We start from the raw sequence: 57519 nt of genomic DNA, 5'->3' as shown, positions 1-57519 counted from the left end.
CTCCTAAAGACATTATTATTTTCCCGGAAATTTGTACCAAATGACACAACTGGTTTCCAAGAAAAGTCTTGGTAACTGTTAGGAAATAAATTAGAAAATTACAGCCATATAAATAAAGCTTTAGCAAACAAATTTTTGTGATCAAAACTATATTTTTTCCACATTTCTCTTTATGCGCAGTGTATGAATTCAATACTCAGAGGAGAAAGAAAATGAGAATAAGAGAATATGTGACTATCCAAGTGAATTCCTTGCATGTGAAATGCCACAAACGACTCCCAAGATTGCATGTGACTGGATCAAACTTCAGACTTTCACACACCCATGACATAAAGTCGAGCACAATGTGGGCCAAAGCAAGAGCCAATGAGTTTGTGGCGTTTTTAACATCGGGTCAGAGTTTGGTGTGTGGTTTTGGAAACTTGTACTGTACACTGTAGTTCTGGCTGCAGCTCAGAGCTCCTTCCCAGGCTCCTGCAGCCTTTAACATCAACATTATTGCCGCTCCACTGAGCTAGCAGAAGGCAAGTTTCTCCAGCAGCGACCATGCATTACATGTTCAAAGCACAGAGGATATATCAGGTGTCTAATATCAAAATCTAATCTTATTTCATCAGCTCATCCTTGGAGCCACATGAGGATATGTGCAAGTTATTAGTTCCCCTGCATCCTGACCCTCTACAGCTTTTCTCATGTGACTTTCTCCAAGTTTTTCAGATCAGTTTCCAAATCTCTTTGCGTGAGACTCAGGCAGGTTTCCCCCTTTTCCTTCTCACTATTAGCTTTTCATTAAAAAGGTTACACTGAAAATTGTGTTATGACTTTAAGCATACTGGAGATCGAATAATACTAAGAACAGAACTTTATTGCTTAATCACTTTCACACAATACTAACACTTGAGAAAGGGTAAACATGTGAGAGGCTGTTTTGTAATACTTAATCTTTGTCAGACATTGGGGTAAAGCACAGTCAGTAACCTTTGTGCTCAGTGCTTACAAAATTTATATTGCTCAGGGGGAGTTTTTTAAAAAAATATTTCTTCATTTCTTTTTTTTACCATCTGGTACCTTCACTTAAGTAGCTGATGTATAAAGCTTCCAAGTAAATGCATGCACATTTATACTGGATTCTTGGGCCAGGATGTACGAGGACATAGTTGTCCCAAACCTCTTCAATAGTTACTCTTCCTGAACAGATTTTTTGTTCTTCAAGAGCTACTGCAAGGCTCCGTTAGTCTGCGCTGATATTCGTCTGGCAGGTCCGTACGTCTCCTTTCACCACAGCTACTAGATGCTTAGCACTTCATTACCCATATTTAACAACTACGGCACCCTAAAAGCCTTTTATTTGACAACAGTGGTCTTTCTCAGCTGAGGCAGGTACCCGTGGTGAGAAAGGGGAAAAGGTCAAGAAGAAGAGAAAGGGAACAGAAAAGGAGACAATAGCGAGGGATCAGGTGAGGAGGTGGAGCTGCTGGAATAGTTACCCAGTAAACTGGCTCATACCGATGTCAGAGTAAGTTAGAAATCCTTTATGTAGCATTGTGCATTACTGCTCTATGAATATTTCAGAGATCACACAAACCCACTGCAGCTCAACAGTGCCCCCCAATGACAAAACAGACTTATGAACGTTAATGTGTTGCCAATAACTGCATGATCTGAGAACATGTTATCTATTATAACTCCAAAGAATCAACACTCTGTTTACCCGCCACTGAACAAGTTTTCTTTAATAATTTGTTTCTTTGTTAAATGCTTAATTTAAGCTGCAAAAGATACATTTGACGCAGATAAACATTGACCTGTTTATAACATTCATTAAGTAATGCTTCAGAAATTTTATCTGACCTTAGACAACATTGTATATGACACCAACAATCAAAACATTGTTTTGGTTTCCACCTCCTGTAGAACTGATTGTATTACAAAAAGCAAAAACTGATTTTTTTTAGTAAACACAAGAAAGATACAAAAAAGTGCAATATTAAGGAGACCCTTGGCAGGTGCTCTGGCAATAATCAGCAATCAATCCCTTTGGCATTTGTAAATCAGTATGTGTGAGAAATTAATTCTGGTGTTCCTTTGCAAACATTATGACTCATATTCATTTGTTCATGTCTTCCCCCTTCCCCCCTCATTTTGTTCCTTAACATATCTACATCAATTAATGCCCATCTAGTAGATGGTTTGCCATGGTTTTAAACAAAGAATGAGCAGCTGCCTCAAATAAATCTAAATGCTCATTGCCCACCATCATATTCCAGCCAGAGCCAATAATGCTAACCGTCAGTCTAAAATGTCTCAGCTCTGAGTAAACCACGCCAAATATTCTGCTGCTGGCTGCAAGGGTGAACAAAGACCCTGAAGATTTCTTGCTTTTTTGGTAAAAAGGTTTGTACATTAGCACGTTTGCTACCCTTTTTCTTCGTGTACTCATACAGCAAAGATTTCCAGTAAAGTGTTCTCATTACAATATTTCCCGGTTTCTGTTTTCAAACAAACATGAAATAATGACTCAAAGGCAGCCTGGTGTAATGCAAACCAGCTGCCACTCCAAAGCCTTTTTAACCTGCTGCCCAGATGTTAATACAGCTGTGACGTCACCTGAGAATCAAACCAGTTAGAAAGGTGACAGCGATGTATAAAATGCTCCTTTTAAACTTTTTTTTCTTTAGTTGCCTCCCTCATGCCAGCTGACCGGGCTTTTCAGGAGGGGAGAATTAAAGAGAAAAGCTCAGGAGTGTTTGAGAAAGCTCCTGCAATTTACACTTGAGGTGTATTGAAACATTAAACCATATAAAGCTATCCCAGTGGACCCCATAAGCTTGTGAAATGAGCATAATAACAACTGACATGACATGGTGAGTTGGTCCTTATCAATTGGTTGTGCTTTATGACAGATAATATTAAAATCTTGTTTCCTATGTATACTGGTCAAACGTATTCTCTAGATATCCAATAAAAGTCCCACCCATAAATAGTAATTTTTAAAATGAACAACACATTTTCCCTGAAACCATAAACTTATCTCACAGAAGAAATTAAATAAGTTACCACTTTGTAACATCGTAGGTGCTGATCTATGAAGGTTTCTGGACTCAACGGGACTGTCTGTAAAACCTCGAAGAAGCAAATTTATGATCAAGACAAAGGATCATCTTGACTTCAAGGGTTCAAATCACTGTTGGATTCTTCCATGTTTTTGTCTACTGGTGTGAAGCTGCAGGCTGCAGTGTCATCAAAAGACCCATAAGATTGCGGAGCTTGATCATCATTTTGTGGGATGCTGGCAGGTGATTTAGGGTTGAGTACTCTGGGAAGGTAAACCTGTTAACGTACAGCCAAGACAAAATGGATGAGCAGTGAAAACAAAAGAAAAGCGTGTTTCTCTATACTGATTTTTGTAAATTCTTAACTCTATGTGATGTGATTCATGCAATGCTGAAAGTGGTGGCCAAAGTATGACCTTGTGAAGACAGAAAGGAAAGATACAGCTTTGAAAAAACAAAACTGGAGTCAGCTTTGAACATAAGTGCAGAAACTACTAATAAGGCTCAAAGTTCACGACTTGAACAACCCTCGGGATCCACTGGGTAGACTTCCATTTTAGCTCTCTCGGGTCTATAATCCTCCAATTTTTTGTGTTATTTAAGTGCAGTTGCATTTTCTGTGGCAGCTGAAGCCAAAGTAATTCATCATTATGTTAGTCATTGCTTATTAATGACTAACAGGACAAATGACAAATAGGGCAAATGAATGGACATGCAGGTTGACGTAAGTTCAGGTCCCTCTTAAATATGCCTGAGCTTTAGTTATAATGTGGACATTTTAAAGAACAAATACAGTACCGAAGTGCTTTCGTCCACGCCCTCTCCTGGATCCTCGTCCTCGTCCTTGACCTGAGAGAGAACGCAAACACATTGAGCACTGATTGTGCAGGACGACATAGAAACAACAGAGTACTGATCACGCACAAGAAAATACTCACCACATAGTTGAGTGGACTGAGGTACTTGAAAAAGCCAAAGCAGGTATAGCTGAGGGAGATGATGATGGTGATACACAGGACCACCAAAGTAAACAGAGATGTGGGTGCCCAGAAACCTGAAACATTGCATGCACACACAAACACAATTTCTACGGAGCCCCTCTGATGACATGGTCCAAAAAATAAATAAATTGTGGCCACAAAATACTACTTCGTGGGCACGAAATGAGTATAATGTGCCCACGAAATACTTATTTGTGCCCACGAAATACTTATTTGTGCCCACGAAATACTTAATTGTGCCCACGAAATACTTAATTGTGCCCACGAAATACTATTTCGAGGGCACGAAATGCTAATTTGTGGGCACGAAACACTTGACCAATACCCATGATCCTTCCCAGGCCCTTACAGTTGGTTGACAATAAAATCTATCCCGGCGTCCAGGTCGTACTTATGTCTGTAAAGCAACTTGGCTCTCAATATCCTGTTTAAATGTCTTTCCGTAATAATGGTTCCTTGCATTGCAGGCTTTTCAAAATGCATTTGTAGCTCATTCCCAGCCTAAAATAAAACTCAATCATACTGTCTCTGTCCATGGTGTATAGGTGTAGCCTACTCTTATGCTTATGTCTCTACGCAGCTGTCCAGGAATTGTATCAATATGATGTTCGCATCTTATCTATTTCGTTGCCACAAATGTGTAATTCGTTGCCACGTTATACCCGATTCGTGCCCACAAATTAGCATTTCGTGGGCACGAAGTAGAATTTTGTGGCCACAATTTATTTATTTTTTGGACCATGTCATCAGAGGGGCTCTGTAGATTTCAGATACAGGTATGGAAAACTTTAATTCATAGCTGACAGGGGGGAGGGGGGTGCCTTTGGGTTGAAATAACCGTTCAATACTGAAGACGTGGACTCAAGTAAGCATTAAGTGTGAATGTATAATTTATCATTAAAAACAGATGAGGCAAATCAATTTGTGTAATTTTCATTTTATCTTCAAAATAAGCTTGTCCTGTATTTTTGGCTGCATTTGGCTTATCTTGAACTACAACTACGCAGAGCTAGTCTTCTGATGCTTGAAGTAGCAGTTTTTCCCCCAAAAATAACATTTTAAAAACTCAGTAGCAATGTCTCTCTGCAGAAATCATGACTCAGCTACTCAATAAAATATCCATAAACCTTTTTGTGAGCTCAAACTACTCAAAACAACTTAAAGAAGCGAACTAGCACCGTAGTGATAAAACTGTGACTCTCACAGCAAAACAATGTAGACAGGACATCAAAGGTCAGAGGAAAAGCGTGTACATTTGACTCTGAGATAAAATGTCCCTCAAGCATTATTGGCCATGTTTAGGGTTAAACACAATGGATAATTTGTGTTGCAGAATTTTAAAAGTGGCAGTCAGTGCCGCCTCACAGCAAGGAGGTTTTGAGTCATCTATGCCTGGCTAGCTAGCACGCCAGAGTCCAAAGACATGCACATCAGATAGCATGTTTATGAGGATTAAAAATTGGCAGTTTGTATGGATATGAATTAAAATGGTATGGTATTCTACTTCTCTGTATTCTATCATCTAGTGTCTGCTGGGACAGAGTCTGCCTCTCGTGACTCTTTGATAATTTGAGAAACCCTTATGAAAAAGGATGAAAAAGGATAGATTATTTCTCACCCATTCTGAGGGCAGAAAAGAAGTAAAGCCATATTAGGCAGATGATGGGTGCGCCCAGAGCTTGATTCACAGCCTCCAGGTGAACTTGGCGGTCTAGGCGAGCAGACAGGTAAACAAAGCACAGGTTGTATCTGTCCACCAGGTACTTCAGGACCATGTAGATGAGACCTGATACAGTCAGAAAAGAGGCGATTAAAAACTGAAAAGTCAACAGACTATTAGATAATAAAGAAAAAAACAACAACAACAAACATCTAGCGGAGCAACACTTGTGTAGTTACTCACCAAAAGGCACTATTACAGGACAAATGATGCTGTAAGCCAGGATAACCGTAAATAAACAAAGAATCCAGCCGTACATGGCTCCGTATTCAAACTCATATGCCTGATTCTGTAACACGATGTTGACAAGTTATTCACCTTCTAAATACGAAGGGGAGAATCAGAAAGATATTCACAAACAATATATTCTCTAACAGTTGTAGATTTATGACAGAATGAAATTAGAGCAAAGTATAACAGTTAAAGCCACTACAAACCTCTTTGACATATTTCCTTTCAGCAGCAGAGCGAGCAATCATCAAACGAATGACGTAAAGCAGTAACCCTGGCAACCGCAACAACTCCATCGCAGAGCCCACGAGGGCTGCTGCAATTACGTAGTTGACAAAAAATGCCCCTTGGTCAGGTAAAAACACACACCTGGTGTAATCAAACCAGAGACCACCAAAAGAGAAGAACAGGGCAAAACGTTAATTTCGGTAAATAAATAGTTTGTCCAGGATCATAAGAAGCTATATTTAAAAACATTTACCCATTTTGTATGATATTACACTATTACACTGTCTAAGCATGTCAGCTTCAATCAAACCATTATAATCTCAGAAAAGCATCTAGCTGTAAATAAAACAACCAACAATCATACTTTAAATGTAAAATTTATATTCTAAATCAATGTAAAGAACACAGTACAAAATAATCTTAAAAACAGGCAAGTTATTAATATGTTAGTAAAGCTTGTATTATATAATATCAAAGAAATGATGACTTAATCTCAACTCTATTAACTTTCAAGATAGCTCACTTACTCAAATCTCACTGTCCCATCGGAGAGAAATCTTTTGTCAAATAGCCATTGGAAGAACACAGCAAGACTAAACAAAAACACAGAAAGTTAGCCAAGCTTTCTTGGCTACATGTACCGACACCATTAAACATCTCTACACTTGGGGGAATTTTTATTTTACTGAGCAAACTACATATGAACATAAAAAGGATTTATTTCATGCAAAGCATTTACACTTGGCTGTGGCGACTGAGCTTGGATAGTTTTTGTCAGCGAGTCTTATGAAATGTAGGCCAACAGTGAGTTATGGCTTCTGATACATGGAAGTGTTTGAGTTCCTCCATTTCTTGCTGTATGCGACATACTGAGAAGTAGTTTCAGTGAATAGACAATAAACCTAGTTTTTTTGTAAACTGGTGCTTATTCAAACTGGCAGTAATAAAAATTACCTGGTGAGTCCTAGCGAGGGGAGGAGGAGTACCATGAAGAGCAGAAAAAAGTACAGCTTGCGCATCATGCTCAGCTGCTCGCTGGACCTGAGACACAGATGGCAGCGGAATAAAACTAATTACCTCTGAAACCAATCAGTACACTACTGCTCTGTGTGTGTGTGTGTGTTTGTTTGTGTCCTTTCTACCTGCTCCAGTGTGCCTCTCCTAGTGTAGAATAGTACACTATTGTAGGAAGCAGGGCAGAGAAGGCCCACAGCAGGAACGTGGGGAAGAACTGACTGATGATGGGGCTCTAGGGCAAAAAACAAACAAAACAACCTTTAGACTTGCTGCAAACCTGTGATGGTTAACTGTGTTTGCATGTGCAAGTCTCACATTAAGAGCGTTGATGGGCTTGGTCACGTTGAACTTATCCATGGTGTTGATAATGATAGTGGGGGTCGTGAATAAGGTCAGCAGGATGAAAAGGAATAAATTTAGCGCTACATAGCGCGCGTACCATGAAAAACCCTGCACTGAGAGATTTTCCCTATGGGTTAGGAAAAACGTGAAAAACAGAAATAACAGGAGAGTTACATACAAAGAGACACTGCAAAGAAAAGGCTGGTGTGCACCGTGAATACTTCCTCATAAATGTCTCCTGTTTCTGATGTGAACAGTATACATTAAGAATACAAATGTTGTGTGCTTGCTTTCTCAAAAAAGATTAAATTACTACGCCGATAAAATGTGACAGCAAACGCGCTCTAGTGTGAACCCTCAAAGCGGCCCACATGCGCAAAAGAAGACCATTCAAACAGCAGTCGCTTTCTAAAACATCAGATATGTATCGGATTCAGTACCACATACGAAAGTGACCCAGATCAGATTTGAAAATATCGCATTTGTGCTGTTCACACGGTCATACCATGATTGGATATGGGTCGCAAAGGGTCGAAAAAAGTCAGATTTGATGCGCTTTCGCCTGCAGTGTGAACGTAGCCTATGTGCAGAGTATAGGTTTTGATGTTAGTACAGGCAGAACTTAGATGCTCAAATTGTAAAATTCTGGGCTGACACAAATAAAGGTACTTTTGACTGCTCCCTTTTTTCTAAATGTTGCCACAGTTTGGAGTGAAAGATAATAAACCAGATAACTTTGCTACATTCCACAAATACTAATGCTTACTAACAATTTTGCCAGAGTCAATGTATTTTTTTGTATTATTATTTTGTTATTGTTGCCACTTAGTCCATCTACATAGATAAATTAGTTTATGAGTAAAATTCTATGGAGTGCATGGGGAGCATACAGTGTGAAAGGTTAGTGTTTCAGATCTTACCAGTAAACATTCCTTGTATATGGTGCAAACCCGACGCGCCACTTGTTCACTTTCAGACTTTGGCTTTTGGATGACGGCTGGCGCTGCGCTCCACAACAGCTGCTCATGGTACCACACTTGACTGCATTGAAGTCTTTCAGAATTCTGCAGCAGGTAAATGATAACTTTTAACGATTAACGTTTGCATTAGCTTTCAGAAAAATTGCCACGAGGCATTTTCCCATTAAACGTCAACAGAATAAGAAATCTGATGACAACGCAATTAAGAGATCATGGTCCTCATCAGGGAAGAGGATAAACCACACAGAATATTGCTGCTTACAGAAAAACACTGACACACTTGGCATGCCAATGTTGGTTACACTGTCAAAGCATGTTGCTCTTACAAAAATAAAAATAATGGAAACAGCAGTCAGTCACCAAATGAGTTACAATGCAGTTGGACCCATTACATACAAAAGTAGCACATACTGTACAGCAAGTAATGATAGTACAGATAGTAAGAACACTTAAGTCACCGTCAGTGACAACCCCAACTGTAACACTAACCCTAGGCTATTAAAATATGTATGTAATTATGCATTTTTTGTAAATTTGTTAATTTGGAAATAATCTGACACAGGGCAGAGTTAAGGTTAGGGTTACCACTTATGACTATTTGGACCTCAAAAGGTTACACTAATACTCACAATTTGGCCATGGCCTCAGTCTGTAAGGTGACAAAAGCAATCCCTAGGGGGTAGTGTGGTGCTATTTCTGCCTCTTGTCTCACCTCTTCCAGCAGTAACCTTTCTTTAGCATGGTAATGCTCTATGGCGTCAACCTGAGAAGACACAAACACAGAAAATATTATTTTAATAGACAGTACACGTTTTCTGAATCAGTTTCATTTTCAGATTTAGCACTCTGCAGTGTAGATCTTTAATTATATTTCGAAGATTAAGCTAAAAGCTCACCAACTACTTTAAATGCTTTATGGATCTTGTTCTGCATAGCATTGAAACTGAACATTTAAACATATTCCCTTAAAAAAAATCCTCTTTTGTCTTATCATTTTCTAATAACATTTAATTTTACGATACTGGAATACAAAGCAGCAGATAATACATTTCTGAAAGCGCTGTAACTAGATTTAAGCAAGTGTTTCCTCCATTATTTCTTCAATATTATGTGCAAACACAATGCAAACCATCTAAACTCTACTCCTACAAAGGTTGATTGTCTTGTTAATAGTGTTAAAGCCTCACTGCAAACGACCCTGGAAACTGTGGCTTAAAAAGGAAGGCAACAAATCAAGGATATTTAACTCCCTGGTATAACTCGCAAACAAGCACCATGAAGCAAATAACTCAAAAATTAGAGAGAATATTGAGTTGTACACACTTAAAACACAACAAAACAAACAAACAAACAAACACACACAAAACCCCAACAACATTCTATGAACAAGCACTTGATGACAGTGGGTCATCAAGTGCTCTGTTGCAACCAGACAGATGGCCAATGAGTGGTTAGAGCTCTGTTGAGCCAAACATTCCTTTAACCATTAGAACTTTAAAAAAATTCATCATTAAGGATAGCAACTCGAATAACTGCTGATATTTACTGTGACTTTCTCTCTCACTGATCTGAGTTAACTAATAAATGCTTCCTCTAAACCATTAAGGTCCCTTTTAGCCCACATTCTTACAAGACTGCTCAAAGTAGTTTCACCATTAATTAGTGATTCATTTTTAAATATGATTCATCTATCTTTATTAAGAGATTACATACCACAGGCTTTTAGGGTGGCAGTAATTAAATCTTTACTTAAAAAGTAGTCACTTGATCCAACTGTCCTAGCTGATTATAGATTTCTAATCTTCCTTTTATCTCAGGAATTCTTAAAAGAGCAGCTGTAAAACAGATAACTGATCACTTGCAAACAAATGTTTATTTGAACAGTTTCAGTCAGGACTGAGAACTCATAACAGTACAGAAAGTCTTAGTGAAGGTCTCACATGGTCTTCTTGCATCCACTGACTGTGTATTAATTTCTGTACAGTTCCAGCGAGACTTCAGTGAAGAGTTAAACACCGTTAACTATAATATTTTACTATAGAGATTAGAACCTGCCGGAGGTATTTAAGATACTATGCTGCAGTGATTTGAATCATATCTATGTGATAGCTAGTTAATCCAAGTTGTGCAGCTGTTTACATTAGTCAAAAGTCAAAGTCAACTTTATTGTCAATTCTGCCACATGTACAGGACATACAGAGAATAGAAACTTCGTTACTCTCAATCCCTAGATAAAATAGAAAATGAACATTTAAATATAAGAGTGATTAAAAATGCAAGTAAAATATTTTAAAGTAAAAAAAATTAAATAATATAATACAATTTTACATATAACAAGAAAGCTATACAATATACAATATAAGGGTAAATGACATTGAGTGCAAATTATATGTTTCCCTTGGGTAAATGATTAAAATATTATTTAAAAAATACTGCATACATTTTCAGTGCAATGCAGATGATACCCAGCTTTATTTCTTCATGATATAAATTAACTAGTTAAACTACTATGTCTTAAAGATATAAAGACCCAAATGTCCTCTAATTTCCTACTTTCGTACACAACTGTAATTGTGAGCTGGCGCTATATACATAATACTGAACTTAAAATGGTGCAGAACTCTGATCATCTGGCCTGGCTCACCTTCACACAGCTGACGCAGCAACATAAGTAGCCACACATACGGGGGGTGATGAACACACGTTCTCCTTTTTTCCGTAGGACATGCTCATAGTAGCACAGGTTTTTCCCAGCACGTATCCTGAGATGAAAAAAACCCACAACAACAAGAACAACAAAAAGACAAACTCAAAAACCAATAAAAAAACAAAAAAAAAAAAACCACACAGACTGATTGACACAGATTGACACTACTTGACAACTATGTGTACATAAAAAAACCCGGTCACACTTCCTAATGCTTGAATTTGCATAAAAGTCGCCAATGCTCTGCTGACTGACTGCTGCTCTGCCTACTTTCTGTGAAATTAACATCAGCACAAAATCTGTGCACCATGAGCTTCATGACCTGGGTTGCTATGGCTGAGCAGCTCTTGTAGCTGTAATGTGTAGGCGGTCTGCTACTTTTGTAAAAAGTTGAATATGCTCTACAAGATAGTGTTTGAAAACATTTTGAGGTTAGAAAAACAAATGTGAAACTGTCACACATTTGAACTTACTGATAAAGTATAAAATACACACATGATTTTCTTACCTTTCCTTATCAAGGTACATGAGCTTGGTCACATTATACGCCAAGGTGACAGCACACACTTGACAGGAAGGGTATGCCTCTCTTTAAACAAACACAGTTGGTTACAATTACTTGTCTCCATGCTCAAGACAAAATGTGAACAAAACCAGAATTTCATTATAATCTTTATTACCGGTATACAATTCTGTTTACTCACACGAAATGGGTCTTTACATCTTCTGCTGTTACTTCTTTGGGGAGGGAACACACAAACAAGGTGTTTCTGGCCTAGGAAAAGAAAATCAGAAGGGGAACTTAACATTTCTCACAGAAAAATGCAATCCAATGTAAAAGGATAGTGGGAAACTAACATCCCAGCCATGTATTATCATAAATTTACATCAAATAGCATCCAGTCTAGTCTGAGTACTCTAGTCTACTCCGGTGCTCTGACACTCACTATCTCTCTGCGCGTGCCCTTCATTTGTGACACGTGACGCTGCAGCAGCAGAGCCGTCAGGATCAGGTAGATAACTGCAAATACTGTGTGTAGCCATAACAGGTTGTTTCTACAAGAAAATACCAGAAGGACAGTTATTCAAAGTAGACAATAAAGACAAGAAAATACCATCCTACGGTATCAGGGTTTGTTCAAACGTCATAATTTATAAAGCAGTTACCCCTTTTTCAGATTTCCAATAGTTGTCTCTCCAAACGTCAATCTGTCAATATCTGAAAGAAATAAAACCTTTTTTTTTAAATTAGCAAAAATATGAATAGACACATATCACAGAACAATGAATTTAACCTTTAAAAAAATGGCTTAAAAACATGCTTAATGATCTGTGGGTACAAATCACTGATTATGAAGTGGACAGCTCAGCTCCTGAGTTCTTGTTGCTTGACTCACGCCTGACCTTTAATCAGTAAATTTTTTATCTTCAGCCGTTAAGCTGATTTTTTTCTTGAAACACAAGAGTGAAGGGTATACTTTGAAACTTACTCAAAAGGCCTCCAGTCATGTTGACAGGTAGTATGACACCGATGGACAAGACGGTGAGAATCACCAGCAGGTAAATCAAATGTCGCTCGTATGACAGGTAGTGAACAGCATCCATGCCACACTTGGCTTTTATCTTTTCATCACTGCGACATAAGCATACAAATACAAAATCACACCTCACATATTCTGCCTCATTGTTGAAAGGATGACAAAGTAGGTTTTTGGAGTGAAACAATGATTAAAACAGGAAAAAAAAAAAGAAAAACACTCACTCTATTGTGAATAAATACCACAGCCAAGAGCAGAATCCCTGAACAAAAAGAGAGATCTGTTATTGCTCTAAAATACCCAAAGAAGACCTGCGTAAAGCCCTTTGTCACCTTTCAAAAACACGCTGAGACTAAAACCAACTTCCTACAATTGCAAGTCATGGTCACGGAATCAAAAAGGGCATAAGTGTTAGCAAAGCACATTATATTGATATCTTTGAGCAACCAACATTCCAGTGGATTAAAACTGTCTGCCTGCAATGCTATTAGGTATATGCGGTCAAATGTATTAAGTGAAGCCTGTGAACCAGTTTAGGTGAGGAACTTGAGCTCACTTCATATCCCAAACACACATCCTAATTTGATGGTTTGTTTATGTTTTAGTGGTTTTCATGCATTTTCAAAAGAAGGTAGTGTTTAAAAAAAACCAAACAAAAAAAATCTGTTTTTTGATCATTACTACATCGAGTATTAACTGAAGTCAGTTTAACTTAACGATACCATTTATCTTTATCAGTACAACCACCGTTTTATGCTTTATTAATTCTCATTTTTAGTGGCATTCTTTTACATACCGTGTCATAATCTGGTTCCTCCATGTTGGACTCAGTGGATGACTTACGTCCATAGCGGCGGCGTGATGAGCCAGTGAACCTGATATACAAAGCGGCTGTGTCAAAGACTAATGCAGATTCAGTTTACAATTTCAAAATCTAGATTCTGGGTAGTATGTGCACCACATGTCCTTCTGCTTAGATTATGCTCAAACTTAACTGACCCGTCATCGTCTGCGACCAAAGCTAAACGTCCGTAGTCCCAGAACAGTTTCCTGATAATCGTGAAGATGATCAGCAGAATCTGTGGATAGCAATACAACTGACCATTTATCACTATTATGTCTTAAATTGCTCTATTGGAAGAATTTACTTTTGCTTTTAAAACATTAAAAGGAAAGAATGTATTCACAAGACAAAGAACTGAGTTTTAAAGTATTTGTAATTATGTCTCCTTTTATCAGAAGCAGATCAGAAAGGGGCAGAAACAAACCACAAAGACAACGAAGTTGATTAGCAGGACAGCTGGCACTCCTCCAAATTTGAGTCCTTTTAGGACGGTGCTCTGTGTGGAGTTGAAGCAGACAGTGCCATCGCTACGGTTTGCAGGCAGGTGGGACTCTTGCTCCCACCACAGTGATTTCATTACTGGAGTGGACCAGCTGTCTCTCTGTAGAGAATAAAAGCACTGCACGATTAAAATGAGATCTCTCATAGTCACAGAAGTGGAAGACGTATTAACTCAACTACTGATGACTTGTGGGAGTACCACCATTAAGGCTTTAAACTGTGTGATCACAAACAAATCTCAAACCAATGGTCCCTGAGTGCTGACTTTTGAACAATGATTTCCCCGATTAGCAAACCTTTGAATAAGGGATGCAACATTTTCTTTGAAATTGCAACAATCAACCACCAATTACTGCTATTATTGAGAAACATGTTACAATAAAATAAATAAATAGTCATAATGTAATTAATTATTTAATTAAATTGTATTTTAACTTAATAATTAATTAAATTAATTATTTCATTATTTTTAATGACTGTATTTACTTTTTAGTAGTGGACATCAGGTCTTTTTAGATCACAAAAAAAAATGTAATTAATGTAATTCTACCGTTTTCATTTTTGTGTGGATTTCTGGCCAAACTTGAATGGTTAAATGAAGGAAACATATCTGAACACTGAAACACCAATAACTTCTCAGAGTCTAACTTTAAAAAAAAACAATTAAAATCCATTCTACACACCTAATAGTCACACAAAGCTGGGTTGTTAAGTCTTGTCACTCATGGCACAAACAATGATCGTGGATGAAAGGACAGAGGGCTGAGTGAGGCAGACAGGATTTTACTCAGAACTGTCAAAGTGGAGTCATACTTAGTGCTGTCAGGAGAAGAGCTGGAGGAGGGCCAGACAGTACTGCTGTACATACCATCTTTTGAGGAGCATTGGCAAACTGACAACACCTGAAGTCTATTATTGAGTAATGTGTAAGCAATGGCTCTGAGGTTGTAGGATTTGGTTTATGAACTGCCAAACAGGACACTAGGGGTGGGCGGTATAAACGGTATATAGTAGAAACCATATGAACGGTACTGCGATAGCGCATGTTAATGGTGTCATCATGGTAAATGGTAAGTGGACAGATTCTTATATAGCGTTTTTCTACTCTCCCGGAGTGCTCAAAGCGGCAACATGCCTCATTCACCCATTAGCCACCCACACAAGCACTTCTAAACACAAGTGCAAACTAAACTACATTCACACTCCAAAGAATGCATCAGTTAGTATCTTGCCCAAGGATACTTGGCATGCAGACTGGAGGAGCCAGGGATCGAACCACCAACCTTCCGATCAGTAGCTGATCTGCTCTACCACCTGAGCAACAGCCACCCACCATCAAGCCGGTCAAAAGGATTATGGTATGGTCAAAAACATTGCAGCGGCTGCAAGCAATATCATCTGCAAATTATGCTGAGCGACAGTAGTAGGGAGAAGATGAAGCACGTTTTGGAATATTAGGAAAGCCAAAAACGGTGCTTCTTCCATTTCCCTACCATTTATTCATTAATATTTAATGATGACACAGTATATTAATGACTAACCTCAGTATTGTGGATGGATTATCTCAGTTGTTCTCCTGACTGAAGTTTGGTCCATTTACAGCATCCTGCCATGTGATTGCATTTGTCCCTAAACATCAGGAACACTCTGGTTAACTTTTATCAAATGGAAAAAGGTTAGCGTTCATCATCCAGCTTCACTGTGTTTATGTTATGCTAACATAAATGTGTCGCTAGTGATCACATAACACATCATTATATACCAGCTAGCCCAACTTAGTAACCCTAAAAAAGACACTGCTGTTTAGTTTTCTGTCTTCATTTACTTTGGAAGTGATAGCAGAGCTGTACGTTTGAATTCTTTCAGAAATATCTCAGTCAGAACATGGTATATCACTTTTAGGTGGAAACTAGTGAGCTAACTTCCAGCTAACTTCTAAATTTAATAAATTCTGTTTTCATGGATGCCTGGATGTTAAACTTAATTGTTACACTGAACATTTTATTATAGATGAAATAATTTAGACAGTTTTTAACTCTCAGTGATGCCGCAGTGTTCGTTTGACTTTGGAACCTGAAGCCAACAGAGTTTTAAACCCAGAATACTTCGCGAGCTCCTGAGTATGGTAACTGTAATGCTCCGACAATCCATCAAGCGGTGCAGCTTGTTAGCCTAACAAAGTCATTCTAAAACATTTTTTGACAGATTTTTGACACTGTCGATTTTTGAGAATATTAAAGGATTTTAAGTGCGCCTTATAGTGCGGGAAATACGGTATACAGAAGAAAAGAATATATCGCAACATATATTGTTACCGCACATGCTTCAAATTATACCATGGATTTCAGGCCATATCACCCAGCCCTACAGGACACGTATGGTTTCAGCTGATTGAGGAAGGCTTGTGGCATTCTGTTTAAGGAAGTATCCTCTTAAGAGGGACATCAAGATCATGGTTTATCCTGACGGACTTCCTAATTTTGAATCTGTCTCGACTTATTGAACTGGCTATAATTAGGACCCATTACATTCAGATACTAGGTTGCCTAAGTCAAGCTGTGAACAGAGATATGCTGAAGAATTTTTTCAATTTTAATTCTACCTTCAGAGAGGACTCTTCCCCTCTCTGGTTTGCCTAGTTTCTGTTTGATTTAGATCAGAGGACTACCTGTCTTGTTGGTTGTGGGCAGAGTTGTCCTGTTTTCATGTTTCATGCTAAAAAACAATTTCAAATCAATTTCAGTACCATTTAAAATGAATTGATAAATACAGGAGATGTACAGTTTCATGCACTTTTAACATATATATAAATATTATAAAAATCAACAGGGTAAAAGAAGAAAATCTGTACCCTGCCTTCTGCTTCCTGAAGGATGGCCACAGGTTTAAGTCCTGCCGTCCACTTTTGTTTTGGAAGTAGTAAAATTACTGTACATTTCAGAAATCCTACTAAGTCAAAGATAAGACTCTAAAATTGAGGAAACTATTTAATATTTTTTAAGCAAAAGAGTCATAATATTAGCAAGAAAGGATCACTTAGCCTCCTTTGGGGCAATAAAATGTGGAAGCTACAAATTCTCCGTCATTTTGAAATGAAAGTTAATGTTCTCTCTTAGCCCAACCCCCACAAAAGTGGCAGCACAATTAAAAACAATTTACAAGATGTCCTCTTGACAGTGCAGCAGGACTCAAACTGCATAAATGGTGTTTGATGTAAAAGTCTTAGAATTGTCCAGCCCGAGTAAAAGGAGGATATATGCTGGAAAAGCTGAAACCAGCAAATGTTTGCTAATAATCTAGCCATTTTCTTCTGCTCATCCAAATCAAGGTTTCAGTAGTATTTAAGCCTATGCCAGCTGTCACAGATACTGGTACGGGTCTGTCACATGGGTGAGACAGACAGCAATTTATGATCACATTCATGCCAAGAGCCAGCTCAGAAGCACCAACCTAAGAGGCATGTGTTTGGACTGTGGGAGAAAGCTGTAGTACCCAGTAAGAAGGAACCTTGCTATGGAGCACTACATTAGTTGCTATTTGACTTAATGACCTAATTAGTTAATTGATTATCAGAGTTTTAAGTGAGCAATAGCAAACAAATAGGCCGTAGCGTTTCACAACTCTGCAACTTTCAGCATTTCAAAAGCAAGTTTCAAGTCTTGCGGCTCTAGATTAAATCAGAGGATATTCCAGATTAAGACACTTGAACCGTGTTGCGATAATCAGTTTTTGCTGTCTGTGCATGCATTGGCAGCTGCTAGTTATAACTCCGAGAAAAGCACTACAGAGATCTTATAACAGAAGTAAAAGTAGTAAGAGTGTAGTGTAGTAAATGCATAACTTTTGTATATCCAGCAGGGTCGTCTTTGTAGCTGTTCATATTAGATACAGTTGAATCTATCAACTGCTGTTAGGTAGGTGGTATTTTATACAATTACTTGTTCGTACTATGTGACTTTTTAGACTGCGAAACTAAGTACATGTGCGTTCCCCTCTGCTTGATTAACACTGTAGTGTACTGCAGTCTGCTTTCTGAAATGCGTGCAGAAACCTGATAAGGTCTGTGGCTTTTTTTTTGTCGTGTGAAGTAATACTGGTGATGTGTCATTTAGCCACTTAGCTCCATGTTAACTAACATTCATCTCTAGTGATCCACCTTCACTGAAACAGATGCGCCACGCTGAGTCACGCGGATCAAAACTGCAATATAGGCCACGAGTTAAGAACTTTACTCAACGCTAGCACAAAATAAATTTACGAGTAACAACATTCACAGTACAAAAGCGGGACAACGTTGTTTAGTCTTAATCTGACTGAGACATTTCTATAAGTAACACAAGGTGAAACAAGTGTCTCTGAAACAGCTGTTTGACAGTTTGACTGAACGCACACAAAGAGGCTATTGTTAAAGTAAAATGCCCAAGCTCAAAATTAAACAAACGCGTAGTGTAAACTGGTTAACCGAAGCAATGGTTACACCGAAATGAAGCAATGGTTAAAATAGTTAAAGAACGAAGGAGTTAGCTAGTGCTAATAAGGTAAACAAAACTTTGCTTACCTACTCAAAGTCACGAAGCTACGTCAACATCCGCTAAACAACTTGATTAACTTGTTCAGACAGGGTGTAGGCGTGGTTTCCAGATTATCCGCAAAGATTTGTGCTGAGTAGCCTTACCGGTATGTCAATGGGTTTGGTTTTTTTTTTTCGTTTTATTTTGCGTGGAACAAAACTTCAATCTACTTTAAATAACTGAAGTCTGGTAAAACTTCGCCCCTCTCCCGTCTCTGCCCTCCTTTAATGAACTGAGTATGCGCAGACGCAGCAGAAGCTTTCTTGCGCTCGGGGTCCTGTCATTCCTTCAAACTGCAGGGAAGCAAGTAGTAGACAGGAAGATCCGCTTACTGCAGACTTTCAAACCACATGCGTAAATATCTGGAGGGACTACATTTTTGAAAATATCTGAACTGGTGAAACATGACAGTAATGTGAGAAAGCAATGTCACAGAGAAAGTGAAAACACCCCCTAAAACTGGGAAGTATTTATACCACGTCTTTTAGTATTGACTAATGGTAACATTATTTTTTGAACCGTGATTCAGAAAACAGCATGCATAGGTAATGAGGTTTAAGTTGACAAAGTTTAAAGTTGTACAGAAGACACCTCTGCTGGGAGTACAAAAATGTTGTTTTTTGTTTCTTTTTCTTGATTATCTGTCACAAACTAACATGTCATTCCTATAAAGTTAATCTTTATTGTATTGTATCATTGGCATAACTAAAAATATCAATTTGTGAAAACATAATACACTCTAATCTAAAGCTGACAAAACTTGCATAAGTAAGGACTCTGCAACACTAGGTGTGTAGTGCGTTGTGCTTGAGAGTAGTGGCACTGTGTACACTGAGACTCCCTATCAATCAAAAGCTGGCAGCCTTGCCAATAAGTTTAAAAACTGGAATGAAGGAAACAACCTGCTGTAGTTATGTCTGTAAAAGCTGTACCTCCGTCTTACTGTTAAGTCTTATCTTTTTTTTCTTTTACGTGGAACAAACCTTCCTGCTATTTTTAATATCTGAAGAATGACAAAAGTCCTTTCACACCTTTAAAACCTGCAGAGAAGCAGGTAGGAGACTGGAAAATCCACCCTGTGCAGACTTTCAACTGACATGACTCTATTTAAGGCCTTACAGTTGTGTGAATGCTATTGTAAGCAAATGTGGGAAAGAAATGGCACAAAGAAAGTGATAAAAGTCTCAAAACCTGGGAAGTACATAGAGTGAGTTGGTTTGTATTAATGGTTATTAACATTAGTTTGTGAACAATATTGCTGATTGAAATACACAGCATGGCTACTTAGTTTGTGTAAAACGTAGCACAGCTCCAACATTACGACAAGTAAACAGATTTTAATTGTTATAATTCTGTTTCACTTTTAATTTAAGTATTTTCATTGTCATTGTTATGCAAACATGTGCTGCACTGTTTGAAATAACTAGTTTGCTTTGAACATGACGCCTCAGTGTGTTCGCGGGATATTGTACTGTAAGTCACTTTTGCAATTGTAATTATAATGTATCTAAAGCTCTACTTCAGGTTTTTCACACTAGAATTGAAACTGCTCTCAGGCCACAAACAACAAGCACTTCTTCAAACTCACATCATACACATCATATTTCTCTACAGACTGCATGCTTATCCTTTTATACAGTCTATGTTGCTAATACAAAGTTATTCACAAGAGAATAATGCTCAAGTTTGATATTCGACGAGTAACAAAAGCAGAGAACAACAGGACTGTGGCATCTTATAGCGAAGGAGATACTTTCCGCTCCTCATTTATTCACAAGCAGTCACCACAGCAAGTAGCTCCACGTGCGTGATTTGGCAGATTTTTTTTTTTTTACATCAGATGACTTTTGTGACACGACTTCTGTCAGATGCTCCATGTTCCAGTTTTCATGTTGACATGGTGATTTAAATAAGTAAAGCAGTGCCTTTTAACAGTGAAATCATATGTAACAAAAATAATAAATCTGACTTTCCTTCTTCCATTTTGTACTTTGCACTTGGATTTAGTTATCAGAAAAAAACTTGTAATTGTTATATTGTCAGAATCTATCAAGAGACATGTAGTGAAACTGACATTCAGTGCACTGGATAGATGCAAGAATGTTACTGATAACCTGATACTTCTGTTTAACTTCCTCTTTCATATGTGTGACCGTAGCACAAGATTGCTCCTTAACCCATTTAAAAAAAGAACTTTGATCTTCGAGAATTTTATCTCTTCTTCATTAGGACCACTTGTTCAACTGCTTGTTAAGAGAAATATCTAATCAGCCAATAACATTGCAGCATCTCAGAGCATTTAAGCAAGTAGGCATGGTTAAGATGGCCGAGCAACAAAATGGGAATGAAATGGCATAATTGTTGGTGCCAGATGGGATGGTTTGGGTATTTCGAAACTACTGATTTACTGGGAATTTACCACACAACTATCTCTAGTGTTTATAGAGTATGGTCTGAAACAGAGAAAATATCCAGTGAGCAACAGTTCTCTGGCTTTTTGATGTAAGAGGAGAATGACTCTCTCCACTCATAGGAAGGGAACACGAACTCAAATAGCCACTTGTTACAATTGAGGTATGCAGAAGAGCATCTCTAAATGTTCAACACATTGAACCACTGAACAAAGAAGCTATATGAGCAGAAAACCACACCATGGCTCAGTTTTCTCCTTTTCGCTGTCAGCTAGGAGGAGAAAACTGAGGTTTCAATTCACACAGGCTCACCAAAACTGATGAAGATTGGGAAAACGTTGCCTGGTCTGACGAGTCTCTATTTCTACTGTAACATGCAAGTGATAGGATCACAATTTGGTGCGAACAACATGAAAAAACAGCTCCATCGGGCCGCTGCTCCTGCTGGTATTATAATGTGTAGATGATATTTTCTCTTGCACATTTTGGGCCCTTTGGTACCAATTGAGGATCATTAAAAACCACAGACTACTTGAGTATTATACCTGACCATGTCCATTAATTTATGATCATCTCTGACTACTTTCAGCAGGATAAAGCACCATATCAGAAACCTTAAACTTTGTCAGACTGGTTCACTGTACTTAACAAAGAGTGCTTTGTACTCAAATGGCATCCAAGGTCAAGAGATTTCAATCTAAAGTGGAACAGGAAATTCACATCATGATATTTTACAAACAAAGCTGCAGCAACTGTGTGATGATTACTCATTTTAATGGGGCGGCATGATGGTTAGCACCATTGGTTCACAGTAGAAAAGTCCACTGTTAAAATCCAGGCCGGGGACTTTCTGTGTGGAATCTGTGCTTGAGTTGTCCCTCGGTACTCATGCTTCCTCTCACAATCCAAACATGCATAGGGTGGTTAGGTTGATTCTAAATTGTCCATAGGTGTGAATGTGAGCATGAACATTTGTCTGCCTTTCTTTGTTAGCTCTCCAACAGATCGGCAGCCTGTACAGGTTTCACCCAACCTCTTCCCCCGTGGCATCTGGGACTGGCTCTGGCTCAAGTGTCCCTGAATTGTGTACATGGAAGGAAATGGATGGACAGCACTTTTATGTGTAAATACACACTTTTAAATCCTCAAAGAGACTGCTAACAGCAGCATTGATGTGAATGTGTTTAAGTAAAAGTATTAGATGTAGTGGAGTATCAAAAAGCACATAAATCTATAAATTAAGCTTAAACGAATTTAGATACTTTCTATGCTTGGATATTTTGTAGCCTTATTTATTTTTAGTAGCACATTTTCACTTGTATTAATATGATGCTATTTTTTTTAACATATTCTTCTTGTGTTCTTTTGTAACAGAACAATTTGGGGGTTTGTTGAGGCAATAAAATCAGAAAAGCAGCCAAGAGAGACAAGGAAATGCATGCAGTACAGAGGTGTGTGCAACAAATCTTGTTTAACCTGATTAAAGATCACAGTCAAAATCACAAACAAGTGTTACAGATAAGACATAAGTTAAGAATTTAGCACCAGAGCCCTCTTACTTCTTTTTCTTACTTTAGCATCTATAGAATTATTTTTAAGCCTATTGGGGAAATACCTAGCATTGTCTTGCCAAGTATAGTAGGATAGTATGTCAGTATTATATAACAGCACTGCCAACAGATTGGTTTACTGAACTGTAAGCCAAATTATCTTTATACACAGTGGATATGAGTAATGTCAATACAACACCTGTCCAAATACTTCTTATCTTTTTTTTTAAACCACACTGAAACTCATCAGAATAATTACCTGGAAGTAGCGATAACATTTTCACATTCCATGTCTTGAAGTGACATCAAACCCCATGTGACCATAAAAAGCCCCCCCCCCCCCCCCAAAAAAAAAAAAAAAAGATAAGCAGTATTTCAAGTTAAAGAGGTTTATCCACAGCTCTGTCTTCTGCAAACACACTGAAGGGATACACACAAGTGATTTTTCAGAGCACGTTTTCGGAGATTATTCGAAGAAGATTTCTACTAACAAGATGGACAGCTGGAGGAAGATGAAACATTCTTTCAGCTTCTGCATCTTTTTTGTAGTTTTATCACACCATGGTACCAAATCCTTCGAACAGGCCACAGCAGAAGGCGACATCATTATTGGAGGATTGTTTCCGATTCACGAAAGCGTTAATGTCACTGTGAATTATGATGGCAGTGAAAACCAGATATGTGACAGGTGCTGTTACTCTTTAGCAATGAGTGTCAAAGTGTGTATTAAATTAGGGTATATTTGTATATAACATATCTGATTGTGTCATGCAGGTTTAGCACGGCTAACCTGGTCCAGTCTCTGATAATGGTGCAGGCGCTGGAGGAGATAAATCAGAAGCAAGAGTTGGGGAACCTCACCTTGGGATATCTTATACTTGACTCCTGTGGTGACGTTACTACCTCCCTGAGAAAAATCCCGTCCTTTATGAGGGGAAACTGTGAGTACTCTGAGGGGGGAAAAAGTGAAAAATATGAGAATTTTCTGGCTAGTCAGTTTGATTAATTCCTTTGTCTTAATTGTAGTTTCATAAAAGTAATATTATGTACATGCTGAAAAGCTACACTTAGTCAAATTTACACCTAAATAAAGATTTTTGCCCACAGTTTAGGTAAATGTAAATGTAACTGTTTGTAATCCTACTGTCTTAATATAAGTTAATGTAAATGCCAGTAATTGTGTCACTGAATACATTTTTGCAGGTAACACTAGTGCACAGCAGTCTTCCCCTGTCCTTGCTGTCATTGGTGGTTACTACTCAGAGATAGCCATAGCAGTTACAAGGCTACTCAACCTGGAATATATACCCGAGGTATGACTGACTATTTGGGTCTATTATGATTATGATGATGATGATGATGATGATTAGTAGTAGTAGTTATCACTGAATGTAAAGTCTATTAATCAAACAGCAGCAGCTATTATTCAGAGAATGGATGAAATGACCTGATATACCTTTCCATTCTGTACTCAGCTAACAAGCTGTGATAATACAGTGCTTAATTTTTTCAAACTTGTTGTAAAACATAACCATAAATATCCTTGCACTGTAAAAGAATGAATGCAGGCAGAATATGAAAAGCATGTTTCACTTGTCCAAACAATGTTTTGTGATTATTTCCACAGATAAGTTATGGTGCAACCTCTGGCCTTCTAAGTGATAAAACCCGTTTTCCAAGCTTTATGAGGACTGTACCACAAGATAATCACCAAGCTCGTGCCATCTCCGAGATTCTTGATAATAATGGATGGACTTGGGTCGGTGTGCTGACAACCGATGGTGAATATGCTCGCTATATAACTGAGCGGCTCTGGTACTATACAAACCAAAAAGGCATCTGCTTCGCCTTCACCTCTGTTCTTCCAGATAATTTAAATGATTATTTGCTGGGAAAGAGCATTGAGTCTACAGTCAAAACCATCATAGATAATGAAAACGTCAGTGTCATTGTGTCCTTCGCGAAACCTGACCATATGATGTATATTTTTCAAAAACTTCTCAATGATCCTCAAGGAACAAGGAGAATTTGGTTGGCCAGTGATATTTGGTCACAATCACCTGAAATACTGAATACAAAAAAACATACTTTGAGTGACATAGGAACAATCATTGGGATCACTTTTAAATCTGGAAACACAACCAAGTTGAAGCGATATCTCGATGACCTTGATGAAAATCCAAGCCACCACAACAACAACCCATTTTTAAAGCAGCATGGGTCAACTTCATCGGAGAAGTTAAAGACTATGATATATCCATCTGCTGTGTTCAGTATAGAACTGGCGGTTAAAGCAATAGCTCAGGCTGTTGAAGACCTCTGCACTGAGAGAGACTGCAAGACAAAACGCCCATCCCCATTGGAGGTAAATGCTCTCTCTCTCTCTCTCTCTCTCTCTCTCTCTCTCTATATATATATATATATATATATATATATATATATATATATATATATATATATATATATATACACATACATACATACATACATATGACAGAGATCTCAGATCTCAAAACCAACCAGCTTATCTACACCATGGCAGCAGTGACCACTGAGATGCTTGGTACAAGATGGGTGGAAGATGAACAGCACAAGGAGCAGTACCCTCCATGGAGAAGGAGGCTAGAGGCCAAGATGCAGGACTGCAGAAAGGTGATAATGAAGAAAGGGGTGCCTAAAATTGCAGCAAGCTGTGCAGACCTGAGGCCTTAAAAACTTAAAGGCGAAGACTCACAGCCTTGTCAATAAAGCAAATGGAAGGCCACAACCCAAAAAAGGCTCAGTGGCTAGTTGATTTAAGAGCAAACCACATCTCCCTGAACAGGATCCAGTGACCATCACAGATGCAGACATCTAAAAAAAGGGTCCCTAGTATGAAGAGTTGAACAGCACCAGGGCCTGACATAATTCATGCCTACTGGCTAAAGAAGCTGACTGCACTTCACGAGCATCTGGCAGCATAAATGAACCAGCTGCCAATGGACGAGAGACACCTGGAATGGCTAAACGAAGGCTTGGACAGTAGAAGGGACCTGTCCCATGCAACTACCAGCCAATAAGACAAGACCATACTCACCAAGCTGTGCACTGCCTGGATGCCATGCCATGGATCCTGAAAAGTCTGGATTAAGAACTGATGAAGTAAGACCTTCATCAGGAATACAATGTGGCTGGGGGAAACAACTGATTCTGATTCTGATTCTGAACACTAGAGACCAACTTCAAGCCAATAGCACAAGTTTTCATCAAGTCTCCACTGCTGTTCTGCATGGGCTGAACCCCCTCAGTGAGATCATTAAAAAGACTGGCTATGGATTCCGACTATGGAATGGAGTAGTCAATAGCCACCTCTTCTACATGGATAACATCAAGCTGTATGCCAGTAGTGAACGAGACATCAGTTCACTGATCCACACCACTTGATCTACAGCAATAATATCAACGAAGCTTTAGGAGATATAGCTCCTCTCTCAGCTGGGCCAGTGACCTCCACACTGGGTGAGTGGCTTTGGCAGATTCCAGGAACAACATCTGAGATCTCTGTCCAGAGAAATGCAGTCCTAGAAACAGCAAAGATATTGCACAGAAACCTCAAGAACCCTAAAGCTCCCTCCACAGAACTCTCAAGCTGGAGCTTCAAGAAAAAAAAAAAAAGATTGCAGGAGAAATGGGGTATATATAGTAGTTCTACCAGCCTTCACTCCCCATGTGTATCAGTCAGCCTTGGCCACTCATGATCATGTCACTGGTTCTATTGTTGGACTACTTTTGATAGATACTGACTACTGCAGACCACGAAAAACCCACAAGAGCTGACGTTTTGGAGATTTTCTGACCCAGTCGGTTAGCCAATTTTTCTTGCTTTTAATACATCAACTTTGAGGACAAAATATTCACATGCTCCCTAATACATCCCACCCACTAATAGGTCCTATGATGAAAAGACATGTCTCTGGTCATAATGTTGTACCTAATCTGTGTGTATGATGTTTTGTCCTGTCCACTTTAGATACATTATTTTTAATCAATATTTTCACACACACTGCAATTTCAGTTACGAGGAGCCCTATGGAAGGCAAAGTTCCACATGGATGGGAAAAACTATTCATTTGATCCCCATGGTGACCTCAACACTGAATACGATATCGTCCTATGGAAGCAGACTTCAGAGTCTCTAGACGTAAATGACATTGTAGCTCGCTACAGTATATTGCAAAATAGCCTGACGTTCATCTCGCAGGAAACAAAACATGCTTTCTACATTTACATTGTAAGTAATAACTTGCCCTCCACTGTCAAATTGTTTTATTCTTCTTCCATTCATTCATTGTTTTTATTTTTAGATATTCACATTATCTACAGTCAGTGTTGGCAGGATTAATATATTGTTGGACTCATTGGTGGTTCATTCATAAGCCATGTTGAATTGATATTTAAAAAAATATTTAAGATGTGTAGAAGATGAATCTTACCAATTCTGGTGATTCACTAAATATTACTCTAATGCTATGCTGATATTGATATTTCATATTTAAAGAAATCACTGTTGATTACCATGTTATTTGATACAGACTTTGGGTTAAATTATTAACTCTTGCACTGTCAAAGGTCATAATTTGTCTCTCTACTGATTTTGTGAATGAAATTAAAGGCAATCTGATCATACTTAGTTGTGCTAATATTGGCATACTAAAATGATAACCTAAGTATTTGAAAATTACCATTATCATCAGCAAGAACATAGGTTTATTTTATTTGTCATATATTTATCAATGTCAATACTCAATTTAAGGAGATTTTCTTGAAAACTGAATGACTGTGTGTACTGGATTAGCTCCTCAGTTTCTTTTTTACTTTCCTTCCTTGTTTTTTTCTTGTTCTTGTGTTGTTTAAGAAGCAGTTAGCATATAAAAACTTGTGTGTTAGAATAAAGAGAGTACACTATACAGACTGTAAAAAAAAAATCATGATTCTTTCTTCTCTCAGGGAAACGTGACTTCCAGGTGCACAGACAGCTGTCAGCCTGGCTACAGTAAGACTTCAGTTTCGGGCCAGCCTCGTTGCTGCTATCAGTGTGAACCCTGTGCTGAGAACACCTTTTCCAATACCACTGGTATGTATTATAAAAGAAACAGTAAACTCCATTTGTATCAGTTAACTGTAAAACTACATAAAAGCCAAAATAAGTGTTTTAAAATGCTTATATTGCAGTCTATTGCATTGACAGTTCAAGGAGTTTGAATCCAACTTACATATTCTAATGATCTTGTTTTCTTTCTTTTCAGATTCGGAGAAGTGCAATCCTTGTGAAAAAAACTATTACTCCCTAAAAGGCAGTTCAAAGTGTTTGCCAAGAAAAACTGATTTTCTGAAATGGGGTGATGTATATCTTATTGTGCTGCTGTCTTTTACTTCTTTAGGAGCAGTGCTTACCATTGTTGTTGGGATCATCTTCCTTGCACACTGGAATACCCCTGTTGTGCGCTCATCTGTTGGCCCAATCAGCATCATTCTCCTCCTCTCCCTTATGATCACATTTACTAGTGTTATATTATTTGGTGGTCCACCCAATAGCTATCAGTGTCAAGCACGGCAGGTGGTGTTTGGCTTGAGTTTTACCTTGTGTGTCTCCTGCATCATGGTCAAGTCCTTTAAGATCGTCTTAGCCTTTGAGTTTGACCCGGTCATTCAAAGTGTGCTGAAGAAGCTCTACAAGCCTTACCTCATTATTGCAGTCTGCATGGCAGGTCAAGTGGTTATTGTTACAACGTGGCTTATACACAGTCCTCCAACTGCTGACTCAGAGATCACACAGAACAACATGAAACTGATGTTTTGTAATGAGAAATTAATTCCTGCATTTGGAGCCATGCTAGTCTATATTGGCCTTTTGGCTCTAATCTGCTTTGGTGTTGCTTTTAAGGGACGAAAGTTGCCTGACTGTTACAATGATGCAAAGTTCATCACTTTTGCAATGCTCATTTACTTCATCTCCTGGATCATGTTTGGTCCAGTCTATGCCAATGTCACAGGCAAGTACATTCCAGCAGTGGAGATGGTTGTTATCCTCATCTCAGCCTACGGCATCTTGTTTTGTCAGTTCTTCACAAAGTGCTACATTATTCTGTGTAAGAAGGAAGCAAACACAGAGAAATCATTCCGCCGGGATATTAGGAATTATTCCAGGGATCACAAAGGCAGTGAGGATGAGCTGTCATCTAAGGGAATTCAAAACCCTACTTTATCTTTATCTTTGGAGTCATTCCCAAATTCCCAATTTTCAGACTCAATCACTGATTGGAGTTCCACCAGGCAGCCTAGTGATTCCTCAAACTCTCTCTCCCCAGTCTCGAACCCACAGCAAAACATACTTCAGAACAACCTAAATTCCTTTAACACCCTAAAGAGAATTTCAAGCTTGCCAACATCACTAATAAAATAATTCACAATTATTAAGAAGGCAACATAATGTTTCGAATTGCAGCACAAAGTGGAATAAATATGAAAGTCTGTGCATTTTTAGGACTGCCACTAACATTTTAAGTAATGGATAATAAGCACATTATTTTCTGATTCATTCAATTAGTTTGTGTCTTAAAATTTGTAATTTCCAACAAATTGTAATGTGTTTGGTCCACACTGTTGATGTAAAAATCCCCAAAACTGATAATATTTAGTTGATTTCAACAATTTTAGGAATTGACAGCATTCTGCATCTTTAAGTAGATGGATTGACTGGTTCGCAGGAGGATGCTTGCAAAGCCACTACAGACTGTTTATCCATTCATCCATTCTCTTCTGCTTATCCTCATCAGGGCCGTGGGGTGTGCTACGACAGGGTACACCCCGTACAGGTCACCACCCAGATGCAGTGCTAACACATAGAAACAACCACTCACATTCACACCTGTGGACAATTTAGATTCACCAGTCGGGCTTGCTCAGAGTGGTATGGCTGTAAGCTTGCAGACTGTTTGGTATTCTTCAAATCATCATTATCTTGCAGATTTATTGTTCTATTATTCTGGAATCACTGACTCGTTGAGTCAGGGTTAAAGGTCAAAAAAATACAACACAATAAATATAAAGAAAACTTTTTAAAATGTAAAACATTTGAAAACTTGTAAGCATCTTTCTGCAATTCTGTAGGGCATATTTGTTGGTGGTGCCTTTTAACATTATGTTGATGATTTACTGACACAGATTTGTTACATATTTGAATTTGATCATGTATTCTGTTATATTTTTGTATCTAAAGGCTTAGTGACTATATATAAGAAATACACATATACACTCACCAGCCATTTCATTAGTTCATCAGTTAACTCTTTTCCGGACAGTGTTGGGAACCCTTTTGGCTAACCATAGAGATGGTTGAGTGGGAAACCTGTTGGATTAGCAGTTTTTGAAATACTCAGATAAACAACCATGTCACGTTCAACGTAATTTAAATAATCTTTCTACCCCATTCTGATACTTGCTTTGAACTTCAGCAGGTCATCTTGACCATGTTTACATGCCTAAATGCCTAGAGTTGGTGAAAAATGATTGGCTGATCAGATGTTTGCATTAACAAGTAGTTGAACAGGTGTACCTTATAAAATGGCCTGTGGGTATATATGTAAGAGAATAACTTTTAGAATTTTTTTTTATCATCTGCTTGTATTCAGTGTATTCGGTTCTTAAAGAGTACTTCAATTCCTTATAATTGTTCATTCTTTCAGTGTTTCAGCCAAATCCTGAACTTCAACAGGTAACAAACTGATGAGCAGGCAGCATCCATTTCTGTGTTCATGTTGCTACAGTAGAATCACTGTGGTGATTGGTTTAAAATGTCTCTTTGTGCTGGTTTTCATTTTCGCTCTGTGTTTTCAACTTGTGTTCATACCTAAATCCTTACTACTAATCCTCATTAGGATCAGGATTTGTGTTGGTGTGTGGGACTTTAGTCTCAGGTGTATATTGTTAAATGGTAACTATGAGACAATGCATTGCAGATAATGACCAATGGAGACCGGGAACACCCCACAAGAGCTTCAGTTCTGGAGATGCTCTTACCCAGTCATCAAACTATCATAATTTGGTCCTTCTCAAACAAGCTCAAATCTTAGGCTTGACAAAATGTTCACTTGCTCCATAATATATCCAACCCACTAACAGATGCTGTAATGAAGAAACAATCCAATGTTATTGACTTCACCTGTCAGTGGTCATAATGTTATACCTGATATGTGTATGTTTGTTCTTTCTTGAATCAATTAAAAGGAGAGTTTGCCAGACGTAGAGTTTATATTCCTAAAACCCTGCCCCTACTATCTGCCGCGGGAATTCTCAGTTGTGTTTTTGGCTATTGTTTACATTCAGCCACAAGCTAGCTCCGCAGCAGCGCTCGGCAAACTCCATGACGTCATCAGCGCATTAGAGACAACTTATTTAGACGCTGTTTTTATCGTCACTGGTGACTTTAATAAGTGCAACTTATGGACTGTACACCCAAAACATCACCAACATGTGGCCATTCCTACCCATGACAAGAACACCCTGGGTCATGTCTACAGTACAACCCCACATAGCAAAATTGGTATGGCCCGGATCTGGCCCACACAATGTGCTTACTCATGGCCCACATACCGCAAAGAATGACGGCCCTTTGGTGGCCCAGATCTGGTTTGCCAGAGGTGGCCCATACATGCTTCAAGACCACAACCCTCAATCCGTCTCCCCAAGAAAAGCCCAGCCACCTGCCTAAATGACTACAAACCAGTTGAACTCACTCCAATCATTGCAAAATGCTTTGAGAGAGTGGTGCTGGCCTACATCCAGAGAAACATCCCAGACACTCTGGATCCCCTGCAGTATGCCTACCGGGCCAAAGGGTCCACGCCAGATGCCATCGCTGCTGCCCTTCACTATTCCCTCTCCCATCTGGAAAACAAAGACTCATCCATCAGGGTACTTTTTGTTGATTACAGCTCCAATTTCAATACATTCATCCCTAACAAACTCACTCACAAGCTGGCAACAATCGACCCACACCCCACCCTCTGTGACTGGCTACAGGACTTTTTGACTGGCAGGCCCCAGTCCGCCAGGATCGGCACCAGGACTTCAGCCAGCATTATTACAAACACAGGCGTTCCACAGGGTTGCGTCTTCAGTCCCATTCTCTACACCCTGTACACCCATGACTGTGTCACATCCAACAAGGACAACACCATATTGAAGTTCGCAGAAGCAGCTTTAGATACCTGGGTGTCTACATCACTGAGGACCTCACCTGGTCACTGAACACCACACAGCTGGTCAAGAAGGCTCAACAGCGGCTGTACTTCCTGAGGAGGCTGAGGAAATTTGGTTCGTCGGGCAAGATCCTCAGCAGGTTCTACAGCTGCATTGTGGACAGCACATTGACCAGCTGCATCACTGCATGGTACGGCAGCACTACTGCTGTGGACCGCAAATGCCTGCAGAGAGTGATAACAACTGTGGAGAAGATCATCGGGACCCCGCTGCCCTCTCTGCAAAGCATCTACCATCACAGAGTCCAAAGGAGAGCTGCCTCCATTCTCAAAGACTTCACACACCCCCAACATAGACTGTTCACTCTTCTGCCCTTGAGACAAAGGTTTAGAAGTGTGAAATCCAGAACATTCCGACTCAACAATTCCTTCTTCCCCACTGCTATCAGACTCTTGGACAGCTGACCTATTTTTAACTATAATAATAATTTGTGCACATCAGGCACATTAAGCCAGCACATTAAGCTCATAGATATTTTGAACACACATCCATTTCAAGCTTAAATTTGTGTCTTTATTTATTTATACTGTTTTTATTTATCATTTCTATTTCCCTATATTAACCGGCATTTTTGTGTGGACAGCAAAGAAAGAATTCCATTGCACAGAGAAATGCTTTCTTAGCACATATGACAATAAATGCTTTGAATCCTTTAATGTGGTATAAATTAAATGTTTATCTTCAAACAAGCTTCAGCGTCAGCATCATCCACGCCTGCAGCTTCAGCTTCAGCATCAGTCTTGCCTGGTCCAGCCTCTGCGTCTTCATCCTCGCCATTGCCAGCAGTGCCAACACCTGCTCCAATGCCTGCAGCTTTCACACCATCACCGATAGCGTCACCATCCGCAGCTATCACGCCGCCGTCTAGTCCAGCCTCTGCTGTCTCTACAACGCTGTCCGATCCAGATCGGCTTGAACCACCTCGCCTTTGCCGGCCACTTTCCAGGCCTTTAGCTGGATGTCATCGCCATCCGGGGGGGGGCCCTAAACAAGGTCGTCGCCACCACTGCCTTCCGCGTAGCCGGCCTCCAGTTCTTTCTAGTGTGACAGATATATGTTTTACTGCCCTACTTAAAAAAAAAAAACCTAATACAAAAATATTTGAATTATTCTTTACTTGAGCAAAAGTACTAATAGTATACCAAAACTAAAAAAAATTTAAGTGAAAAACTCATGGAGAGGATTATAAAGAAAGCCTCTTTTGCACTCACCACTTCATTAGGTACACCTGTTCAGCTGCTTAAGTTAAATATCTATTCAGCAAATCATAATGCAGCAAATCAAAGCATTTAGGTACACATGGTCAAGACACCGGCTAAAGTTCAAACCAAGCATTGGAATGGGGAAGAAAGGAAATATAAGTGACTTGAACATGCCACAGTTGTCGGTGCTAGATGGGCTGGTCTGGGTGTTTCAGGAACTACTGAATTACTGGGGTTTTTCCCACACAATTATCTCTACGGTTAACTGACTTTACAGCTGAAAAAGAGGAGATATTCAGTGAGCAGAAGTTCAAATAACCTCACAGGCTCGTCTGTTTAGTGATCAGACAGAATGGCTGACTCCATTAAGAGCAAAGGAAAAGGAGTGCGCATATATTTTAATGATGACCAGTGTACATCTACAGACATTATCACCATGCACTGAACTCCTGATATTGGATATCTGGTACTGAAATGCTGACCATTCTACCCACCAAGAGAGTTTCGTGCGGTCTTAATCACAGCTCTTTATGTTCCACTACAAGCTAATACTAAGTTAGCTCTGCATGATACCATTAACAACTGGCTGAGCAAATATCCAGAAGTAGGTGTGATTGTAGAAAGAGACTTTAATTAGGCATAGTGAAAGACTGTAATGCCCAAACTGTATAACAATATACATTTCTGAAAAACGGGAAAAGAATATGACGATCAGGTTTACACCAGCATCCTAGCAGCATATAAAGCTGTCCTATCTTGACACCCTAGCCTCCCTGACCATCTCATCTTGAATTAAGTCCATCATATAGACCTCTATAGACCATGGCCAGCTGTACAAACTGTCCAAGCCTGGAGAGAAGAATCCATTTTACCGCAGCAGGACTGATTTGAAAAGACAGACTGAGTGTTGTCTGTACAGCGCTTGAAGAACACAGCTCTTCTATTCTGGCATGTGTAGCCTTCTCTACTGACAGCTCAGACGCCGCGCCTTGTTGTCGAGGCATAATTTTTGGTTTGGGAACACTGATGGTCTTAACCACCAAGATCATCCATATTCCAAGACCAAAAATGATTGCTCGAGAGCAAGGCAAGGCCTCAAAGTTGGCTTACAGTAATGCCCAAAGAGAGCTAACGAATAGTATTAAAAAAGACAATATCCTGGGAGGAGCCTGACTTATTTTAAGGTGCTGAACCAACTTGCAGTTGTGTTCACTAAGATCTTTAACCTGTCCCTGTGAGAAGTTGTATATGGTACTATTGTCCCCATGCCCAAGGAACAAGGAAGCAGTCAGGTGTCTCAGTGATCATTGCCTGTTACTTTGACATTGTGGTGGACCACTGGAGGGCTCCAATCACACAGTTTACAGGAAGTGTTGTTGCTGTGTTTTGAAGGTAAAAGTATTCAGTTGTGTGGTGATGAGCAATAAAGGAAGTGTTAATCGAGAGCTCTGGTGCCGTCTGTGTTTATGTGTTTGCGATCGTGGCTCAAGAGTTGGCAGTTTGTCTTGTAATTGGAAGGTTGCCGGTTTGAGCCACGGCTCCGACAGTCTCAGTCGTTGTGTCCTTGGGCAATACACTTCATCTGTTGCCTACTAGTGGTGGTCAGAGGGCCCGGTGGCGCCAGTGTCCAGCAGCCTCGCCTCTGTCAGTGCGCCCCAGGCCGGCTGTGGCTACAATGTAGCTTGCCATCACCAGTGTGTTAATGTGTGTGTGAATGGGTGGATGACTGAATCTCAGGCCTGGGTGGCGGTACGGCTCTCGAACTGATGGAGCACATGCTATCCTTGGGCCGCAGCTCATCGCAGCTAATGGCTTTCCCATTGTAACATTCAGGAAAAGGTTGGTGACTGTTTGTTTTCATGCTGGGATTTCCAGTGAAGCTTTGTTGTTGCCGCTAGCTCTGTGCCTATTTTGGGCGCCGATTGTCTTTGTGCCCATGGACTGCTGGTCGATGTCTCTAACAGATGCTTAATCGATGCCCTGTGCTTCTCTTCAATACCCTGTTTCACTTGGGCCATTGAGCCCCTGAATCAGGCTAATTTAGTGACTTTGGGGAATGTTTTTCAGCGTTTGTTTTTTGAGTTTCCTTCACTGACTGTTCCGAATTTCTCGAACATGGCAATGGTGTTTGCGCATGCACACTGCCTCGACCCTGCGAAACTGTCCGTCGCTCGGGAGGAGTTTGCGGCCATGGAGCGCCTCGGCATTGTACAGTCCTCGAATAGTGCCTGGGCCTCTCCGCTACACATGGTGCCCAAATCAGATGGTTGGTGGTGGTTGTGCGGGGATTTTTGCCATTTGAATAATGTCACGGAGAACGACCGTTACCCCATTCCCCATATCCAAGAATTTTCCACACACCTTGCCAGCACCTCGATTTTTTTCTAAAATTGACTTGGTGCAGGGGTATCACCAGGTTCCTGTGCCGAAGACGTTCCCAAAACTTCTGTAATTACCCCTTTCGACCTGTTTGAGTTTTAGCGCATGGCGTTCGGCCCGAAAGGCGCTGCCTAGACTTTTCAGCGGTTGATGGACTCTGTGTTGTGCGGCCTGCCTTTCGACTTCATGTACCTTAACGAAATATTGGTGGCCAGCTGTTCTGAGAGTCAGCACACGTCCCATCTGCGTCAGGATTTTCAGTGCTTGGCGGCACACGGCCTGATTGTAAACCTTCCAAGTGCCAGTTCAGGTTGCCCGTTCTGGATTTCCTGGGGTGCCACATTTCCGCTGAAAGTGTGGTTTCGTGTCCCATGTCGGTGAAAACGGTGCAGGAGTTCTTGGGGATGATCAGTTTCTACAACTGCTATTTTGTAATACAGCACTGTTGGGGTTTTTTTTTTTTTTTTTTTTGAGCAGACAGCTAGGAAATTAGACAATGGGGATCAAAGGAATATCTAAAGGAGAAACCCATGCAACAAATCTGGTTTTACCTGGTTAAATATAGCCTCGGAGAGACATTGCAGATAAAACAGCTCTTAAAACATTTTAGTCAAAAGCCTCTTAGGCTTACCTACCTCATACCTGACTCCTGTGGTGAAGTTACTACTGCCCTGATACAAACCAAGGCCTTCACAAGGAATTACTGTGAGTACTCAAGATGAGAAATGTCTCTTGTTATATACAGTAGACCTTATTAATTACATTTTTGGGATCACTCGGGAACATAGCATATTAATTGTAAGATATGTAATGGATACAAAAACGGGCACTTGTGCAAAAGTGTGAAAATAAAACACATTTACTTTGGGTAGTTAGCTAGCTTAAACACAATTCACATTTTAACAAATTATATAAAATATAAAATAAAGGGAAAAATCATTATGAAACAAGCTGCTGTGGCTCTGCTTAAGAACTGTGACATATAATAGTACTATTGGGTATTCAAAAGGCAACTGGAAATATGTCTTTACACTGACACACTGAATAGGAACTTATATTATTTAGTATAATCTAAATAATATAAGTCTCTGTCAGTGCGCCCCAGGGCAGCTGTGGCTACAATGTAGCTTGCCATCACCAGTGTGTGAATGTGTGTGTGAATGGGTGGATGACTGGATGTGTAAGGCGCGTTGGGGTCCTTAGGGACTAGTAAAGCGCTATACAAGTACAGGCCATTTACCATAATCTAGAAGAACAAAAAAAACATGTTACATGTCTGAGTCATGACCCGTGAGCTGGTGGCCTGAAAGAAATGCTTCATCTGGTTTTGCAAGATATTAATGCACATTATCCATGCTTGGGTAAATGGTTCAGAACAAAGCTTCAGCAGGAAAGAAAATGAAACTCAAAGTACATTTGAAAAAGTAATGAAAGGCTAAAGACATTACAAACACACCAAGGCGTATCGGCTTACATCTTTTGGCATGTTGAAAAACAAAGACACAAACAGTAATTATAGAGTAATTATAACTTCACTCACCACAGGTGTGCAGCTCTGATTACAGGCACCATTGTCTGTCACTTGCAGAAGCAATGACGAGTTATGCATTTGCCCAGTCTTTAAGGCCAGTAGGAATAGAACTGAGTACATTTATACCCAGAAAATTGTGCCATTTAGAATTTAATGACATCAACATGACTCAGAAAAGATAGGACAAAGCCATGTTTGCCCCTGTGTAGCACTATTCTATGAAACAACATCCTGTAAATGTCTGGGAGTTATAGAGACCAGACATTTTACCAGACAGAGACCTGGAATGTTGGAAGAGGAATGTTATCTCATTCCTAGAAGGCAGAAACTGAACTCAAAGAGAACCACATAAACCAGAGACAATAAATTTAAAAAGTAATGAGGTAAGTGGAAACTGGTGCAGAACACAGGTAATCTAAAAACTAATCACAGAGGACATGACAATGGAAACAGAACTAAAGCTTCAGTGAAAAAGACTATCAAGGCAAAACAGGGAGTAAATTAACACAATGAACTTGACACAGATGGGAAAGGCTAACAAGAATAAGATACTAAACCAGATAACCTAAAGCAGAATGCTAACTGAAATCAGCATGAACTGAAACAGTTTCTTGAAAAAAGTTTCTTAGTAAAGTCTCGATTAAATAACCATGAACAATCAAACTAAGAACTAGAAATGGCACGATACCACTTTTTTATGTCCGATACCGATACCGATATCATAAATTTGGATATCGGCTGATACTGATATGAATCCGATATAGTGTGTTTTTTAATCAATAAAACTGTTTTTTTAATATCTTGCTGCATTTTGTATAAGTTCATACTCAAATTTAAAAAACAAACAAACACTAAAGCTATTCTGTTATACCTGTATGCAAAAAATACACTGCACCCAAAATATTTCATAGTTCAGCAATACTGATCAATCTAATAAACTTAAACCTACTCCATCTTCCCTATTCTGGTATTTTAAAGAGTAAGCAACCTAACTAATAGGGTTGGAAACTCCCAGCAAAAAAAATAGGGAACCACCCCCCACCGCATGATGCTGCTGTTGTTCAGCCGCTGGTTTCCTTTTTCTGGCGCGAAGTGGGCGATAAACAAACAACAGAGACGGACTCGTGACAGAAAAGCCGATCAGCTGATCATTGATCAGTTTCATGATTGAAGTAGCAGCAGGAGAGGGAGAGAGAGAGAGGCAGTCGCTCCATATATCGGTTGTTAAGCTTAACGCTGGAATGCTTTACAAACATTCAGAGATGAACTTACACACTTGCTTTACTTCTCTCTGGGATAACCTTCTCGGAGATGAAATGCCAGTTTGGTAGCGAGGCTACAAATACTCAACCAGACCGCTGACAGGTCTCACACGCCACAGCCGCCTACGGTTATGAACCGAGTTATGCCATGTGGCAAGTTTTGTGAGGTGCTTTTTTGATATTTAATGGATCGGATTACATTTTTTTATTTCTCTCCGATATCCGATCCAGTAATTTAGGTCAGTATCGGACCGATACCGATACGTAATATCAGATTGGTCCATCTCTACTAAGAACCAAAGGGAATATTAAATAATAAAGAAGAATTTCAAATGTCAACAAAATGAAAGAGTCCAGGATCATGACACTGGATAGAGGCATACAGTATATTTCTTTAAAATCCTTGAGAATTGATAGTGCCTTTCAGATATCTAAGCTCCTCATACTATCCAATCTTTAGGTCTGACATCACTGGCTCCAAAGTCAAACAAACACTACAACATTACTGAGAGTTAAAAACTGTCTAAATTCTTTTATCTTTAATAGAATTATCAGTGTGGAGGTTCTACCAGGTGTAACAATTAAGTTTAGCATCCAGGCATCCATGAAAATAGAATTTATCAAGTTAAACAGAGTTAGAAGTTAGCAGGGAGTTACCTTGCTAATTTCCACCTTAACATAATATACCATGTTCTGACTGAGGAATTCCTGAAAAAAAATTATGATATTCCCATATGCAATGTTCAGTATTGAGCTGGCAGTTTAAGTAATAGATCAAGCTGTTAAAGTCCTCTGTACTAACCCGAACTGTTGGAGGTAAAAGCACACAAAAGCAAACATAAATACACAAAATAGCTTGACAGAAAATCCTTTAACACTATCTAATTATGTTTCCTATTAATAATGAAGCATATAAATGCTAAGACTTGGCAGAAACCCAGAAAAGAGCTAAAAGTAGAGTAGATGTTGTTCTTCTATTCATCAAATGGCCAGAAACACATCCTATATTCAAAATCTTATTTGCTAAAACGCTTCTCATGCCTGCTTTATGTATATTATTTTAATATTTTTTTTCCACATTGTGCAATTTCAGCTATGACAAGCCTTATGGAAGGCAACATTCCATATGAATGGAAAAGACTATTCATTTGATCAGCATGGCGACCTCAACTCTGGATATGATATCATCCTATGGAGGCAGATACAAGATTTTTTGGATGTGCGCGACATCGTAGCTCATTACAGTATAGAGCAAGAGAGCCTGTCTTTTACCTCACAGGAAACAAGACATGCTCTCAGCAGTCAGATAGTAAGTATTTCCCTCCACTGGCAAGTTATTTGATTTTTCCAATATTCATTCATGGTTATTATTTTCAGGTTATCTATAGTCCATGTTAGCAGGATTTGTCATCAATATTGGACTGACTTGGAAAAAAAAGGGGGCTGAATTTCACCAACTCTGGTGATTTGCTGCATGCTACTCTATTGTTTTGCTGAGACTGTAATATGCCATCCTTAGTTAAATCTCTTGACAGCTGCTCTGATCATCGCCATTTTGTGAATGGTCCATCCCACTTAAAATTAAAGGTAGTACCATTAGACTTAGGCTACGTTCACACTGCAGGCGAAAGTGCATCAAATCCGACTTTTTTGACCCTATGCGACCCATATCCGATCATGGTTTGACAGTGTGAAAAGCACAAATCCGATCTGGGTCACTTTCGTACGTGGTACTGAATCCGATACATATCTGATGTTTTAGAAAGCGGCTGCTGTTTGAATGGTCATGTCGCATTAAATCCGTCTTCTACGTCACTGACACAAGACAGACGCCAATTATCAGCACTGGAGAAGACATTGCGAACGCTTGCTGGCCATCCAGTGAAACTGTTTGGAAGACAACGTTGGAGAAACGTGAACATTTCATTTGTACTGTATAATCTGCAGATTCTGACAGAAATCTGCGACTATCCTTTGAAGCACCGCTCCTCTCTAAAACAGCAATAAAGATAATTATTAGGCCATATCTAAATGACAAAGTAACTTAGAGCAAAATTGGGAAACGTAAAGTCCGAAACAAGTCTTTATATTAATGTCAATCAGTCAAACAATACTGTTTGGTCTGGGTCTAAACAGAGCGCGTTGTGTGTGACGTCTCCTTTTGCGTCTTCTTCTTTTGGGGGCCGCTTTGAGCATTCACACTAGAGCACGTTTGCTGTCACATTTTATTTGTAGTGTGAACAAGCGCACAAAAAAATCAGATTTGATCAAAAATTCGGAATTGAGCATTAAAACCTGCGGTGTGAACGTAGCCATTGTTGCACGCTATATTCAGGGCTACTTGTTGGCTACCTTTTAGCATGCTAACATTTTGTTTGTGTAAGACGTGGCACAACTCCAACATTACGACAAGCAAACAGATTTAAATTGACAGTCTGTTATAATTCTGTTTTATTTTTAATACAGGGGTATCAGCTGGGTGTACATCAAGTGCTTTGATTGTCAGCGTTGTGCAAACATGTGTTGCACTGTTTTCATTTTGATGTGGTGAGACGAAATACCTAATGGGAAAGTAAATCAATTTGCAAATAAGTACAGCAATCCCTTTTAGAGATGATGTCATGTTGAAATACATATAATAAATCTGAGTATATGTTATGGTTAAATGGTGCAGAGGTAATGTAATTACCAGATCAACAACAGATTGTCAGTTTATGAAGACCAAGGCTGCCCACGTTAGTAAAATAAATTAATAACATATGGTTTATTAGAATAAACACATTGATAGATCTGAATATTAATCTAAAACTGAGCTTTACTTAAGAATTATCTACTCCTGAATCTGGTCTCTGCATAGTACAGTGCATCATCTCTTAGTTGAAAGAAACCAATAAAGACTTTGCATCTGGTTGCATTATTTTTTTTCCAAGTTTCCTCAATTTCCTTCTTTACTTGTGTAATTGGCACCGAGATATTTGGTTATATGAAAATAATTGTGATTTTGTTCTAGAGTCATGATATTGTCATAATTATCCAGGCTTTCTAAGTGTGTAGTGAAACTAGTGTTCAGTCCACTGAATAGATCTATGAATGTGACTGATAGCGTCATGCTTCTGTTTAACTTCCACTTTACTGTGTGTCAGTTGCGTAATGTGGTTTCTTGTCTCATTAAAAAAATTACTTTGATTTCACAATTTTGAAAAGCAAATTATGACTTTTATCATTTCAAACAATATTATGATTTTCCATAATTCCCTGTGGCCACCTTGCCTCAGTTTTTTTTCTTTAAACCAAAGTTATTCTCGCTGTTGTACAATTCCACTCAAAGTCTTTCCCACTGAACGTCTTATACAATGTGAACCTTTACTTAAATGCGTTCAGTTTTATGTATGGTGAGATTGTGTATAGGCTACTTAATAAAGAAAAAAGTCTTGGATTATGTAGTATAAGTTCTACCATCAGAATCTTTATTTCCTATACAGTATCAAACATGTGCATTCAATGACTTCGTGATATTGCCCAAATTCTTCCTCTTTTTTTTTTTTTACTACAGATGTATTTTTGTTGTATTTAATGAAGTAGTTCTGTGTTTCTAAGAAATTTAGCATTTTTAAAAAAAGCATTGCCCTCTAAAATATACAATAGCGCAGTAGCATTGTGAAGTAATAAAAATTTCAAATGTAGCACAAGTACCTCAGAACTACAGTTGAAGACAGAAGTAGAAGTCAACAAAGAGCAGTAAACTGAGGCTACAGTGACTAATCGTAAATGCAAGTGGGTGACACCTTTTTGCCATTTAGGAGTGTTAAGATATATTTGTACATATATGTGTACAAATATGACATAATAATGCTGAGGAATTATTGTGTGAAACTTTTTAATGGGGTGGCGTGGTGGAACAGTGGTTGGCATTGCTGTCTAACATCAAGAAAGTCCAGGGTTTGAATCCAGGCTGGGGCCTTTCTGTGTAAAATTTGCATGTCATCCATGTGTTTGCATGGCTTCAATCCAGTGGTATGTATGGGGGAAGATTAATTGGTGATTCTGAATTGGGCAAAGGTGTAATTGTGAGCATGAACAGCTGTCCACCTTTCTGGGTTAGAACTACAACAGCCTGGTGACCTGTACAGGTTCTACCCTGCCTCTTGCTCCATGTCACACACACACACACACACACACACGTAGGAAAATATTTAGTATACACATCCAGAAATGCATACACTATTATATATTGTACATATATTTATTAGTTTCAGGTTGGCCATTCTTGTATTTTGCTCGTTTGTGTTGTTGTGTTTGCACATCTCTGTTGCTTGTGGGGCTCGCACACAAGAATTTCACTCGCATGTGCTGTGCCAGTGTGCCTGCACATGTGATGTGACAATAAAAAGTGATTTGATTTGATTTGATTTGATGTCAGCTGGGATGGGCTCTCGCTCAGGTGTCCCTGAAGAAAAGTGGAAGGCAATTGATGTGTAAGCACAAAATTATACATTCTCTAATTCAAACCAACAACAGCTGTCAAATCAATGTAGTTAAGTACAGAAATATAAAAACCTATATGAATTTGACACTACTTTATATAACAAAGTTTTACTTGTAATAATATAATAAAAATCTCAAATGTTTTGTGGGGACAACAAAGTCAGAAAAGCAGCCAACAGACACCAGGCAGGGCATGTAAACAAGTAAGAAAACTTTTGATTTGCAGACATACATGGCGGCTAATATATCAGAGCCTTTTTGCTTCCTTTGACTGCTATAGAATTATTTTTAATCCTCCTGGGAAAATACCTGGTATTGTCTTGCTAAGTATCAGATGCATAATATGTCAGTATTACATAACAGTACAACCACTGATAATACTTCGACTCAATTGTAACCAGAGTTGTCAAAGTGGATATATGTTGTGTAACAAAACTACAGCTGCTATAGTCCGAATAATTCATAAATCACTTGTTTTTTATAGCTCACAACTGTGAAACCTGTCAAAAATAATTACCAGGAAAAGTAAGTAAAGTAAATGGAAAGTAAAAGGACATCCCATTTCTCAGTGACATCGAACCCCATGTGACCAAAAAAAGAAAAGAAAAGAAAAAAAATGAAAGAACTGATAGTATTTCAAGTTCAAGAACTTTAACCACACCTCTGTCTTTTGCAGGAATGCTGAAGAGATACACACAAATTATTTTTCAGAGCAAGTTTTTGAAGATTCACTCATTTACACTCATAAGAAGCACACGGGGAAGATGAAAAATTCTTTCAGCATCTTTCTTGCAGTTTTATCACATCACTTTTCTGGTACAAAATGCTCCAATGAAGCCACAGCAGACGGTGACATCATTATCGGAGGATTGTTCCCGATTCATGAAAGCGTTACTGTTACTGTGAATGATGATGGCCGTGAAAACCGGACATGTGACAGGTAATAAACATACACAACTGATCATTGTACACATTTTATTAGGGTATATTTATATATAATATATCTGATTGTGTTGTACAGATTTAGCACAGCTCGTCTGGTCCACTCTCTGATAATGGTGCACGCACTGGAGGAGATAAATCAGGAGCGAGAGTTGGGAAACCTCACCTTGGGATACCTCATACTTGACTCCTGTGGGGACGTTACTACTGCCCTGATACAAACCCAGGCCTTCATGATGAGAAACAGTGAGTTCTCTCGGGGATAGAAATCTGCCTTGTTATTTGAGAATCATTTTTGACACGCAATAGTTCTTACTAATTGAATTTTCTTTGGAGATCATCATGGGAACATAGCACATCAACTAAGAGAGATAATGGATACTAAATTAGGCATTTGTGAACATTTTCTTAAAAGTTGTATATTTATATTTATATTGGTAACTGGTAATTATGGGACCGTGCATTTCAGGTAATTTTACAGAATCAGCAGGAAGTAATGTAGTAGTGTAACGAATAGTGTAGCAAATTACTTTCTCTGGCTTGTAATTAAGTGTTGTTCTAAATTACTTTTAACAAAAGTAAAGATTTATACATTCTTTGTCTGTGTATTCTCTTAAGTTACTCAATGTGAATAATGTATTTGGAATACTTTGGATTACTTGATATATTGTCATGCTTTTTAGCTTGTTAGCTGGCGTTAGCTGAGGTTAGTTCAGAGACCGCAGACTATTAGACTTGATGGATAGTATTAACAACCTGCTAGCTGCAAATAATCATGTGCAGTTCTGAAAGGAATACCAACTAGATTTTGAAATCTTAATATAAAATTAGTAACAGTAGGGTGGACATTAGGTAAGACAGCACTTCTTGCAGTGATCTGATATAGAAAACAATGTCTGTATCAGTAAAATGTTTTCTTTCTGCAGGTTGTCATGCAGCCTGTAATCCAGCCTTCAGTAATAGTAATAAATCACACAGCAATAGTACATCGAAGATACTGAAGTGGCACATAACCCAGGTAGCTACCACAACTATGACAAGGTAGTTGCAGTAGGGTAATGTTAGTTTTTAAAAAAGAACTTACTTCCAGGTGTTTCTTTAGGTTGGAGTATTTTCATGCTGAGAGCAGCTTGGTTGCTGGCAGACAGAGTTTGCATTGCACTCTCAGATTACATCCATTCCTTTCTTTGTGAAGTGGTGTTGGAATTTCCAAGTAAGAAATCCATCCCTGCCTGTGCACTGCTGGCTCTGTTGTGTTGGCTCTGGGTTCATTGTGTAACTGACGCCACCAAAATTAACAAGGCGCTTACATTAGAGCCTCTTGTTGCGTGTTTTGTTTGGATTTCCGGCAATATGTGGAATTACCAAAATTAGAGAAGGGATAGCCTAACATATGAAACAGAAAAGACCGCCGTGCAATCATGTATTTCAACAAAGTAGCTGTATTTTAATTATGACTTATTTGAGCAGTAACTGTAACTGAATACAGTTACTCATATTTTGTATTTTAAATATGTAACACCAGTACATGTATTCCGTTAGTCCTCAACACTGTGTGTGTATCAGTTTAAATGAAGGTAATAGTATCAGTTAATTCATTTGTAGGTAATAATCGCCAAGCTTGTGCACAGCAATCCTCTCCACCTGTCCTAGTTGTCATTGGTGATTACTACTCAGAGATATCCATAAGCGTTACAGGTCAGCTCCATCTGGAGTACATCCCTGAGGTATGACCGACTTCTGAGGTTATGTTACCTAACCCTAAATGTAAAATCAATTGTACAAACATTAGCAGCTAATATTTGGATGATACATTTTGCATTCATGGATATGATGAACAGCAAAAAAAGACAACAAAAACGCAAATAGTATAGCTTAGCAACAAGAATTGAAAATAGGTGAAACAGACACACTTAGTCTAAAAATGAATGATATATGTGTACAGACAGAATATGAAATGTTTGTTTCACTTCATAATGTTTTGTGATATTTTCCACAGATAAGTTACGGTGCAACTTCTGGTTTCCTGAGTGATAAAACCCGTTTTCCAAGCTTTATGAGGACCGTACCACAAGATGATCACCAAGCTTGTGCCATTGCCCAGATTCTTGATCATTACGGTTGGACTTGGGTCGGTGTGGTAGCAACTGATAGTGAATACGGTCGCTATATAACTGAACGCCTCTGGCATCATGCAACCAAAAAAGGCATCTGCTTCGCCTTTGTCTCTGTTCTTCCAGATGCTTTAAATGATGAATTGCTTGAAGAGAAAATTAACTCTACAATCAAAAGCATCATAGATAATAGAAATGTTAGTGTTATTATTTCCTTTGTCAAAGCTTACTGTATGATAGATATTTTTGGGAAACTTCTCAAATATCCTCAAGCCAGAGGGAAAGTTTGGTTGGCCAGTGATATTTGGTCACAGTCACCTGAAGTACTGAGTTCTCAGAACTACAAATTGAGTGACATAGGAACAATCTTTGGGATCACTCTTAAATCTGGAAACACAACCAAGTTTGAGCGATATCTCGATGACCTTGATGACAATCCCAACCACCACGAGAACAACACATTTTTGTCTAATTTTTTAAATGAGCATGGGACGAATTCATCAGAAGAGTTAAAGAAGTTGATATATCCATATGCTGTGTTCAGTATTGAGCTGGCAGTTAAAGCAATAGCTCAAGCTGTTAAAGACCTCTGTACTAACCGGAACTGTAAAAGACAGCCCTTACAGCCATTGGAGGTAAAAGCACAGAAACACATAAACACATACAGCACAGCATATTAGAAAATCTTTCAATACTAAGAAACTATATTCATTATTTTCTATTAATACTGAAGCACATAAATGATCCACAGAGGCGTGTCAGGTCTCACAGAGGACCTGACTTACCCATTAGTATTGAAACATCACCAATCTTCTAACTATATTCTAAATATATAATTCTATAGGTGCTATAGACATGAAATTCTTTCCATAATTCATAATCCAATTCCATGAATTAACTTATGTGTAATAATGAGAAATGACACAGGAATAAAATATTGAACACGCTTACTGAGATTTCTTTAATACTTCGTACAAAAGCCTTCATCGGTGATGACAGTTTGTATGGAGTCTAGTCGCATGCATTGCTCAGGTGAGATTTTGGCCCATTCTTCCACACCAGTTAAATCCTGGAGGTTCAGTGAACTCTGAGCTTTAGTTCTTTCCATTGATTTTCAACTGGATTCAGGTCAGGTCATTTTAGCACCTTTTTTTTCTGAAACCTCTGTAATTATTTTCTCCAAGCCATCAACTTGTCCCCATTTCAAGAGTGCCCAAAGAAGTACTACTGTTAATGTTTATTCTTAAACATGATCAATTATTAATCGGCTATGTACCACAGGCCTTCAAATTGTTACTTAAAAAGTCATCATGTGACCCAGCTGTCTTAGCTAATTATAGGTCAATCTCCAGCCTTCCTTTTATTTCTATAAAGAGTATTTGTAAAACAGCCGAAAGATCTTCTGCAGAGAATTGGTTTGTTTGAAGAGTTTCAGACAGGTTTCAGAGCTCATCATAGCACAGAAACAGCTTTAGTGAAGGTTACAAATGATCTTCTTATGGCCTCTGACAGTGGAGCCATTTCTGTGATTGTTTTGCTACACCTCAGTGCAGCATCTCACACTGCTGTCCATAATATTTTATTGCAGCAATTGAAGCGTGCTGTAGATATTGAAGATGCTGTGCTGCAGTGGTTTGAATCATATCTTTCTAATCTAATAGAGTCCATTATGTTCATCTAAATGGAAAGTCCTCTTCACACACTAAGCTTAATTATGGAGTTCCACAGGGCTCCATGCTAAGACCAATTTTGTTTACATTATACATGCTTCTCTTAGACAGTATCATTAGAAGGCATAGCATACATTTTCAATGCTATGCAGATGACACCCAACTTTATCTATCCATGAAGCCAGATAACACACACCTATTAGTTAAACTGCAGGAATGCCAGGAAAGACATGAGGACCTAAATGAGCTCTCATTTTCTGCTTCTAAATTCAGATAAAACTTAGGTTATTGTACTCAGCCATAAAAAAAGAAATGGCATTGAAATATTGTACCTAACCAGATGCTTACTCTGGATGGCATTACCTTGGCCACCAGCAACACTGTGAGGATTCTTTGAGTCATTTTTGACCATGATATTACCTTCAATGTGAATATTAAACAAATATGTAGGACTGCTTTCTTCCATTTGTACAATATCGCTAAAATTAGAAATATCCTGTTTCAGACTGAAGCTGAAAAACTAGTTTATGCATTTATTGCTTCTAGGCAGGATTTCCAAACAAACTACCTGAAAAGTCTTTAGTTGATCCAAAATGCCAAAGCAAGAGTACTAACAGGAACAGAAAGAGAGACCATATTTCTGTCTTTCTATATATATGTTAAATCCAGAACTGAATTCACATTCTTGAATAATCAGGTCGCATCTTCTCGTAATGACTTTATAGTACTGTAGCCCCCGATTAGAGCACTAGATTTCATTTCTTTGCACGTGTTGATTGGATGAGTTGTTACATCTGGTGAGAATTCCATGTAAATAGCACCTTTAGAAATATATTTAATTTGTAAACTAGTTGCATGTTCAATACTTATTTTACCCACTGTATATTTTTGTGTATATGTATTGTACTAGATATTGAACAAGTGGCCAGAAACACAATCCTCGATAAATGTTAATTTTTCTAACCGCTACAGGTAAATTATTTTTAATTTGTGTTTTCAAAACTTCAGCTACGAAGAGCTTTACGGAAGGCAACGTTCTACATGGAGGAAAAAAGTTATTCATTTGATCACCATGGTGACCTCAACTCTGGATATGATATCATCCTGTGGAAGCAGACTCAAGATTCTCTAGATGTGAACAACATTTTAGCCTATTACAGTATAGAACACCAGAATCTGACTTTCACCTCACAGGAAACACAACAGGCTCTTCAGAGACACATAGTAAGTGTTTACCTTTCACAGGTTATTTTACTCTTTAACTCTTTTATTACACTATTCTTTTATCATTGGTACTGGGTTCCATTATAAGAGCAAATATTGATATGCTAACATGCTAACTTAAGAGTTTGCACATGGCAAAAACTGCCATCATTGAGACTTTAGTCTCTTTTTCTGTTGATAATGTATATGTTAGTGTGTAAAAACGTGCAAACCCTTGTGTCTAAGAACAGATGGTATATGCCACACTGATTTAAAAATAAAAGGGTGGGGGTGGGGTGGGGTATGATTTCATATGGTCAGTAAATAAAATTGACGGCCATGATGGTGATTCTTTCCTCTCTAAGGGAAATGTGACTTCCAGGTGCACAGACAGCTGTAGGCCTGGCTACAGGAAGACTTCAGTTACAGGCCAGCCTGGTTGCTGCTATCAGTGTGAACCCTGTGCTGAGAACCAATATTCCAACTCCAATGGTGTGTATTACAAAAACAACTCCTAACTCCATTTGTGTTGCAAACTGCAAAATATTATGAAAACAAGTGTTTTGAAATGCTTATATTACACAGTCTGTTGCATTGACAGCTCAAGGAATTTGAATCCAAGTTAAATATTCTCATGACCTTTTGTCCTCTGTTTCCAGATTCGGAGACATGCCATCCTTGCAAAGAAAACTATTACTCCAAAAACACCAGTTCAGTGTGTTTACCCAGAAAAACTGATTTTCTGAAATGGGGTGATGTATATCTTATTGTGCTGCTGTCTTGTACTTCTTTAGGAGCAGTGCTTACCATTGTTGTTGGGATCATCTTCCTTGCACACTGGAATACCCCTGTTGTGCGCTCATCTGTTGGCCCAATCAGCATCATTCTCCTCCTCTCCCTTATGATCACATTTACTAGTGTTATATTATTTGGTGGTCCACCCAATAGCTATCAGTGTCAAGCACGGCAGGTGGTGTTTGGCTTGAGTTTTACCTTGTGTGTCTCCTGCATCATGGTCAAGTCCTTTAAGATCGTCTTAGCCTTTGAGTTTGACCCGGTCATTCAAAGTGTGCTGAAGAAGCTCTACAAGCCTTACCTCATTATTGCAGTCTGCATGGCAGGTCAAGTGGTTATTGTCACCATGTGGCTTGTACACGGTCCTCCATACATTGACTCAGAGATCACACAGGACAACATGAAACTGATGTTTTGTAATGAGAAACTAATTCCTGCATTTGGAGCCATGCTAGTCTATATTGGCCTGTTGGCTCTCATCTGCTTTGGTGTTGCTTTTAAGGGACGAAAGTTGCCTGACAGTTACAATGATGCAAAGTTCATCACTTTTGCAATGCTCATTTACTTCATCTCCTGGATCATGTTTGGCCCAGTCTATGTCAATGTCACAGGCAAATATCTTCCAGCAGTGGAGATGATCGTTATCCTCATCTCAGCCTACGGCATCTTGTTTTGTCAATTTTTCACAAAGTGCTACATAATTTTGTGTAAGAAGGAAGCAAACACAGAGAAAGCGTTCCGTTGCAATATTAGGAATTATTCCATGGATCACAAAGGCAGTGAGGATGAGCTGTCATCCAACAGAGTTGAAAACCCTACTTTATCTGCATCAGTTGAGTCACAGGATAACTGGAATTCAGTCACACCGCCCTGTGTTTCCTCAAACTCTCTCTTTCCAGTCTCAAACTCATGGAATAATGTCCTTGAAAACAACCTGAAATCCACTAAGAAGACCCTACAGAGATACAATAGCTTACCACCATCACTAATCAAATGATTCACAATAGTTAAAAAGGTATTCAAACAATTGGAGTGTAAAGGGGACTAAATATTAGAGTCTATGCATTTTTAAGTCTTTAAAGTTGTTTATCAAGTTGTTGAACATCTTTATCGCCATCTTGTGCCAGTAAAAAATGTGACATCATCCAGGTTGGTTGGTTGGTTGCAGCTAATAGACTTACATTAATTTATGTTAGCTAACTAGTGACAGAACCAATAGTTTGGTGAAAATTAAGGAGACTAAAACTAAAACACAGTCTAAGGGGATCACTTTTGTTCTGCCCCTGGCTGCAGCAGGCAGTTTTATGTAAAAAAAAAAAAAAAAAAATAGAAAGAAAGAAAATCCACCTGTTAGCTGTAATGTTCAGGTTTTTAAAACACTTTATAATTGAAAACATCCATCAGCATCTCCATAGGAAAAAAAATCCTTCTTCTTCACTTACATTTGATTTTCCTGACTTCTAATATGAAACAATCCACTTAGTGAGATGATGTGAGAGAAAAAAAGATCTCCAAAACTAACTGCATCTCTTCCTCAGAGACTCCTTTTTTCTTTTCTTTTTCTTTTTTCTTTTGTTGCAAGGATTCCCGACCATGTTTCAGTAAGAAATTGAGTCATGTTTGTTTTGTGATGCACATATAGTAAACTGTTTGAATGTCCTTGTGTAAGAGACCATTATTATAATATGTAACAATGCCTCATCAATTGATTCTGCTGCTCGTACACCTGGCCCAAGGAGGAATACTCTGTGTCTGTCTCCAGCTTGTCGTTCTCTTGAATTACCAGGAAATCTGACTCAAACAGGCTCTCCTGCACACTGTCCTCATTTATAAAGTGCTTTACAAGCCTGAACATGGTGGCTAACAGGTGGATTTTACCGTTTCAGTGCAGTTAGCCAAACAACGAGGAACCACTTACTGCTTAACAGTCAGAGAGTAAAAGTGGACAAAGTGGACAGCATATCCTTGGCTTTTTTTTAACATAACGACTCACTGTGGCAGCCTGATCAGTACAAAAATGATCTCCTTTACACTACTTTTTATTTAGTTTCCTTATTTTTCACTGAGTCACTGATTCGTTCACTAGTTAGCTAAACTTAACTAATGTAAGTCTATTAGCAGCAACCAACCCAACGACGTCATGTTATGTATTTGGACAAGATGGCATTAAAGATGTTCTCAAAACTTTAATTTAAACAGTTATTCCTTAAATCCAGCTTTGTGCGACTCCAGAACATCAACATGCTAGCAGCTGAGGTAACATAGTTGCTGTTGATTTCATGTTGTTAGTCTGGACAGATTTTGTCAATATGATGACTTCACACATTTATTAAATTAGTGTAGCCACATTCATTCAATTAGATGATGGCCTTTTAGTGGCCAGTATTCACATAATAATTGACTAGTCGGGGGTTAAAGGTGAAAAGAGTACAGTACAGTAAAAGATCATTTTTAAAAAGAAACATCTGAAATATTGAAAGCATCTTTCTTTACATTATGACTTTCAATATTTACCATCACAGATTTGTTACATATTTTAACTGAATTTGATCATGTCTTCTTCTGTTATATTTTTGTAAATGCATCTGAAGGAAAAGAGACTCTCTAAGAACTAAACTCACTTCATTAGCTGCAAGGTGCTAATACTTGGTCTAGTTGTACTAGACCAGGGGTCTCAAACTTGTGGCCTGGGTGCCACTTGTGGCCCACTTCCCCCTACTTGCGGCCTGTATATTGATGTGAAGAAATAAAATGCAATTTTTTCTAGGGAGGATTTGTTTGTTGTTGAATGGAATGTTAAAATAAGTTCTTTAAGTTATTTGTAAAGAAAACAATTTTCACTCGTAGTCAAAAACTAATGCATACATTTGTGTTTGCATTTTTATTTTGTTAAATACAAACAAAATCATAGCAGAAGTGTTTCCACGTATCTGGCCAGAAAGAGAGTACCAGTTTGTTTATTTAGTATTTCAATGAAAGGCTTCAGTTATTAAGAGTGAAAAAAAATTACATTCACATTTGCTGTTTTGTCTTGTTATACAATATTTGAAATTTAAAAAAAATAAAAAAAAACGCTACATTTTCAGAAATATTCGTGGGTGTTTTCTCATTTGTTTGTTTGTTTTTTTGTATTACTTGACCATGTCTTCATGCCTAAATGCCTAGAGTTGGTGCCATATGAATGGCAAATTAGATATTTGTCTTAACTAGCAACTGGCCTTATAAAGTGGCCAGTTAATGTATGTATGATAGAATAACTTTCTGTTACCTGTTACTTATATTCAGGTCACAATAAGACTTTGAAAACCAATAGTAACTCAGTTACAGGTGAACCAGTTATATAATACATGTACATTGTTTCATAGTTTGAATAAAGTAGGAATTATCTGTTTGAATCTGGGTGTTTTACCTGACACTTTTTAAGGTACACCTTCTTACTTGGTTGGACCCCCTTATGGCTTGAAAACTGCCTCCAGTCTTCATGGCATAGATTCAACAATAATGTCATACAGTTGCTGCAGACTTGTCAGCTGATGTGAACCTCCTGTTCAACCACATCTCAACGATGTTTTACTGGTGACTTTGGAGGCCAATGCACCTAACATCTGTAAGTGTAGTTTTCTTCTGTAGCTCAGACATTCGACTCAACGAAACCATCCAAAGAAGTGCCTAACTGTCATAAACAACACACCTGAGCTGATCCACCAAAGAGTTGCTATAATGTGCTCTTTGCAACATTTTCTTTTTAATCTGATCAGTGACTGGTCAGTGTTGTACTTTATGATATTTGAACAAGAATCGGCATGACATCAGCCATAGCGGAGCGAATGTGGATTGTTCCACATTTGAAACATCACATGAGATTTCTTGTCGCGGTTTGTAGGACAGAGCATTTCTAACCAATGTCACGGGCCCCCTATCTGATGTGCCAGTGGTCAAATTAACGAATCCAATGCAATTAGTCATTCAATTTACTGTGAGATTCTGTGGCTGCTCTGAGTATGCCCCTCTTTCCCTGTCTCCCTCTCTCGATTTTCTCTAGTTTTCCATTATGGGATTTTCTGTTTATCTGTTGTGGTCTTGACTGTTCATTTCTGCATCCCATGTCTTACTGTGTGTATTTGTGTGTGTGTTTCTTGTCTCAGGGCGAATGTGTGCACACAGAGAGGTAAGTGTTGTCGGTGTGTATACACCAACATCGGTCTGCTTGTGTATGTGTGCGCGGTGACTGTTCATGCCTCACTGTGGGACGCGTTGATTAGCGCTCACTGCGGCTCAGCTCCCAGCTGTCCTTGCGGCTGGTCGCTGATTGAAACCAATCAGGCTTGCGATGGCCCCATCGCAGTGACCCCCAACCCCTCCCATCCCCGGCCTAATCACCTGCTGATTGGCCCACGCAGGGCCTCCTCCCGTTGGCACGAAAGGTTAATTTGACCGGCGGATGAAGGCTCCAGGAGGGAATAGGAACGTGCGCTGGGTGATATTGCATGGATATAGCCCACCTGTCAATCACAGCCACTTAAAGAGGAGCAGCAAGGGAAACACTGACAACTAGGGAGGAAGCAAGAAGCAGAAAGGAAAGGAAAGAAGGAGCAGTGATGTTGGCGTAGAAGAGCACCTAGTGATTAGCAGATGAAGTTGAGACAGAAACAATAAAGAGGAAGACAACAAGATACAGCTGAGTGCTCTGTAAGAAACCAGCAATGTGATTCAAACTAGAGTTTTTAGGTGAACTTTCATCTCCACTGCATCTTGTTTACATTCGGCTCTGATATTTCTATATTTCTGTGTTCTTTTTGCGCAAGTGACATAATTAATCACTTACACAAATGGCTCAAATATTATATAGTCTGTGATAAGTATTTTGAAAGAGTGCATATAAAATAATATTTGAGATTAAATAACAATAGTATGTGTGAAAGAGTTGTCACCAAATTACTATAATATTAATCTTCTTTCCTTAAACTCATCAGGGCCAGCTCTGTTCTAGGATGCCCTCTGGACCCAGTGGAGGTGGTGAGTGACAGGAGAATGGTGGCTAAGCTTTCATCCCTGTTGGACAACATCTCCTACCCCATGCAGGAGACTCTGACAACACTGAGCAGCTCCTTCAGTGGCAGGCTGTGGCACCCACGATGTGGGACGGAGAGATTTTGTAGGTCTTTCCTCCCCACTGCTGTCAGACTCCACAACAAAGACTTTTGCAGCTGATCAAACCCACACATGTGCAATAAGACTAAGTGCAATACTCTTTTCTGACAAAGTTGTATTTTTACTCAGTTGTATATAGCATTTGTATTCTATTTTTATCCTATTGTATATTTTATTCTATTTTATTCTACTGTATATAGTATTTTATTTTATTCCATTCTATTCTGTACAGTTGTGTACAGTATATTATTCTTAATGTATTCTAATTTTTGCCATATAACTTTGCACTGTCCACTTCCTGCTGTGACAAAACAAATTTCCCACGTGTGGGACTAATAAAGGTTATCTTATCTTATCTTATCAGAGTCATTACACCTGAATATTTTGATATTCAGTCAGATTTATTTTATAATTTGACAACCCTATCTTAATACATATACATAAACATACTGAGGCACTCTGACAAAAACAGGTTGGCCTGCCTTCTAAGTTACAGTTATTTATTTATTTATTTATTTTTACAGTCAGTATATTGCATATACTCTTCATTGGAAATATTGTAGTGAATAGGTCTTTCCAGAGGGTGGCGGTGTTGTATTCATTCTGGATACTCGCATCCTGTCTAATAAATAATCTATTAGTGCTTTATGGCCATCTTCTTTATGTTGATGCTTTTAGGTCTGTTTCCCCCTATTACATTACATTTGCATTATGCTCTCTCACATAACTCTCTGTCTGGCTGTATGTGTGTCTATGTAAGTGTGTGTGCGTGTGTAATTATAAGTTTCTAGCATGATAGTTTATTCTTAACCTTTGCAGCTCAGCAAAAAGTTAATTCCAAAACTTCCAGCTCCATCTCATGTGCTTTTTTAACAACAGCTTTAGCTTTTGGATTTGTCATCAGGGGTAATTAGAATAAAAGGTCTAAATCAATCACTAATAAGTCAACCGGGAGTTTGAATTTAAATTTTTCAAAATGCTCGTCGGACTTCTTTTCTGCAGAACACCACAGATTTTCAATTTTAAGTTTATTAAAAAGATTAGACACTTAAAGTCTTGTGTAATCAACAAAGTAATGATAAAGAAATCAAACCAAAGACCCTTCCTTTCACCGTTAACACTTTAACGTTACACACCTTCCCCCACACTGGTCTTACTCTCCTTTGCTATGTCAGTGCATAGATCTCTGTTTGCTCTCTCTGTCAGTGTGTGTGTGTGTGTGTGTGTGTGTGTGTGTGTGTGTGTGTGTGTCTGTGTTTGTGTGTGTGGCAGGTTCTTCTCCCTCCTAGTCTCTGGTGGGCAGAATAATGTTGCCAGATTACCATATCATTACCATATCATTTCCATGTCATTATCACTATGCTGCCTGTGATATGTTTCTGTGTGTGTGCAAAGTTCAGATGCATGTGTGTGTGCATGCATCTGAACTTTGCATCAGATCTTCAACTGTTTCTCTCTCTGAGGCACGCAAACACTCATGTTCTCACACACACACACACACACACACACACACACACACGCACACACACACACACGCACACACACACACAGGAAACACGCATGCACACAGCCCCCCACAGGAATACACACATCCCCCTGACATGCTCCCTCTGTTTTTCACTGTCACAGACTCTATCTCTCTATCTACGTCCCACACCCATGTAAGCGCATCATAATTCTTGATAATCTGCCATTCATAATGCTTGTTTACATGTTTGTTTGCATTCATCTAAATGCCAATTAAAGTCAACCTGTTGGTGGGACAGCCACAATAGCTAACATTTGTTTTTGAGAAAAATGCGGCTCTCTTGGTGGTTTGTTAAAACTATTTTAAAAACATTTTGTTTTTCTCCCAGAGGAGTGATACAGCACTGGACTACCCGCGATCGTGTCTTTAAGGAACAAATATTACAACCAAGCTGCTCCACAGTACTTTTTTTTTTCTTATTTAAGGCGGTGGCTGATTGACATGTAAAAGCTGTTGAAGCTAAAAGCATTAATTAAATGGCGTTGTGATGTTTATTTCACTTGTGTTGTGTTTAGCCTTAGACTCACATGTTGTGGACGTGTGATTTCCAATATTAAGCTTCAGCCATCAATGCACCTTCACGACCAAGACTTCTGTAGTGATTCATCTTCCGGCTGTTTGCTAAAGTGCTGAATACAGCAGCGCTCCCATAACAGTGCCGAGTGAGGAGCAGGGGAGTTATGACAAAGACTGATGTCTTGTCTTAGTTCAAGAAAGACAAGAAAGTGATTCAGGGTACCTAAAAGAGCAAGCGCGGTTATACATCTTACACTAGTAAACTGCTTCTGGAGATTACTGAAGGAATACTTGTTTTTGATTTATGTATGTTATGTTTTGTTTTACTTCATATGTTTATATGTTTCATATGTTGTTTGTTTAATTTAAGACAAAAAAAAATTAAATGAATGAGAGGTAAAACTTGAGGGGGTAGGGACAAATAAGTAAATACTTCAGCCTACTCCTTTTCAAACAAATAATGGAATGATATTTTGTAATGATTGTGAAGGCACATGTTTGAAATGTTTGAAATAAAAATGAACTGAACTGAACTGAAAAGAACATCACAATGACAACACAATACGTGACTGTATTTAACTGTAAAGCATGTAAATGGTAAAAATGGCCTATATTTGTATAGCGCTTTACTTAGTCTCTATGGACCTCATAGCGCTTTACAGTACATTCAGACATTCACCCATTGGTGATGGCAAGCTACATTGTAGCCACAGCTGCCCTGGGGCGCACTGACAGAGGCGAGGCTGC

The 57519-nt window shown here is 38.8% G+C and overlaps 3 protein-coding genes across 3 annotated transcripts; 2 read left to right on the top strand and 1 right to left on the bottom strand.

Annotated features, from left to right (window-relative positions):
* Nucleotides 1-1800: 1800 nt before the first annotated feature.
* tmem63a (transmembrane protein 63A) lies at nucleotides 1801-18946 on the bottom strand. The gene is made up of 24 exons (XM_085372293.1): nucleotides 18721-18946; nucleotides 15704-15791; nucleotides 14086-14262; nucleotides 13817-13896; nucleotides 13614-13692; nucleotides 13042-13079; nucleotides 12770-12912; nucleotides 12447-12498; nucleotides 12227-12335; nucleotides 11984-12054; nucleotides 11788-11868; nucleotides 11217-11334; nucleotides 9202-9335; nucleotides 8513-8656; nucleotides 7566-7719; nucleotides 7376-7482; nucleotides 7188-7274; nucleotides 6761-6826; nucleotides 6212-6374; nucleotides 5958-6063; nucleotides 5673-5840; nucleotides 3992-4107; nucleotides 3852-3902; nucleotides 1801-3330 (listed from the first exon to the last, which is right to left on the bottom strand). Exons 3-24 carry the CDS (start codon nucleotides 14236-14238, stop codon nucleotides 3169-3171), a joined length of 2382 nt encoding a protein of 793 aa, XP_085228419.1. The 5' UTR covers nucleotides 14239-14262; nucleotides 15704-15791; nucleotides 18721-18946; the 3' UTR covers nucleotides 1801-3168.
* A 4242-nt stretch (nucleotides 18947-23188) lies between these two features.
* Nucleotides 23189-32862, top strand: LOC146616968 (G protein-coupled receptor family C group 6 member A-like). Its single transcript, XM_085372915.1, has 10 exons — nucleotides 23189-23382; nucleotides 23469-23635; nucleotides 23898-24007; nucleotides 24322-25059; nucleotides 25218-25346; nucleotides 27681-27807; nucleotides 27980-28894; nucleotides 31357-31839; nucleotides 31902-32319; nucleotides 32748-32862. Exons 1-10 carry the CDS (start codon nucleotides 23189-23191, stop codon nucleotides 32860-32862), a joined length of 3396 nt encoding a protein of 1131 aa, XP_085229041.1.
* Nucleotides 32863-35311: 2449 nt separating this feature from the next.
* gprc6a (G protein-coupled receptor, class C, group 6, member A) lies at nucleotides 35312-50574 on the top strand. The gene is made up of 8 exons (XM_085372913.1): nucleotides 35312-35462; nucleotides 43649-43793; nucleotides 43875-44041; nucleotides 45401-45522; nucleotides 45795-46544; nucleotides 48588-48803; nucleotides 49148-49274; nucleotides 49442-50574. Exons 1-8 carry the CDS (start codon nucleotides 35312-35314, stop codon nucleotides 50572-50574), a joined length of 2811 nt encoding a protein of 936 aa, XP_085229039.1.
* The last annotated feature ends 6945 nt before the right edge of the window (nucleotides 50575-57519 follow it).

This window comes from Diplotaxodon limnothrissa, linkage group LG15 (assembly GCF_057381915.1).
Source record: "Diplotaxodon limnothrissa isolate DT_005_m linkage group LG15, D_limnothrissa_male_GT1.1, whole genome shotgun sequence".
NCBI classification, from domain to species: domain Eukaryota; kingdom Metazoa; phylum Chordata; class Actinopteri; order Cichliformes; family Cichlidae; genus Diplotaxodon; species Diplotaxodon limnothrissa.
Note: the sequence above shows the minus strand (reverse complement) of the source record. Positions and strands in the feature narration are given on the sequence as shown.

Bases quoted from the DNA above. Each gene is read 5' to 3' on its own strand.
- LOC146616968 (XM_085372915.1), top strand. From the start codon at position 23,189: ATGGACAGCTGGAGGAAGATGAAACATTCTTTCAGCTTCTGCATCTTT. The intron at 25,060-25,217 runs GTAAATGCTCTC...AAAACCAACCAG, and splicing joins AACGCCCATCCCCATTGGAG to CTTATCTACACCATGGCAGC. The intron at 25,347-27,680 runs GTGATAATGAAG...TTCTTCTCTCAG, and splicing joins AGATGCAGGACTGCAGAAAG to GGAAACGTGACTTCCAGGTG.
- tmem63a (XM_085372293.1), bottom strand. From the start codon at position 14,238: ATGAAATCACTGTGGTGGGAGCAAGAGTCCCACCTGCCTGCAAACCGT. The intron at 12,913-13,041 runs GTGAGTGTTTTT...CTTATGTCGCAG, and splicing joins TGGTATTTATTCACAATAGA to TGATGAAAAGATAAAAGCCA. The intron at 4,108-5,672 runs GTGAGAAATAAT...GCAATGTTTCAG, and splicing joins CTTTTCTGCCCTCAGAATGG to GTTTCTGGGCACCCACATCT.
- gprc6a (XM_085372913.1), top strand. From the start codon at position 35,312: ATGGCAATGGTGTTTGCGCATGCACACTGCCTCGACCCTGCGAAACTG. The intron at 35,463-43,648 runs GTTGGTGGTGGT...TCTTTCTTGCAG, and splicing joins CATGGTGCCCAAATCAGATG to TTTTATCACATCACTTTTCT. The intron at 45,523-45,794 runs GTATGACCGACT...TATTTTCCACAG, and splicing joins ATCTGGAGTACATCCCTGAG to ATAAGTTACGGTGCAACTTC.